Genomic DNA, 72,089 nt, shown 5'->3' on the forward strand with positions numbered 1-72,089 from the left:
GAACTCCCTTCACTGATTAATCTTAGGATCCTCCTAAAATGGAGAACTGTGTTCCCCGAAGTTGAGTTTTAGGCTCTCCCTAAGACTGAGAATCCCTTCTTTGGCAGCTAGGGCTTAGTCTCCCTCTAAATCAAGATAATCTTCAAAGTGTTGCAATCAACATATGAAGAACTTGCACAGCGGAATAATAAACAACGAGTAAGTACACAATGTAGAGCAGTCTGGCCAAAGTACAAAAATCGTCTTGCTCTCGAAAAATATAATTCAACTTCTTCGATGTGGCTCTCAATATTAATAAACCTTTTATAAACATATTCAGAAAACTAAATAACTCACAAATAGGAAGAGATAATTCACACCTAATTAAAGGAAAATATAGGACAAAACATATTTGCTAGAATTTTCTAGATTAGGAAAAAATATTATGTAGGAAATATTGGATGTCTAAACTTGATGTTAAGATTAAAGCCAATCAAAACGAAATCTCCAACAAACTCTCCCTTGGGCTTATATCTTTAAGGCAGAATAAAAAATAAGAAAAGAAGTTACTAAGTTTGAAATGTCAGGAACAAAGTCTTAACAAGTTTAGTAATAACAAGTCCAGTCAAAATAGCCAAAGCAAAATAACATAGTCTTCAAGAATAGGAAAAAAAAAAAAAAAAAACAGACACAATATCAAAGCATCAAATCATCAAGTGATCAACAAGGAACCACCAAACCAGGACCATCAACAACAGAAACCACCAAAAAAGAAACTCCAAACAAGGGAACCATAACCATCATTGTCAGCACCTAACACTCGCCCTTTCTGGCTTAAAAATTAAGACTGGGAATGAGAAGAAGATGCCCCAATAGTGTTGGAATTGGTGTCCTGATTCTCCCGGAATCTCGTTGTTTTGTAAAGATACACATTGTTCAATGAATAAAATAAATGTTATTTAATTCTGGCATTTACTCATATCCAGTAAACAAAGCTCCTTGGTTATCTTATGTGAACTTAAGCATGTATATGTGATATACAAGTGAATCATGCCTTAAGTGATAACCTAAATAGGTATGTAGTATAAGGATTAAAGTGGGATACCTGATCCTGGTGACACTACGGATACGACTCATTTTGTAGATGTTTGGAAGTGTTGTAAACTACTACAGATGGTAGATTCTGACCATTCATATGGAGACGTGGAGGGGGGTGTCCTATACAAAGAGTTTGTATAAGACTTGGACCACGAGATGACTAGACTATGTATATAACACCGTAGATGCTAGAGACTTGCATCTCACCTAAACGACCATAGGTGACACGACCTCAATCTTAAGTGTTTTGGAACTTCTGCCTTTGAGGACGGTCCTTTGATTAGTATGGGTGAGAGTGCCCAGATTTCCAACTCAACATGCCTACCTTTTTGGGGACTTATCTGATCTTGGAGCTGGAAACTCAATCCACAAGATGGAATTCACTTCTTTCCCGAAGTAGGGATAAGTAGAGAGATTGCTCCCTTAAGGGCTGATTCTGGGGCTTGAACATAGTGGCCACAACTTCTCTTTGGAAGAGAAGACTTAGTCATAGTAGGACTATGACTTATGTTCATTAGAGGGATCAATGGCACTTAAGGAGACATATGTAACTATAGGGGCATAACGGTTATTGGCTCAGCTGTACTTACGAGCGATCTGTGAAGGGTTGTCACACTACTGATTGATTAAGATGGACACATAACATATTTGTTGTAAGGAGAGTTCAGCTATCGGTCTTTAGTGGAGTGTCTGGCAATTAACGGATGGTGGATCCCATGACTAAAGAGTTTAGTCAGTTATTCACGTACTATTGGAGCTTCGAGCTACAGGTCCATGAGATCCTCTTGGTAACTCAATGGATTCAGTTGAGGATCAGATCTTGGTATTGATTTGAAATGTTCAAATTGACAAGAGGTATTTTGATTATATATGATATAATCAGTATGATGTATAAGATACATCTAGTAGAGGATTGATGTAAATGAGATTTACATTAAATACCATAGAATAGAAAAAGAACTATGGTTTATATATTTCATGAGATGAAATATTAAAACTATAGGTTATAAATATAGTATGATAAATTGGTTATCATTTATGTTTATAATAATATTAATTATTGGATAATTAATTCTTTTTCTTTTAAATAACCAAAGTAGTGGGTGGTTATTGAATCATGGCAACCGTGAGTTTAAAAGGAAAATTGTTTTCCTATTTTGAAAAGAAGTTTTACAAAAGCTGAAAGGTTTTCTTTGAGTTTTTCTCTCTCGTGCAAAAGAAACTCACGAAGTCGTTAAGTAAATTCAAATTTACTAAACAAAGGCTGGGCAAGCTAAACGATCGTGCAGTGGCGAGCTAAACGATCGTGCAGTATTTACTAAATGATCGCATAGTTTTGCTAGACGGTCGTTGGCCCAAGGTAAACAATCATGTAGAGTCTATAGGCGACAGACCGAGTTAAACGATCACATAGATTTTGCTAGACGATCACATAGCTTTATCTAAACGATTGGGCATCGACCTATGTGATAGGTCTCTGTCATCTCCCACTTGCCCAATCGTGTACGCGATCGGTGTTTCCTCCATTCATCTGTCTCATACCAAGTTCGAACAGAGCCCACCCTCTGGATTCTCACATCGAGAATACCAAGGTAGCCTTGTTGGTGGTGTCATACTCAACTCGAAACCATCGAGATTTTCTAGAGACCATTCGTGGTGCTGTGGAGGCCGTTCGTGTTGCGGAGGAGTTCGTGATCGAGGAGATCGTTGATGAAAAGCGCAAAATGTTCATGCTATGTTCGTGTGGTGTTGTGGTCGTGTAGATTGGGCGTTCGAGGCTACTGTCATTCGAGCGTTCGTGCGCAACGGAGCGTGGAGATGCCTCTGCCATTGTACGTAGAGTTTGATCTTTTATTCATTTGTATTGTTCATGCTGTAATTCTTGGAGTTATTTGTATAACCGTTTATTTGAAGTCGACTATAAATGCATTGTTTGTTCATGATCGTAATTTGGATTATCTTTCTTCCGCCGCTCATGGAAATCTCACTTCCGATTTTCTTCAATTGGTATCAGAGCCAAGTTCTTTGATATTCCAAATTACAGATCTGAATTGAATGCATTTTTCAGTCGTGGTAGATTTTTGCATTTGTGGTTAACCGTTTTCTGCATTTGTGGATGAATTGATGAATGTTTTGGGTTTAAATTGTCTTTTTATTAAAGCTTTCGGTATTACAAAGTGTTAATTGTAAGGGCCCCTGTGTTTTTTGGGTGAAATTAACTTTGCAATCAAGTCTGTAATTTGAAAAGTTCGAATTTTTCGAGTCATTCGTGATTAAGCTTCGGTGCATGGCGATGAAGTTCTCAATGAAGAAGAACACCAAGCGTTGGTCAGATCGTGTAGCCTCAGGTAAACGATCGTTGGGATTTAACTAAACGATCGTTGGGATTTAACTAAACGATCGTTGGGATTTAACTAATCGATCGTTTAGATTTTTTTATCTAGACGATCATGTAGTATTTTCTAATCGATCGTTTAACTAATGCTAAGCGATGGGGTAAATCATTTACCATATCGCGTGGCGTTGGTTGCGCAATCGTGTAGGCACTGGAGGTAGGTGACCATAGTAGGAGCATTCGATGCTCGTCATTTAGTAGAAGGCGCGCGCTAGACAATCGTGCAGTTAGCAAGCTTCATTGCTTAGTTACTACCTATTCTATCGTGTGTATGCGATACGGAGACGCTAGCTAAGCGATCGCTTAAACAATGGTGCTTCGCAGCATCATAGTCGCTTAGATGATCGCGGAAGGCGGGCATTGTGTGGAGCATGCTAAGCAATCGTGTACTTTAGGCTTCATCGCTTAATAAAGGTATACGATCGTGTAGTAATAACTAAATGATCGTTTGGATTTTTCTAGACGATCATATAGTAAATGCTAAACGATCATTTAACTCTAGGAGCGCTGGTAAGCGATAGAACAAAGTGTTTGTTTTATTGTGTAGACGATCGCAGGGTTCTTAATACAAGATGGATGGTTGGATAAGCGATGCTTTACCGAGCGATTCAAGACCCGGTTCACCTATTTGAAATGAAGACTCCTTGTCTTTGTAATAGTTAGCTTTTCTTTTGTGTTTTAAGAAAATTTTACCCGGTTTATCAACTTTTATTGCTTATACATGTGATGTATGGTGCTTATATGCCAAAAGTGTTTGTCATATAATTAAAAACCCACTTTAGGTTGTGCAATTATTCATGCATCATGTATTATAAATGTTATAATCTTGCATGAAGAAATTACTTGCAAACATGCACATGCATCATGAAATATAAGAGTTATATTTTGCATGCATTGAGCATTATCATGCATTATCCTTTTATTATAATTGTTATAGTCTAAGGGTGAATGGAAGCATGTTTTGTTTGTTTCATTGTTGTTTTGTATAAGTGCTATATAAAAGAAGTAGCAATGAATGGACAATGTATTGAGCATGACATTTAGGCTGTTTAAAATCGTTATGAATGCCTTGCATGTGTTAGCTTAGCATTGTGGTTGTTTCCGTTTATAAGTGTTATAAAGAAAATTAGACCTACAATCAATAATTCAGAGTTGCATGCAGACTTAGGGTGAACTGAAGTTTTTTAAAAGGGTTTTAAAATTGGATTGAGATAGACCTAAGTTCAAATGGTTCTAAAGAGTTTAGTAACCTAGATTAATCTTTTAAAATCGGTTTAATAGGATTAAATTGATTGATTAAAAGATTAAATTTGTTGTAAATCTATCTATAAGGGACCTTTTGTCTAAGGTGGGTTCTGGCTAGGCTGAGGTTCTTAAGTTGACGGAAACGTAACACCCCTACCTAGAAACCTACCTGAAAAGGTGAATTAGACAGATTTTCAACAAGCATGTGACGTTTTGGTCAAATATTCCGTTAAAGAGTTTAATGGATGATGATCAAAAAGTTGTACTATCCAAGGTAAATGTTAATCTTGAGAAAACCTAAAAGTCACTTAGTTAAAATCCTTAGCCGTGTTTTTTCTATGTAAGCTAAACCCTAGGTTATATAATACTCAGTGGGAGGAAGAGGCATATCAGATATGTCTATGATTAGACTCACGTTTCTCCCTGTATGTTCACACCGTGAGATTCATGTTTGGCCTCGAGATACCCAGGATGCATCCCCCTTCGAATGGTGTTTGCATGAGTTAATATCAAGGTGAACAAAGAGAGTATTTATAGTAAGTGAGTGAAGGGTATGTGTCAACACGTCCTATGGTCCCTGTCATTGGTTCACACCGTGAGATCATTCTGTACGCCCTCATGTCGCCTTCAGAGCGTCCCCCTATGGATGGGTTTTGTGCAGTTGGTCAATATCAAATTGAACTTCAGAAATGGATAGGGTCTCTTTAGGTTTTTCCCCAATCAGATTTTTTTCCCTTCGGATTGGCCTTTTGGGACGGACCTCTATGGCTTAAAATGGCGGGTCACACTTATAGGATATTGTTAAATAAGTTAATGATCTCTTGGCCAAAATAATGATAGCTTGTCATTATAGGAACAAGAGTTGTTCTGGTATTAATGACGGGTTGAGAACTTCTAAATTCAGAGGAGGGATAACTGACCTCCCTTCAGCAGCTTTTGTCCTAAACCTTTGAAGCGTCATTGCGAAACTAGATGTCAAACGGGGTTCATGTTAGTTTTGCTAAAACCTTATTGGATGTTGTTTTGTTTTACAACGGGTATTTGCTTAAAACCTAATGTAGGTCAATGTGTTCTTTTCAGCAACTTGTTCGTATTTCCGTTTAAAGATTTTAAAAATGACTGATTACTTATAGTGGAAAGAATCGTGTGAAACGAATTTCATGGCAAACGACCTCCATCACACTGCTCTCCAAAAGAGGAGACAAGACAGTAAATGTGATTTATTGGTCTTGGAGATATGTCTGGTAGAGAATGATTATTCTGCCTGGATCATCGATTCAGGTGCTACCAGTCATGTTAGTTTCTCTTACCAAGGATTCAGTTCTTGGCAAACGCGGCCACATGGAGAGATGACTCTTCGAGTCGGTACTGGTGAGGTTGTTTCAACTGTTGTTGTAGGCAGGCTGAAGTTATTTTTGACAAGAAACGTGATCTGTTACTAGATAATGTTTTTGTAGTTCCTCTTATTAAGAGGAACTTAATCTCGGTCTTTTGTCTCATTGAACAAGGCTACACTGTCTCCTTTTCTGAGAATAAAGTGTTTATTTTCAAGAATGGAATGGAAATTGGTTTTGGTTCAATGGAAAATAACTTATATTTACTAAGGTCGTTGGTCATAAAAGCCTTATTTAACACTGAAATGTTCAATACGACAACAATAGCTAAAAGACCAAAGGTTTCTCCAAAGGAAAACGCCCATCTTTGGCATCTTAGGTTAGGTCATATCAACCTCAATAGGATTGAGAAGTTGGTGAAAAGTGGACTTCTAAAGAGTTTAGAAGAAAACTCCTTGCCAGTATGTGAATCATGCCTCGAAGGCAAGATGACCAAACTACCTTTTACTCGAAAAGGTTACAGAGCCAAGTAAGCCTTGAAACTTATACATTCAGACCTCTATGGTCCGATGAATATTAGAGCTCGAGGTGGGTATGAATATTTTATCTCTTTTATAGATGATTATTCAAGGTTTGGGTTTCTCTTCCTAATGCAATGTAAGTCTGAAGCCCTTGACAAGTTCAAGGAGTATAAGGCTGAAGTTGAAAACTTGTTAGGTAAGAAGATAAAAACACTACGATCTGATCATGGTGGAGAGTATATGAACCTCCAATTCCAGAACTATATGATAGAACATGGGATTGCGTCCCAACTCTCGGCCCCTGGTATACCTCAGCAAAATGGTGTATCAAAAAGGAGAAACAGAACCTTGTTGGACATGGTTCAGTCTATGATGAGTTATGCTCATCTTCCAGACTCGTTTTGGGGTTATGTAGTACAGACTGCATGTTATATCCTGAACAACGTTCCCTCGTAAAGTGTTTCTAAAACACCTTTTGAGTTATGGAGAGGTCGTAAAGGTAGTTTACGCCACTTTAAGATTTGGGGTTGTCTGGCACAAGTGCTAGTGACTAACCCAAAGAAGTTGGAACCACGTTCGAAGGTTTGCCTCTTTGTAGGCTACCCCAAGGAAACGAGAGGAGGATACTTTTATGATCCAAGTGAGAACAAAGTGTTTGTTTCCACTAATGCCATCTTCTTGGAAGAAGACCACATGAGGGATTATAAGCCACGAAGTAAGCTCGTTTTACGTGAGATCTCAAGTGAGACTGAGATTGTTAAGGGTTCAACAAGAATTGTTGAACAGACTGACAGATCAACAAGATTTGTTGAGGTCGGGACGTCTAGTCAACCAGCTCAAGAGTTGAGATTGCCTCGACATAGTGGGAGGGTTATGAACCCACCAGATCACTACATGGGTTTTATTGAAGCCCATAACATCATTACGAATTATGGGATCAAGGATTCGTTGTCTTTTAAGAAAGCAATGAAGGATGTTGACAAAAATGAATGGGTTAAGGCCATGAACCAGGAAATGGAGTCTATGTACTTCAATAACATCTGGGAGCTTGTTGATCCACCTGATGGGGTAAGACCTATTGGGTGTAAGTGGATCTATAAGCAAAAGAGAGGTGTAGATGGAAAGGTGCAAATCTTTAAGGCTAGGCTCATGGCAAAGGGTTATATCCAGGTTGAGGGAGTTGACTATGAGGAAACTTTCTCACCTGTTGTCATACTGAAGTCTATCTGGATTCTTCTATCCATAGCCACATTTTATGATTATGAAATATGGCAAATGGACGTCAAGACTGCCTTTCTTAATGGTAATCTTGAGTAGACCATCTATATGACTCAACTAGGGGGGTTCATAGTTCCAGATCAAGAGCAAAGAGTATGCAAGCTTAATAGGTCCATTTTTTGGCTAAAACAAGCATCTAGATCTTGGAACATCAGATTTGACACTGTTGTCAAGTCGTTTGGCTTTAATCAAAACGTTGATGAGCCTTGTGTTTACAAAAAGATCATCAACAGCTCAGTAGCTTTCCTGATACTGTATGTGGATGATATCCAACTCATTGGGAATGATGTAGGGTATCTGACTGACATTAAGAGTTGGCTAGCTGCCTAGTTCTAAATGAAAGATTTGGGTGAGGCATAGTATGTTCTTGGGATCCAGATTATTCAGGAACGCAAGAACAAACGATTAGCCCTGTCTCAGGTATCGTACATTGATCAAATGTTGATCATCTATAGAATGTAGGATTCCAAGAGGGGTTTGTTACACTTCAAGCATGGAATCATTCTGTCTAAGGATCAAAGTCCTAAGACACCTCAAGAGGTTAAGAAAATGAGACAGATTCTCTATGCTTCTATTATAGGAAGCTTGATGTATGCAATATTGTGTACGAGACCCGACATTTGCTATGCAGTAGGGATTGTCAGTCGGTATCAGTCCAATCCATGAATTGGGATTGGTGTCCTCGTTGTTTTGTAAAGATACACATTGTTCAATGAATAAAATAAGTGTTATTTAATTCTAGCATTTACTCATATCCAATAAACAAAGCTCCTTGGCTATCTTATGTGAACTTAAGCATGTATATGTGATATACAATTGAATCATGCCTTAAGTGATAACCTAAATAGGTCTGTAGTATAAGGATTAAGGTGGGATACATGATCCTTGTGACACTACAGATATGGCCCGCTTTGTAGAGGTTTGCAAGTGTTATAAACTACTACAGATGGTAGATCCTGACCATTCATGTGGAGACGTGGAGCGTGGGTGTCCTATATAAAGAGTTTGTATAAGACCTGGACCATAAGATGTCTAGATTCTATATATAACGTCGTTGATGCTAGAGACTTGCATCTCACCTAAACGACCATAGGTGACATGACCTCAATCCTGAGTGTTTTGAGAACTCCTGCCTTTGAGGGTAGTTCTTTGATTAGTATGGGTTAGAGTGGCCAGATTGCAACCTCAACATGCTTACCTTTTTGGGGACTTGTCTGATCTAGAAGTTGGGAACTCAATCCATAAGATGGAATTCACTTCTTTCCCGAAGCAGGAATAAGTAGAGAGATTGCTCCCTTAAGGGCTGATTTCGAGGCTTGAACATAGTGGCCACAGTTTCTCTTTGGAAGAGAAGACTCAGTCATAGTAGGACTATGACTTATGTTCATTAGAGGAATCAGTGGTACTTAAGGAGATAGATGTAACTATAGGGGCATAACGGTTATTGTCCCAGCTGTACTTACAAGCGATATGTGAAGGGTTGCCGCACTGCTGATTGATTAAGATGGACACATAATATATCTATAGTAAGAAGAGTTCAATTGTTGGTCTTTGGTGGAGTGCCTGGAAGTTAACGAATGGTGCATCCCGTGACTTAAGAGTTTAGTCAGTTATTCACGTACCGTTGGAGCTTTGAGCTACAGGTCCATGAGGTCGCCTTGGTAGCTCAATGGATTCAGTTGAGGATCAATTCTTGGTGTTGATTTAAAATGTTCAAATTAACAAGAGGTATTTTGATTATATATTATATAATCAGTATGATGTATATGATACATCTAGTGGAGGATTGATGTAAACGAGATTTACATTAAATACCATGGAATAGAAAAAGAACTATGGTTTATATGTTTCATGAGATGAAATATTAAAACTATAGGTTATAAATATAGTATGATAAGTTGGTAATCATTTATGTTTATAATAATATTAATTATTGGATAATTGTTCTTTTTCTTTTAAATAACCAAAGTAGTGGGTGGTTATTGAATCATGGTAACCGTGAGTTTAAAAGAAAAATAGTTTTCCTATTTTGAAAAGAAATTTTACAAACGCTGAAAGGTTTTCTTTGAGTTTTTCTCTCTCGCGCAAAAGAAACTCACGAAATCGTCAAGTAAATTCGGATTTAGTAAACGACGGCTGTGCGAGCTAAACAATCATGCAATGGCAAGCTAAACGATCGTACAATATTTACTAAACGATCGCATAGTTTTGCTAGACGATCGATGGCCCAAGGTAAATGATCGTGTAGAGTCTGTAGGCAACAGACCGAGCTAAATGATGAGCTAAACGATCGCATAGCTTTTGTTAGACGATCGCATAGCTTTATCTAAATGATTGGGCATCGACCTATGCAATAGGTCTCTGCCATCTCCCACTTGCCTATTCGTGTAAGCAATCGGTGTCTCCTCCATTCGTCTGCCTCACACCATGTCCAAACAGAGCCCACCTTTTGGATTCTCACACCGAGAATACCAAGGTAGCCTTGTTGGTGGTGTCATACTCAACTCGACATCGTTGAGGTTTTCTGAAGGCTGTTCGTTGTGCTGTGGAGGCCGTTCGTGTTGCGAAGGAGTTCGTGACCGAGGAGATCATTGAGGGCGAGCATGAAGTCTTCATGCAGTGTTATGGTCGTATAGATCAGGCGTTCGAGGCTGCTGTCATTTGAGCGTTCGTGCACAACGGAGCGTGGAGACGCCTCTGCCATTGTGCGTAGAGTTTGATCTCTTTATGCATTTGTATTGTTCATGCTGTAATTTCTGGAGTTATTTGTATAATCGTTTGTTTGAAGTCAACTGTAAATGCATTGTTCGTTCATGATTGTAATTTGGAATTATCGTTCTTCCGTTCCTCATAGAAATCTCGCTTCTGATTTCCTTCAAATAGAACGTGCCAAGATTGCATATATTGTTTGAACCAACCTACCCATAAACTCTCTCCATTCCATTGGCTTCAATAGCTCATCATCAATTTCTTTTAGTTCAGTAGACAGATGTTGTAGAACACGACTGCCAAAAAGAGATTATATGAACCCCTAACTTAGTCCATCAACATAGTCTGTTGTAGATGGCACAGTAAGGTTAGACATATGAAAGTTTTGGAAAAACTTCGTATGAAAAGAAATTTGTGTAGGAGCAAGGCTAACAACCTTGTTAGGGCCAATAAGATATGGTTTCTGTGCCAAAAAATCACAACATATCAACTAAGGGTAGCAAATGGGCAACTTTAAGGCTTGTGACCCGATGTGTCTTTTGATCTGATTGAGTGCAAAGGTTCCAAAATCAACCAGAACACCAGTACCGATCTAGAATAACAAATTAGCAAAAGAAACTGACAACCCAAACTTATGAGAAGAGGGACACCAGTTGAAGATTCCAACATTGTGAAGAACAACATACTTGGAGCTCAAGATTGCAATAGATAACTGCCCTTTCTTAGGCCAGCATGTCCTTGCTTCTCTAGTCAACTCAAATGCAAGCTCTCTTTAGGAAGGCAGCTTCTCAGGAACATCAACATGAAGGAACTCGTGTGAGGAGAACCTTGAGTGGAAACGGATCGTCCAAATTCCATAAATTATCGAATACCAAATTTACAGTAAACATATAGGTGATATGCATTTAAAATAAACTACAACATGCTTTTTCAATAAAAGGGTTCAGATACATTACCTTTGAAGACCTTTTTCTTCACGAATCCTCTCTCGAACGAAATCAGCAACTTCTTGAAGACCTTCTTCAAGATTCTCTCGAACCAAAACACAGACAAAACCACAAAAGAGTCCTTGGTATTCTCATGGTGAGAACCTACGAGTTGTGGGCTTTGATTATTTTGGTTAGAGGGAAAGGTTTAATGTGTGGAGGAAGAAGATTGAGAATTCTCTAGAACACAAAACACTTCTGTAAAGACTCTCAATCGTTCAACAACTTCAACATTGAAGAAGAAGAAAAATTGTTTTTCTTGTATTCTCTTTTTTGCCATAAAAAACATAACCACCCACTAAAGTGGGCGGAGAGAAAAGATGGGTAATATTATTCAAATAATAATAACATATAATTTAATATAAATATCTCTTTTAAATGGCATTTAATATAGATCTAATTTATATTAAATTTAACAACGATGAATTACATTCATAGAAAATCTGTTTGAATCTTATTCAAATATTTATTTTCTCCCATTAAACTATAATGTATCAAACACATTATGACAATTATATCACATATAATGGGAATAATTTTATTATATCATATATAATTAAATCCCTCTTATTAATTTGAACAATTCAAATTAACCCAAAAACTGATTCTCAACTAAATCCTTTTAAGCTACCAAGGAGACATCATGGATCTGTAGCTTGAAGCTCCAACGGTACATGAATAATTAATTTAACTCTTTAATTAAATTATTCACCATCCATTAATTGTCGGGCACTCCACTAAAGACTGACAGCTGCACTCTTCATACTACAGATATATTTCTGTGCTCATTGGATATAACCAATCAACAATATGATGACCCTTCACAAATTGCTCGTAAGTACAACTAGACCAAATTACCGTTTTGGCCCTGTAGTTACATCTAACTTCTTAAGTAGCACTGATCCCTCTAATGAACAATAGATCATAGTCCTACTATGACTAAACCCCTTTCGGACCAGGAGAAGGTGTGGTGTCACATAGTTCAAGACCCAGAATCAACCCTTAAGGGAGCAATTTATCTACTTACCCCTGCTTTGGGGAAGTAGTGAATTCCATCTTGTGTAGTTGTATTCCCAGCTCCCCAATCAGACAAATCCTCAAAATGGTAGGCTTGTTGAGTCGGCGATTTGGCCACTCTCACTATACAAATCAAAGGATCGCCCTCATAGAAGTTCACAACTCACTCAGGATTTAGGTGATGTTACCTATAGTGATCTTGGTGAAATGTAAGTCTCTATTATGAACGACATTATATAATGAGACTAAACATTCCGTGGTCTAGTCTTATACAAACTCCACTTTGTATAGAATATCCCTACTCGCATGTCTAATACATGAATGATCAGGATCAGATCATTTATAGCACTTTACAACGATTGTAACACCTACAAAGCGGGCCATACTCGTAGTGTCACCAGGATAAGGTACCCAACCTTATCCATCTACTACAGACCGTTTAGGTTATCACTTAAACATGATCCACCTATATGTCTCCATATACATGTTTAAGTTACAATGATAACCTTGAATGTTTAGTTTATTGGTTTGTGGTTAATGCAACTAAAATAACACATATTTTATAGACAAAGTGAATAAAATATCATATATTTTATTAATCACCTAAAAAGTTTGTTCATGCAATGTTTGCAAAATATAGGACCCTACGAGATTTAGGGCATCAACCCCAACACAACAGATACTATTCGATTGAGAAACTTATTAATTAGATCAACATTAAAAACAATGGATGATGATGCACATGAACCTTTTGAAAATCTAGAATGGTTAGATTATTAAAATTTGGAAGAAGATTGACAATAAATTCTCAAACAAGTTGGGGATAAAAAGGACCCAAATTCCTGAACTTCCTGATGAACATCTTCAAATTTCTTGCCAGCAAGTTTTGACAAAAGTACATTATCATCTGAATCAGATTCCTGAACTTCCTGATGAACATCTCCCTTCTCAATACTAGTTTCATGGGACACATGACCAGCAGGTGGACCAACACTGACATCCACAGCTTCACCAATGTGAGGCACCACAGGAACACTTTCCTTTCCAACATCCTCAACCACCTGATCAGCCATAATAGTTGTCTAAGGAAAGACACCTAAATCCTCTTCAACAAGGTTTTCAACAATTTTATTCACATTTTCAGACACAATCTCAGGCTCATTACTGACAGGTAAAGTAGACACATAGACCAACGTTTTAGAAATAACTTTTGTCAACAAAATCATTTAAAGCATTAACATCAGAATTAGATAGTAGTTCATTTTTTGTCTCTAACACAGTAGAAACAACATTTTCCTCAGTAGTCAAAACAGAGTCGGAAACAGTAGAAGTAAAATTATCTAAACCAGAAATAAGATTTTTGTCAACCATAACTCTATTCTTAGACATCATATCTTCAATTTGTTCAGGGACAAACTCACTACAGACAACTCTATGGTTTCTCTAACTCATGCATGCTTTTAGGAGATCTGAAGAGGACTTTTCCTTTTCAAGATAAATTTCAACACCCTCACCAACCAAACCAGTCAAAGCAAGAGACGATGTACTTATTTTTTCTTTTCCCTTCGTCTCATTAGGTTGTCTGATACCTAAACATCTGCGTTTATCCGTCCTAGTAGGAACACCAATTTCACTTTTCACAGTAGACAGGCCACGAACATGAACATCATACTTATTCGTGGAGACCAAAGGAGCATCCTCTTCAACAACCTTTTTTTGTTTTGTTCTCTCTTTGTAATGCACCATCTTTTCATCGGAAGTGTGTATGCTTGTTCTAGTACTGGCCATCAAGCAATCAAATATACTGAGCACCAATAAATAACCGTTCGAAGACGGTTGAATAAAGAAGACAAGCACGAAATTAAGAACTATCACGATTAGACTGAAAGTAATTCAAATTGGAAGATAATTTGAAATCTAATAACATTTAGACTTTTTCACCCAATTACCGAACATAATTAATACAATTTGATCATTAATTAACCGTTTCACCTTCCACGCTTGATGGGCCACAAAATTTTGAACAATAACCCAATACTGTAGTTGTTAATCCTTCAAAATGCACAACTCTAAGGCAACTCTCGGGGCCTTAAATCGATCAGCATCAAGAGCCTTGGTGAAGATGTCAACTAATTGGTATTTTGTATTGACATGCTCTAGGAAAATCTGCTTACTTTCTACAAGATCAGAAATGAACTGATGTTTGATGTCTATGTGTTTAGTTTGATTGTGTTGAATAGGAATTTTTAATATATTTATTACACTCAAGTTGCCATAATAAAAAGTACTAACATCTTGTGAGACATCATACTCTTGTAACATGTGCTTCATTTAAATCAATTTTGTACAGCTACTCTCTACAGCAATATATTCAGCCTCAGATGTAGATAAGGTGACACAATTTTGTTTCTTGTTGAACTAAGAGATCTGATTATTCCCAAGAAAAAAACACCATTTAGAAGTACTCTTTCTATCCTCTGGACTTCCAACCTAATCAACATCACAATAGCCAACTAGAAAGTTGTTAGTGTCAAATAAGTAGACCATATTTAGTTGTCCCATTTATGTACTTGATTATCCTTTTGGCGCTCAGCAGGTGACTGTTTTTTGGACAAGATTGATACCTTGCGCACATATCGACAACAAAGGCTATATCTGGTTACTAGTTGTTAAGTAGAGCAAGCTTCCAATAATGCTTATGTATAGACTCTTGTCAGCTATGTTCCCACCAGTGTCTTTTGATAACTTTATATGTGTTGGATCCAGAGTTCTCTTGATACTAGCATTTTCAAAGCCAAATTTCTTTACTAGGTTCTTGGCATATTTACTCTAGCAAACAAAGATTCCCTCATCAAGTTTCTTTATTTGGAAATCATAAAGTATGACAGTTCCTTTACCATACTAATCTCAAACTCTTGTTGCATTTGTTTCACAAAGTGCTCGACCATCTCTTATGACAATCCTCCAAAAACAATGTCATCGACATAGATTTGGAGTACAACAAAGTTCTCTGGGGTTTTCTTCACAAAAAGAGTTTGATCAACATCACTTCGCCTGTACCCATTGTTGACCAAAAATTGGATCAATTGTTCATACTAGGCTCTTGGAGATTGTTTAAGACCATAAAGCGCCTTGTTGAGTTTATATATATAGTCAGAATGAGAAGAATCAACAAAACCCTTAGGCTGAGCGACATACATTTCTTCCTTCAGATACCCATTTAGGAAGGCACTCTTTACATCCACTTGGTATAGTTAAATTTCATGAGACATGAAATACCAAGCAACAGTTTAATTGCTTCCAGCCTTGCAACAGAAGCAAAAGTTTCATCGAATTCTATTCCTTCTAATTGTGTGTAACCTTAAGCCACTAATCTGGCTTTATTTCTGGTCATATTTTCATTCTCATTAGTCTTGTTCTTGAATATCTACTTTGTCCCCATTACATTCATAGACTTAGGTTTGGGGGCAAGTATCCAGACATCATTTTTAACAAACTGCCTAAGCTCCTCTTGTATTTCATTGATCAAACATTCTTCTTCAAGGGCTCTTTGACATTCTTCAGCTCCACATGAAAAGTGAAACAAATATTACTGATCATTTCTAGGTAGTTGACTTTGTCTTTCCTTCTCATTGTTACCCCTTCATTAATATCACCAATAATGCTACTAGAGGATGGTTTTTAAGAACCTTGTTGGAAGGTTTTTTGTTACTTCCTTTTATCTACTTAGAACTATCTGAGATGTCCTTCACAAGAGTACTCGACCTCAGATCAGTTGGCTTATCAGAAGGAGTGTTAGAAGCATTAATATTAACAAGTGGCGTTGATGAGGAGTCTTCTACAACTATGGAGGAGGAATCAAAAGAGGTAACATCATCATTAATCACAACTTCAGTGGTCTCCTTGATAGTGCGAGTACGTTTATTGAATACCCGATAGGCCTGGGTATTTGAGGAATACCTAAGGATAAATCCTTCATCTGAAATTGAGTCCCACTTCCTTCTGACCTCTCTGTCAACCAGAATGTAATGAGTACTGACAAAGATGTGAAATTATATTCGATTTTCTTCCTCTCCACAGCTCATATATAGTGCTCGAAGTTCCTGGTCGCAAAGCAATCCTGTTATAGATATGATAAGCTATGTTCAGTGCCTCTGCCCAAAATTGATATGATATTCCATTGGTATGCATCATTGCACGAGGCATTTCCTAAATAGTCATGTTTTTCCTTTCTACAACTTTGTTCTGTTGGGGTGTAATAGGAGCTTAAAATTTATGATGAATTCTAGCACCCTCGCATAACTCAGCAAACTGACAGTTCTCAAACTCCCTACCATGATCACTCCAAATTTGAATACCAGTTAACTCCTTTTCATGCCGTAGTTGAAGACAAAGAGTTTGAAACACGGGGAAAGTGTCAGATTTATCTCGAAGAAAACGAAACCAAGTGAATCTCACGTAATCATCAACAACAACTAAGACATATCATTTGGCCCCCAAAATTTCTAATTGAATTGGACCCATAAGGTCCACATGGAGAAGTTTGAGAACACGAGATGATCCAAAATGACCTATCTATTTGTGACGAGTACGAGTTTGTTTTCCCGATTGACAATCCCTACATATAATTCAAGTTGATATAGGTAAAGAGGGGAGACCAGTTACAACATTCTTGCTAAGAGCCTTTTGTATGGTATTCATGCTAACATGACCAGGCATTTATGCCATAGGCTAGCTTCATATTTCCTAGAGAGATGACAAATCTACGAGGAATTATTAAAACTCAATAGATAACAATTATCAGACAAGCGTGTATCTGTCATGACAAGAGCTTTGACATCGTCTGTGACAACACATTTGTCTTTAGTAAAACTCACTTTTAGACCTTGGACACATAGCTGACTAATGCTAATGAGATCAGCAGTAAGCCCCTCAACCAACATTACATTATTCAACTTTGGAAGATCTGGATAATTTAGAGTTCTTTTTCTAATGATCTTACCACTCCTACCATCACCAAAAGTGACTTTTCCTAAGCTGGCAAATTTTAGATAAGAAAAATAGCTCTTTTTACTACTCATATAACTCGACTACCACTATCAAAGTACCAATCGCCTTTTGCAAATGATCTGAGGGAGGTCAAGACAACATTGCATCTATTTTGAGTGTTCCTCTCTTTCCACACCCGTTTTATCAGATTCTGTCTAAGTCTGTAATTCTATAGAAGTGAGCAACCCTTTCGAGAAAAGAGGGCCTCTGAAGATCTTTCAATAATCGATAGCAAAAAGGACGTTTATGACCCACTTTGCCACAATAGCGACAAATCCATCTCCGCCTAAATACACGGTTACCTTTCTCAATTGGATTGAGAGAGAGATGTTTTGTAACACCATATGACTCTGGATCTTGAGCTCAAACAACTCATTCTTTTGCTTCCCTTTAGACTGTTTACTAGGTTGACTACTACCTGTTGAAAAACCCAGCCCAGAGTTATCACTTGTTGCCTTTCCTCTTGTTAGGATTTTCACAAGAGTCTCAATACCAGTGTTCAACATTCTCACATTCTTGCTCTCAATACCAGTGTTCAACATTCTCACATTCTTGCTCATACTTTCTTTTTCATATTTAACATGTGAAAGTTCTAACTTCAATTTTCCAATAGTAGACATTAGCATGTGATTGTCAGCATTATCAGAGTCTCAATTCTTTCTTTTTGTATATCAAGGGTTTTCAAATCTTCTTTCCATTTGAGAAACAGAGCATGATACAAAGGATCTAATGCTTCTAGGCTCGTAGTATCAGAAGACCTTTCTGCATAAACGTCACATTCAAAAACCTCGCAGGATGTGGTGTCTGTCGAAATGTTACTAACAAGAGCCTTAACATCTTCCTCTTAGTCACTACTATCTTCTGTTTTAGTGTCAGATAAAGTTAAGACATACCATTTACTCGATTTCTTAAGGATATTGGGGCATTCAACCTGAATGTCACCATAACCACTATACTGGTTGCACTTAATATGCTTATCTATTTTAGACTCAGTTGGACTAGACTTTTCAACTTCCTTCTTGCTGTTATGCTGTTTGATCTTATTGGGGGGGGGGAACCACCAGACTTGTACGTGTTGTATGCAGAAAACCTCTTGCTAAACCATTTGAGAGCATGGTTAGATTGTTTTTAAAATAAAGATATGGATTCAGCAAGAGAATCTTCTGGCTGTCTATCATGATCAACAAGCTCTTCCCTAACAGTGGATTGAAGAGCAATGCCCTTATTTTTCTTCTCGATCTTCCCATCCAGAGACATCTTAAAAATAAGCAAGGAACCAAACAGTTCATTGACTCTCAACCTGGTTATGTCTTGAGCTTTCTCAATAGAAATAACTTTCATATCAAATCTTTTAGGTAGAAACCTAATTTTCTCTCTAAGAGCGAATGAATCATTTGTAATATCTAACAATTTGACATTAAAATCAACAATGGACTCATCATCATGCATTCTAAGGTTCTTAAATTTTGACGTCAACAACTACGACTTTGACATCTTGACTTTTGAAGTTTCCTCATGTACAACAGACAAAATGTCCCATGCTTCCATAGCTGAGAAACAAGTATTAATAAGTCTGAATATGTTGTGACCCATACCATTAAATATGACGTTCAGAGTATGGGAATTCCCTAATGAAGCTTCATCTTCTTTTCCAATCCATTGTGACTCAGGCTTCAAGATTTCTTTCCATCATCAATTTTGATGGAAGGATGGGTCCACCCAGTAACCACCGCCTTCCATGTTTTGCTATCGATTGACTTGAGGAAGGTAGTCATTCGTTCTTTCCAATAAGAATAGTTAGTTCCATTTAGAACCGGGGTACGAGTGGCAGAGCCACATTCTTTAACCCCATCCATGATCGAAGCACTTGAAATAAAGGTGACCCGCTCTGCTACCAATTGAAAAGCGTTAGGATGACTTGTCACTCAAAATCTAGATGTTAAACAAAAAACATTAACAAGAATTGTAACAATAAACAAAAGCAAGTAAACAAACACAAGAGTTGGTGACCCCTTTTGGTGATAAACCACTTACGTCTGGGAGCAATGTGCCCAGGAAAGATAATCCACTAATATTGATGACTTAAGCAATTTACAACGTAGTTCTTATATGTAATACACCAACTACTATTGTGGCTCATGTAGAGCTCAACTCCCAGGTCATCTAGGCTCCCTTTAGATGTCAGACTCCATCTCAAGTGTACTTAGGATCCCCCTAAGATGGAGAAATCCTTTCTTCGAAGCTGAGTCTTAGGCTCCCTTAAGACTGAGAATCCCTTCTCTGGTAGCTAAGGCTCAGGCTCTCACTAAACCGTGATAATCTTCAAAGTGTTGCAATCAACAAATGAAGAACTTGCACAATAGAATAATGAACAATGAGCAAGTACACAATGTAGAACAGTTTGGCCAAAGTACAGAAATCATCTTTCTCTGAAAAATATAATTCGGCTTCTTCAACACGACTCTCAATATTAATACACATTTTATAAATAGAATTATAAGAGGAAATAACTCCCAAATAGGAAAATATAATCTACGCCTCATTAAAAGAAAATATCAGACAAAACCAATTTGCCAGAATTTTCCATATTAGGAAAAAATATTCTGCAGGGAATATTCTAATGTCTAAACCTAATGTTAAGACCTTTTATGCAACATCTGTAGAAACCAAGACTTGGGAAAAATATAAAGCCAATCAAAAGGAAATCTCCAACAAAGAATGTTCATTTTATTACAATATGACATGTATTTTAGTAGTATGTTTTACAAATTTAAAAGAATTAGAGTTTTTACAGTTTTTTGAAAAGAATACGTTGAAAAGAATTTGTTGTGTTTTACAAATTGGATACAAATTAGAGTTTTTATAGTTTTTGTCATAAAAGGATTAAGAAAATAGGTGTATAGTTGAAAATTAATCAACAATAGAAAAGCAAAAAAGCAAAAAAGAAAGAAAGAACCAATCCAGGCTTCTTCAATTCATAATCTCGAAGTTCAGATGGGGCAAATTGCCAATGAAATAAAAAATAGATAGCCAGGCACCCTGCTTAGCAATATTGATGCTCCCCGTAGTAATGTAAGGAGTATTGTCAAGCTGTGACACTGCGCAATGGAAAGATCATAACAAATCCACCAATTGAGACCCCATAAGCTAGGCCAGTAAGACCACGGACTCCCGCAAGACAAGAAATTGAACCTCAACAACTACAAACAGAACCAATAACCATGACTCAACTATTTATGAATATATCAAAAAAAACCTCCAACTACTTCATCTCAATCTTCTTAACAAACTTCAACAAATATAAATTTTCATGATAAAAACTCCTCCCAAACAACTAGTCCAGAAACTATGTCGAATATACCTGATGAGTCGAAGGAACAATAACAAGCAAGTGAAGTCTTACAAGTTTCACCTCTTTTCCCAAACAGACTGAAAAGGAAGGATGACAGCAGGCAATTCAAGAGATTCTTCGATGTATGAAAACAGTACCACATTAACATCCCCCTGATCGAGGCTTTTGAACAAATGTCAAGCTATGTAAAGTTCTTACAGGACATTATGTTGAATAAATGTAGGTTGGGCGAATTTGAAACCAATGCACTGACCCGTGAGTGCAATGCATTATTCAAGAATAACATCTCTGTGAAAATGAAGGAGTTGAAGAGCTTCGTTCTACCCTATTTCATTTGAGGCAAAGAAGTTGTCCATGCGTTATGCGATTTGGGCACAAGCATCAACCTCATGCCTTTATCTATTTTCAACAAGTTAGGGATTGGTGAGGCCAGGCCCACCACAGTAACCTTACAACTCGTCGATCGATCAATAATGCATCCTGAAGGAAAGATTGAGGACATGCTTGATCAAGTTGACAAATTTATCTTCCCAGCCGATTTTATTATCTTGGAATACAATGCTGGCATGAAAATTCCCATCATCTTGGGGCGCCCATCTTGTCCATCGAGCACGCATTGATAGACTGCAAAAAGGTGAACTGACCATCTAGGTCGATGATCAGTAAGTTAAATTCAATTTGTTTAATGCATTGGAATACCCAGATGAATTGAAGACATGTCAATGCATTGATGATTTGGAAATGGGTTGTTTGAAAGCTTTGAAAGAGGAATTGGAAAAAGAAGAAAGAATTGACTTGGCTATAAAGGAAGTCCATGCAGTGACGAAATTCGACCCTAGCTTTGAATCTTTAAATCTGAATGAAAGAGAAGTAGCACAAATCAAATCATCTTTAGAAAAGCCCCCTGTCCTAGAGCTAAAAGCTCTACTAGCACACCTAAAGTACACATACTTAGGAGATAATGACTCTCTACCTGTCATTATCTCTGTGGCATTGAAAGTGGAGGATAAGGTGGCCCTTTTGCAAGTATTGAAGAAGTATACAAGGGCCATTTGCTAGACTCTAGCTAATATTAGAGGAATCATTCCTTCATATTGCATGCATAAAATCAGGCTAGAAAAGGGAAAAGAAGGCTCCATTGAGAGGCAGTGTAGGCTGAACCCAACGATGCGTGAACAAAAACTTGTTGCTCTCTGAAATGCTCTGTCATGAACTACACTAGACTACTATGCGTTGAACTTATTATGCGCTCAGTTATGTTAATCATAAGCTTGCCACAATTTTTCTTATGGTTCGCCAAGTATAACAAACTACAAGTTTCTTGATGTGAGCTAAGGTCGAACTCATGGATTTTTACTATGAATGTTAGGTAAGTGTGTAAATGCAGTGAGCACTAAAATTATCAGACTAGAGTTAAAAAACATGCGATAAAATAAATCTATGCAATGAAAGTATCTAAACAAGTAAGGAATACTTTGAGTTTCGTCTTGAGAAAATTAAGATTGACAACAGATTTAATGTGTGTAAAATATATGAAGAAGGCAGGGTTTGGGGGAAACCAATGTCGCATCTGTAAGTTTAACTTTAAAGGATAATTCTGGCTTGCAACATCCGTTCATCGCACACCTCCCGGTGACCAGCCACACATATTTGTATGACGTGTGAGTGATGTTACATTGAGCATAAGTTTATTTATATCTTCTAAAACAGTTTTTACTTTTCTTTGTGAGATCCACAACTACTTACCATCTCGGGCAGCCAGTTATAGTTGCTTGACTCAATGGGTGATCATAGGCAAGCACTTAATTAATCATACACTAAGTAAATAGGGTTAACCTTTAAAGGTTCAACTTAGTTCATAACATTAACCTTCCCCCTAACCCCATGAAGATTAGCAACTCATGGTAAATGAAAAAGTGAATGTAAGGCTAGAGAAGATGATGAAAGTAGACATGACGATATATATATATAGAAATAGAATAGTTGTTTGCAAAATGAATAATCTCTTAGTCAAAATGCAATACAACAATAAGCAAGAGTAAAGAAGTAAAGTTAAGGGCAATTGTCAGCAATTTCTTGCTTCCAACAGATGCATGTCAAGGCTTCTAGTGATGAGATGGTAGTGTGGAGTAGAGAAGGCCTTCTCAGACTCTTACTCTAGTGAAGCTCCGATGATGAATCAGGGTGAAGTTTGGAGGTGGAAATTCTCAAGAAATACTTTCTTCTCTCTTTACTTATGGTACAATAAGTGAACCCAAAGATAGAAAAGTCTCAAGTCTCGGACCCCATCTTCATGGGCGTCAAGACTCTATTTATAGATCCATGCACTGACAATTGTTGGAATTCCTGCTCTGATTAATCATCATATCTGACACAGTAGGTGAGAATTTCAGCAGTGCTATCATGGTGTACATTTTGAAGGTTTCGGCAGAAGATCTGCTAACACAGGGTCAGAGATCTCGAGGCATGTGATCAACTATTTGTTCATCGGGTAGAAGATCAATATATGCGAACAGATCCTGCAGTCAACTGCAAAAGAAACACTTTGGCGCAATTTACTCATGATATGCGGTTAGAGGTGGTATTAGTGTACTTCAATGCAAATATAATATTAATCATGAATTCTTTGTATAATTAATGCATATCTTGCATATCTACCCTCATTATTCTAAGCAAAAGACTACTGTTGGGTTGACCACTCTTCACAAGGCCCAAATACTTAAGATCAATGTTGGATAGATGAAGAAATGGCTCAGAAATATTCTACCAAATCCTCGATACTCGAAACTCGATGTTCAACGTCTTCCTACTCAATCCATGATGAATTCCCTTCTTCGTCCTGACGAGTCTCTATTAAATCCTCGATGGAACTCAACGACAACAAAACTAATATTCGATCATACTCGACGGTTCTTGAACAATACTCGGTGCAATTCGAAGGTGAAAATGATATACTCGAAGCTACTCAATAGCGAAGAATCGATGCACAATTGACTCGATATTCAGATTACCCGATATGATTTGAAAGATAATTGAATGGCACGTGATTTGCAGTAAAGAAAATACTCGTATGAACAAGAAAGATAAGGCAAGAATATAGAGATTTTGTTTTACTGATGAAGATTGTATACAGATTTTGTTGTTTATAGAAAACTAAGAAAAATGATGATAACTCTTTTTTTTTAATTTAAAATCAGTGGTATTTATAGAGTATACCAGCTGACCATTTACAAAGTTAGTTATAAAATAAAAAAAAAAAGCTAAGGTATTTGAGTCAAAGCTTCTTCAAATTCTCCACCTTGACTCCAATGCCTTGCAATCTTCTGAACTTCCTGATTCTGACCGGTTTGTCTACCCTGTGTCTAGAAGATCAAAGCCAACCTGTTCTAAACATTTAAACAGCTTAAGCTTTGAAACATGTTTTGTGAACATGTTAGCTGTATTGTCTGAAGTATGAACCTTTAAAATTTTTATCTCCCCTATCTCAATTCTATCTCTAATGAAATGATACTTGATATCAATGTGCTTATTACTAGTGTGGAATTTTAGATTTCGAGACAAACAAATAGCACTTTGGTTGTCACAGTAGAGTTTCACCACTATTTGATCTATTCCAAAGTCTTTCAGAAATCCTTGAGCCATAATACCTCTTTGATTGCTTCTGTTAAAGTCATATATTTAGCTTCTGTTGTAGATAAGGCTACTATAGGTTGTAGTGATGCTTTCCAGCTGATTAGATTAGGACCAAAAAGGAAAAGATAACTTGTTAAGGACCTTCTTTTGTCTAAATAACCAGCATAGTCAGCATCCACATATCCATAAAGCTCTAGATTTGGTTCAGCTGACCTTTGGTAGATTAATTTTGGGTTTTTAGACCAAACCAGGTACCTTAGGATCCATTTAGTAACCTTCCAGTTTCTTCTACCAGGATTAGACATATATCTACTTACCAAGCTAGCTGAATATGAGAGATCAGGTCTGGTAGAAATCATTAAATACATTAGGCTTCCGACTACTTGACTATAGGGTATGACAGCCATATGTTTCTGATGTTCTTGGTCAAAATCTTTAGGAGAGTTAGCTGAGGAAAGCTTAAAATGCTAAGTAATAGGTAAGCTCATAGATTTAGCATCATTCATGTTGAACCTTCTAAGGATCTTCTCACAGTAATTGGACTGATTGATTCTTAGAATAGACTCCTTTTTGTTCCTTTGGATCTCTATTCCTAGGACCTTGCTTGCTTCTTCTAAGTCTTTCATACCAAACTCTCCTTTTAAGAGGTTTTTAACATGGGTTAGATCTCCTTTGGACCTACCTACCAGCAACATGTCATCTACATATATGAGTAGGTAAATCTTGTCCTTGTAAGATCCTGTATTTACATAAACACATATGTCAAATGAACTTCTTTTGAACCCAATGCTAGAAATAGAGTCATTGAATCTCTTATACCAGCACCTAGGTAATTGTTTTAACCCATATATAGACTTGTTGAGTAAGCAAAAGAGACTTTTCTTTTCCTTTAACTTCAAATCCTTTAGGTTGCGTCATATATATTGTCTTCTCTAGATGTCCATGAAGAAAGGCAGTTTTAACATCTAGTTGATACAATTCTAAATTATTTTGAGCAACTAAGGATAGAAGAAGTCTTATGGAAGTCTATTTGATAATAGGAGAGAAAATCTCATAATAGTCTATTCCTTCTCTTTGAGTGAACCCCTTTGTAGCCAATCTAGCTTTATACCTAGGCTTTTGATCGTAGGATACTCCTTCTTTAAGTTTGAAAATCCATTAGATGCAACAGGTTTGTAACCCTTTGGTAGAGGAACTAAAGACCAAGTGTCATTCACTTTTAATGAATGCATCTCTTCATTCATTGCTTCAATCCAATCTCTTGCATTAGCACAACTTGTTGCTTCCTCAAAGGTAGTTAGTTCTTGGTTAGAAGGAGCTACCACAAGATTTAAAACCATATTCATATAATTCATTTCAGTATATCTAGCTAGAGGTGTGATAGTTCTCCTTTGCCTATCCTTAGCTACGACATACTGGCTTAAATCAGGTTGCTCACATGTTGTCTCCTCATGTTCCTCTACATCTTCCTCAATTTCTCTTGTGTCACTAGGTTGGCTAGACTCTATTCGCTACTCAATTGATAACTCCACCTCAATTCCTGTGTTGGATGACTCTCCTTCATCCTCAATCTTTTTCTCCTTTTGCATAAACATCTCCTCTTCCCTAAAGGTGATGTCTCTGCTCACTATGAACTTCCTTTCAACCGGATGCCACATCTTAAACCCCTTGACACCATCTGTAAAGCCTACAAACATGCACTTGACTGCTCTTGCCTTTAACTTTCCCTTATTTTGGTGTACAAACCCTACACATCCAAAGACCTTGAGGTTATCTAGGTTAAGAGGATGATTAGTCCACTTTTCCTCAGGGGTAAGTAACTCTAAAGATGTATGAGGGCACCTATTCAAGGTATACACTGTATAGACTACAACTTCTGCCCAATAATTTTTCCCTAAGATAGCGTCAGAGAGCAAATGCCTAACTCTTTCCATTATGGTTCTATTTAACCTCTCGGAAACCACATTTTGTTGAGGTGTATACCTCACTGTTATATACCTAGTTATACCATTCTCACTACAAAATTTATCAAAGTGTTCATTGAAAAACTCAAGCCCATTATCGGTTCTAAAGTATTTTAACCTTTTAGATGTTTGATTTTCTATCATGGCTTTCTATTCCTTAAACCCCACAAACTTGATCCTTAGTTTTAAGAAAGTATATTCAGCTTTTCCTAGAAAAATCATCTATAAAGGTTAGAAAATACCTTGAGCCACTAAGGCTTGGTGTAGGAGATGGTCCCCATAGGTCAGAATGGACATAATCCAATGTTCCTTTGGTGGTGTGCTAAGATTTTGTGAAACTTTTCCTAGTTGCTTTACCTAAAATGCAGTGTTCACAAAAGGAAAGGTGCTCACTGATACCTTTGGGCAGAATTCCTTGCTTGGACAGTGCTTACATCCCTTTTTCACTAATATGGGATAGTCTTTTGTGCCACAAGTCAGCCTCTATTAAGCTTGTTGTTGAAACTGTGTAGACATTTTTCATCATCTCTAGTCCTCTTACAATGTAAAGGTCATCGACCTTCTCACCAACCAACACAATTTTGGAATCCTTGATCCCCTCAAGAACTCCACCTTTTCCTCTACATTCGCACCCAATGGAGTCCATTATGCTCAGAGATATCAAGTTTCTCTTGAGTAAAGATACATATCTCACATTTCTTAGAAGCTTAATTGATCCATTCTTTAGCTTCAAGGATATTGAACCAACCCCTTTGATTTTGCAGGCTTCATTGTTTCCCATGTATACAGATTCTCCATCTACTTCTTTGTAAGTATTAAACCAAGGTCTGAAAGATGTCATATGATAGGTACAATCGGAGTCAAGTATCCAGTCATGCTTCCCAAGAGGACTGATTTAGTTCGTTTGATTTCTAGTGGAGACTAAGGCATCAGAATAAAAGTAGGAACCTTCAACCACTGAAGCTTCTAGTTGTTTTCCTTCTGATCCTTCTCGTTTTCTTGGTTTCTCCATTTCAGGCTATAGCAATCTCTCATCAAGTGACCTTTCTTCTTGCAGTAGTTGCATCTCAACTTGGTCTTAGTTTTGTGCTCTTCGCCTGACTGGTTTTTATTCCCCTTAAACTGATTCCACTTAGTCTTCCCCTTGGCAAACAGCCTCTCTGCACTAGGCTGCTCCTTCTTTACTGACTCAAGCTCTAACTCTCTAGTTCTTAATGTTGAAATGATGGATTCAGTGGTAACTGATTCTCTACCATATTTCAAGGCATTCTTCACCTCCTTATAGGCTTCGGGTAGAGAGTTTAATAGTACAAAAGCCTCATTCTCATCGCCAATTTTCTCACCAAGGCTCTTGAACTCTGAGACTATCATCTTGAACTCATCCAAATAATTTGAAAGAGGTTTGGCAGAATTCATCTTGAACGTGAAAAACTTCTCCCTTAGATACATCTTGTTGGGGAGATCCTTAGTTGCAAAAAGACGTTCCAGCTTGACCCACATCTTGTAGGTCGTGTCTTGATCAATTACTTGTCTCAAAATATTGTCAATAAGATTCAGAACCAGAGTCCCATACACTATCAGCAACATGTCTTCTTTTTCTTGTGTTGATATAGTGTGGGTCCAAAAGGGCCTTGTGTGCTCTCTGTTGTCCAAGAATCGCTTTATAGGCCAAAATCGCCCTTCCCATCAAACTTCTCAATCTCATACCTTGCAACATCCATTTTTTATCCGATCGAGTATCGAGTCTTGATTTCTTGAGAATCTTGATGCTCCAAGAATGTTGACCTTGATGATCTTTAAAATCTCTTATACCATAAATTGTTCGGCTGATCACTCTTCAGAAGGCCCGAATACTCAAGATCAATGCTGGATAGATGAAGAAATAGCTCAAAAATATTTTTTCAAATCCTCGATACTCGAAACTCGATGCTCGATGTCTTCCTACTTGATCCTCGATGAGAATTCCCTTCTTCGTCTGATGAGTCTATGTTAAATCCTCGATGGAACTTGATGACAACAGATCTAATACTTGATCGTACTCGGCGGTTCTTAAACGAAACTCGGTGTGACTCGAAGGTGAAAACAATGTACTCGAAGCTACTCGATAGTGAAGAATCAATGCACGATTGACTCGATATTCAGATTACTCGATGCGATGTGAAAGATAATTGAATGGCACGCGATTTACAGTAAAGAAAACACTCGTATGGACAAGAAGATGGAGACATAGTGTTTACGTGATTCGGCAAGACTGCCTACGTCCATGGGAAGATCTGAATTCTTTTACTGATGAAGATTACATATAGATTTTGTTGTTTACAGAAAACTAAGGAGAATGATAATAACTCTCTATTTTGAATTTAAAATCAGTGGTATTTATAGAATATACCAACTGACCATTTACAAAGTTAGTTATAAACAAACAAAAAACTGAGGTATTTGAGTCAAAGCTTCTTCAATTACAATAACCTTGTATTTCTATAAGTTACCAGAAATCTCATGAGTTTTGGCCATTAACCAAACTAACACTCTCAAAATCGACCTAAGTCTCCTCGTTCCCAAAGTACAAAATGAAAAATATTATATATAGACAACTGTGCAGCGCCGCGTGCTAAAGCTTCTTCTACAATAACTTGTAGCGGCTTGATGCTAGCTGCAACAAATTTGATGCTTCTGGAAAAAGCGTCGAACGCTAGTGCCAATGCGTATTTGCCATGAGTATGGCAATCCCATCAACAAGGCACATATGTACACATTTTCCATGAGCATTTCAAAATTTGAGTATTAATGTTTTGCTTCCTGCTTTGCTTTCATGTAAAAGCCCTCCATTTCTATACTACTTAAACTACATCCATCACAGAACAAAATTGTAAAGGTTTCTCTTAAAATGACAATATACACTGAATTTTTCCAAAGGCCGAACAATTTTTTATACATACAAATGTCATTCTTCAAATTTACATCAATAACAGTAATCACTTATGACATATTTTCAATAATTACCGAATAACTTTCTAATTTGATTGAAACCTAGTAGCAATGATACACTTCTCAAACAATTAGTGTATTAAAAAAGTACTCACTAGATCGTTTGATTATTTTTAATATGAAGAAACAAAAATCATTTAGGCTACCACTTGTCAGTTTTATTTCCTAAATAAGATGTGATATTTTGTTTATTACAGGATTGTATACTCTAAGGTCTACAAAAGCAAGGAAGGGAAACTAGTTCATGAAATCAAGGTAGCATATCATGTTTTAACTTATGAGTTTTATAAGTTACAAGATATTAGAAGTAAATCCATTCTTCTAGGAACATATATCACATTTCATTCCAAAGGCTATTTTGTTGCTCCAGAACCAACAAAAAAAAGTTGAAAAATATATGATATTTGAATTATATTTTGCTGCTTATATCCAGTAAATTAAAATATAGACTTGGTATTTCAATTATTGATTGAAAATATCGAACTATTCTTCAACAATTACCTTATCTTAGTTTGTTGTTCCTGGAGTAGCTTATATCCATATGATGTGTTTGATTGTAAGATACAAGGACTTCTTCGTGCAGGCACTGTTAGACCTAAGGTTATTGATTTTCCTTTTATTAGTCAAAGTTGAATTTGAGTTTCTGGTGGTGACCTTTTTTTTTTGTGAGTTAATGTTTTGATGTCTAATTTTCTATGTTCAATCCATTCAGAGGCTAACACTTGCTCTTCTTTGAATGTACCATTTTTAACATATAGCTATGGAAGTTCTATTTTACTATCGAGGGTTTCTGTGCTAAACTGATCTAAGATATTAATTCATTTGATTAAATGATCGATAGATATGGATACAAAATATGTATGAGAAAACTATAAACATATTCAAATTTCTTGAATCTGAAGTAGCATAGAGTTTGAACATTTTTGTTTATCTTTGTTGCTTCTTTAAACGTTTATATTCCTTTTAGTTTCTTCAATTGTTTATACTTCTTTTGGTTTATCTGTGTTGTCTCTCTAAATGATAGATAGTTGAGGATATAGAATATGTTTGATGTCTACTATATTTAGATTGTTCATTAGTTTTTCTTTTGAAACTATTTTGACTGGGCTTTACTCATTAACATGATAATTTTCTACTTTATTGATAAGCATTGTTGTATTGTTGTAGAGGCAATTGTGACTTTGGGTTTCTTGGCAACATTTTCCATATGTTGGGGAAAATAAAATTGTCTTAGAAGTGTGTGGCATACGAGTCTTGGGATTAGTTTTATTCGTTTATTGAGAGAGAGAGTTTGTAACTTTTGAATTATTCATTGAGGTTGTTAGTGTTGTAATATTGAAAGTATTAATATAGAATAATGTTGGAATTATTCTTATAGATGTTAGTTTAGTAATGTTGTAAACATAAAATTGTGAATATATATTATTTGTTTATATAGTTGACAAGATTGGAAATATGTGTGTTGTTTATTTGGTTGGTGAATATTGTTCGTCTTGTATATATCAACGTGATTGTTAGACCTCAAAATATGAGCAATTATATAGGTAATTTTTAATAATACAATTTAAAAAAAAAAAAACATAAACACAAAATTGACAAGCAAAATGTATCAAGTGTTTATTAAATTGTAAGTTTTTGGGTGTCAAGAAGAAATTACATTTGACAAGTAAAAACTATCAAGTTGTGAAAACCTTGATCCATAATAAATGTCAAGAATTTAGATACTTGACATTTAAAATAAGTCAACAGATTTCATATACTAGACTGTTATAACATATCAAGTAAATTATAGCTTTTGACGCTTTTAACCAGTCAAAAAAATTTGTCTTATTCTTGACACGGGACATTTTTAAAAACATCAAGTAACATCGATACTTGATTGCAAAAAAAAAAATCAAATAACATAGTTTTTGTAGTAGTGATACATTCAATATAGTTTCCCCTAGGTCAATAGAACAATTCTCTTCATTGTCGACCATAAATCACAAGTCTATCTAACCTATTGCTTCTTAGAGATTAACCTATAATTTCATGTCACATATAGTTTAACCTATAATTTCAGTCTTTTGGATCAGGTAATTCTTTAGATGTTAATCTAAAGCATCCAATCAAACGTTCTCACGTAGTTTGTCAGATAATCATGACAAAATACAATAAATCCAGCAATTTAATCAGGATAGAAACCCATAGACAAAAAATATGAATCATATTATCAAAATACTCCAAAAAATACAAAGAGTTCCTCCAAAATCCTCTCAACTAGAAGACCGTAGATCTTACCTTCCCATGGTGATGGACAAGAAAAAATCCGACATTATCTCTATCGATTACATGAGAGAAAATAAAGGAAATACAAGAGGAAAAGAGGAAAGAGGAAGAAAATCAGCTGGAGGCCAATTGGGAGATGGTGGATGACCTAAAAAAATGAAGAGGTATATATAAAGAATTGTGGCAATGCCACGGCGCTTGGCCCTTCATATCAAAGCGCAACAGCGATGTGTACATGCGACCTTCTATCAAAATCCAAAGCACCATGGTGCCACAAGGCAACATTACGACACTCTCGCCTTGTGGTGTTATTGCCTTATGGCACCAAACCTTTTGGGGCATTTTCATCATTTGTCCTCCTCTAAAGCCTGGTTTCTCTAATTAGTTCCTAATTACTTTAAATCAACCCTAAATGGTCTGTAATGCTCAAGAATGTATGAATTACTCGAGATCTTACAAATATAATCATATAAACACATTAAGCTTCATAAACGGGCAAAGATTAGAGACACTTAAGATAGCACATTTTGGGTGATATCAGGTTGTAGTATTTTGGATGATGTTTGATCTCAACTACATTGTCACGGCGAGTCGTCGAGGCTAGTTTCTTAGTTTAGGAGTAGGAAATCTAATGTATATTTGCAATAACTAAGTTTAATGATTAATTGCATTCTAATTTCTTGCATCTTTTATCTTTGATTTACCATATAAACACACAAAGAGCCCTATAAACACAGAGAGAAGAGGAAGAAGAACCACTCTTCGTTCAAACTTAAACTCCATCACATGTAAAATGGGGAAGTTGAGAGATTAAAGGGGATGAAGTTATAACTTCCTCTCTTATTATTTAAGATTTAAATCAAAATAATGATTTAAATTTAAAATAAATAAAACTATATATAATAACCAACTTTATTATATATCAATAAAACTATATGTTGTATCACATATAACATATAACATATAGTTTATATTATATCACATAGAATATAACCTATAGTTAATTAATCTCTCATTAAAACTTTATATTATAATGTATCACATACATTATATATTTTATATCAATCATATTCATATAACTAATATTTGAATCATATTCCACTACTTATTTTTCTCATAAAATTTATAATGTATCATATACATTATATTAATTATATCTTATTTAATTAATTTCTTCTAATTAGTTTGAACAATTCAAATTAATCATATAACGTATTATATACATTATATTAATTATATCTCATATAATTAATTAATTCTCTTAATTAATTTGAACAATTCAAATTAACCAAAAATTAATTTGATTCTCATTAATCCTAATTGAGCTAACGAGGGGACCTTATGGACCTATAAATTGAAGCTCCAATGGTACTTCATTAATTAATTAAATTTTTTATTTAAATTAATCAACCTTCATTAACTGTCGGTCACTCTACTAAAGATCGACAACTGCACTCTTCGAACTTCAGATATATTTCTATATCCATTGGATATAACTAATCAATAGTGCATTGACCCTTCATAAATTGCTTGTAAGTATAATTAGGTCAATGTTACCATTTTGCCCCTGTAGTTACATCTAACTTCTTAAGTATCACTAATCCCTCTGATGAACAATAAGTTATAGTCCAACTATAACCGAACCCCTCTTTGATCAAGAGAAGGTGTGGTGCCATATTGTTCAAGCCCTGGAATCAGCCCTTAAATAAGAAATTTATCTACTTACCCTAACAATAAGGAAGGAGTGAATTCTTTCTTGCATAGCTATATTCCTAGCTCCCCAATCAGACGAATCCCCAAAATGGTAGGTATATTGAGTTGGCAAAACTGGCCACTCTCACTCATGCAAATCAAAGGATCACCGTCAAAGGCAAGAGTTCACAACTCACTCAGGATTGAGGTCAAGTCACATATGGTCATCCTGGTGAAATGTAAGTCTCTTCTAGCAACAGTGTTATAAAGAGAGATTATTCATTTCATGATTCGGTCTTATACAAACTCTTTATATCCACCTTCGCTCACATGTCTCCACATAAATCATCAAGATCATATCATTTGTAGCACTTTTCAATACTTTTAATAACTACAAAGTGGTTCATATCCGTAGTGTCACCATAATAACATACCTAGCCTTATTCATCTACTACAGGTCGTTCAGGTTATCATTTAAGCATGATCCACCTATATGACTCTACATACATGTTTAAATTATATAGAACAGTAATTATTTTATTAATAAAAAAATTTTCATAGAGTTTACAAACTACGAGAATACAAGAGATTTAGGACATCATTCCTATCATTATCCTTGTCACTGATAGCACAAACAATGTGCTATCTTGCTTCACTTAACACGAGGTTGTTCTTAGATTTTGTATGTTTATTTCATGCTTTTGTAGGTATCAAGAACCTAAAAGGTAGAACGAAGCATTGGTGATGAAAAAAAGCTAAAACAGGCAAAAATGGAGCTCAAATACATTATCCGAGCAAGAGAATGTCAAAATTACCATTTTACCTCTGAGGGCATGGTGTTACGACATCATAAGGCAAAATGTCCCATTTTTATGCAGAACACATAGTGCCACTACGATCCTAAGTGGATCCATTTGTTTCATCTGTCAACGCCACGGCGCTACACCCTAGTGTCTCAATGCCAACTCGATTATTATATAAAGATTTTTAGTTGCCTAGGTTTTCCAGTTCCGGTCCCAACTAATTTTCTACATTTTTCTCTCTATTTTCTTCTGCTCTTTAGGTCTAAATGTATCCAAACTTTACCTCATCGATCTTCATGAAGATCATATACTAAGGTATCTCATTCTAGCTTGGGTTTTAATATTTTGTCCCTATTTGTGTAACTTGTGAGAATTTGAAATCGGTTTATTTGTATTTGTTGATTTCAATTATGATTTAATAGATTATTATCATATTTTCTAGCAATTGTTGACTATAGGATTACCACTTTAGATTGGCTTATAATAAAAGACATGTAATTGTATGTCAATTTGCAAGAGGCAATAGGATAGGTTAGCTTGTGAATCGATAATGATAAGCATTGCTCTAATGAACCTAGGATTGAATCAAGCGAATATTTAATTAGAAACTTACAATTGAATATTCAACTTAACGTTGCCTTAAATCTTAATGCAATTAGGACAATTTGGATTCTCATGCTTTTCTTCAGTTCACTTTGACTAATTAGTTAGTTAGGACGATTAATTGGCTTTTCTAATTAGTTTGGTTAAGTACAAACAAATACTCAAATCAAGTTATGAGAATTTGATGATCAAGTAAACTTAATAGGGAAATTTCACAATAACCGAAGCTAGGTCTTTTTCATTGATTATCACAACCTTCAAATTGCTCTCTTACTTTTATGAATTTTAATTTATTTGCAATTAGTCAATCTCAAACCCTCCCTCGGTTACCTCAGACTATAAACACTTTAATAGAGGAATTCGACAGTTCCCAGAGTTCAATCCGTATTCCACTACTATAGAGTAAGGTATAAATGGTTAAATTATTTTGTCCGGAATCAAGCGAAAAACTCCGTCTGACCAGTAACTAAGAATCTAATCCTTACATCCATCTTGGATGTTGAGATCAATCATTTGGCTATATGAGTAGTCCCACTATGACCATTATCTTGCCATGTCCAATCTCTTAGGGTTTCCTCAGGCTAGCTGGAGAGCAAGGTATGTTGGAGGATATAATGAGAGAAATAGCTGATAGCACCATAAAAGTGTTATTTTCCCTAACTTAAGTCAAGCACGTTCATAAATGAAATCTGCCTAATTTTTAAGTCATTCTCTCTCTCGAGCTTTCAGCCCCCAATCCAATTTTCTCTTCTTCTCTTATTTTTTCCTCTATAATTCATCATTCTTGGGTGTATTTTATGATTGTAAACCTTATACTGGACCGATCTCATGGCTAAGATGAATAGCTAGCCTAGGTCTAAGTGAAACCCATGGATGCATAATAACTTGCAGAAATACAAGTTATTGTCTCTCAAAAATTGGAATAATTAGGGTTTTTAATGATAAAATCTCATCATTCTTAGAGAAAACATATGGAATTACTCAAACACTACCAAACCCATACCAAAGAGTGTTTATTACTAAAAAGTTGTCACTAATGCATAATATTGTAGGATTTCAACAAAGATTGTGTTGCAAGCAACGTCAACGCATAGGCATGCATCAGAGGGTTTCAATGCAAGAAAGATTAATTGATTCAGGTTGTTTGTGTCAAATCACCACTTGCAAGCATAGGCATCTATAGCTGGTGACGTCTGAAAAGTGTGAGTGTCAAGTGGCTAACCAGGGTATGGAATTTAGTGCTGCCCCATCATCAAGCTGATGAAGAACAACGCCTATAAATAGAAGAAACCCCACCAGATGAAAGGATTAGCTCGTTTTGTATAATTCTAAAATTTAGAGACTTATAGCTGTGCTACTGTGACAAGAAGAACACAAGAAGGAAGAGATCCGCCCCCACCGTCGATCAAGGAGTGGAGAAAGCTTAGATCGAGAGAGAATTTTCTTCCATTTCTTCTACATGTTGGTTGTACACGACTTTAAATTGATCCAAAGAGGACAAGAGATTGTACTCTGTGGCTTGACTCTTTTCTTTTCGTCCCAATTCTAACTCTCTTCATCTCATTTGATTGAGTATTGATCTTGTAAAGACAATTTGTTTCTTTATGAATTCTCATATTTGATCTACTACATTTCGCTACCGTTTATTTCTTGCTTTACGTTAGATGCATCTATAACTTCATGCAAAGTCCATTTCTAAACGCCTAAGCCAACTGAATCACTTGGTAAAAGCTACCTTAGCTTGAATTATTCGAGAGAATAAGCAAGCAAGCATTAAGTTAGAAACGCTTGGTACATCTAGAGATAGAAGCATTAGGGTTTTATTGCATTTTGTGACTAACACATACATCCTAAATATAGGAAATTGTATGGCATTCGCATTAAGAAGTGTTGAATAGAAAGTAAGTAAAAATTTAATGCATTAATAGAGATAAACAAGTCATTTCCATCCACATCGCATTGTTGTACGTGTACATTTCACTCAGATTGACGCATACCACTTGCACTACACCATTTTCACATGACCCCCCTATTTTCTACTTGACCTTTTTGTACCTTCTTGCACGTACACAGCAAACTTAGTATAGATAACTCATTCCGTATTCACTTAGGATACTTCTACATTAGCTACAACGCAAGCTCTGCATTAGCTTTAATCTAAATCCCTGAGTTCGACCCTGGACTTACCAGGAACTTGAATTGGATTTATACTTGGATCTAATTTAGGAAAACTTGAACGCATAAAGAGAAGTGTCAAGCATCCCTTCACATCACTAATGCATCACTAACGCATCATCAACGCATCATTCATAATTGCACCCTTTTTCCAATTTCCTCATACAATACACTCCTAAGCTCGCAACACGAATTGAACGAACAAGTTTTTGACACCATTGCCAGGGATTTAGCAACAAAACTAACCTAAAATTTTGCTTGTATCTTTTGTAGGAAACTTACAGCTGAGGGAGTATTACAAGCTAAGTTGAAGCTTGTAAACGTTTATGATAATGGAAAACACTTCTGAACACGTATACGACCCCGAATTTGAAAGGACCTTCCGACAAAGAAATCGATCTAATCGTCGTCGTAGGTTAAGGCAACAACTACTCAGACAGCAAATCAGGCAACAACAAATGGCGGACGAGCAAGCAAATCATAACTTAGCTCAACAGCTAGCCCACGCTGCTCAAAATCCTATCATAATGGCAAACGGTAGTACGCATCCCATACGGGAGTATGCATCTCCTGTGTTGTATGATTTCTCACCAGGGATCATATATCCAATGCCAGATGGGACAAGATTTGAGATGAAATCTGTGATGTTACAAATGCTTCAAACAGCTAGCCAGTTTGGGGGTGCTCGTGGAGAAGATCCTCACGCCCACATGAAACGTTTCCTGGAGACGTGCAACTCGTTTGTGATTCCTAGGATCACCCCAAAAGCTATCAGGCTATCTTTATTCCAATATTCTCTGTGTGACGATGCAAAGCAATGGGCGAGTTCTTTAAAGCTTGGGGAGATAACAACTTGGGAAAAGTTGGTGGAGAAATTCATGCAGAAATATTTCCCACCCATCACGAATGCAAGGAGGCGGAGAGAAATAATGAACTTTGAGCAAGAAGAATTCGAAACCTTGAGTGCCGCATGGGAGCGCTTTAAAAAACTGGTCAAGAATTGCCCTAATCACGGACTACCTTTAACTGTCCAGATGGAAACCTTTTATGACGGATTGAACAGAGCATCTCAAATGGTAGTCAACGCAGCTGCAGCTGGCAGTATCATGGACAAATCTTACAATGAAGCTAAGGAAATACTGGACCGCATCGCCAAGCATAATATGGAATGTGTAGATGACACTTATGACGCAAGAGTAGATAGAAGAAGACCGTCTCAGAATGTGAACTCTATTGATTCTAACGCAATAGCCACGCTCTCTGCACAAGTGGCTACCATGACAAACCTTTTGCATAATATATCACTGGGGAACGCATCAAACACGCAAAAGGTAAATCAGGTGGAAACATTCATACAGCCCATGGTTAGCTATGTGGCCTGTGGAGACCAACAATCCTTTAATAGAGGAAGTCATGCATCGAGTTCAGCTTCTCCGCTTGAAAACCTCTTAAAGGAATATATCGCCTAGAACGACGCATTGCTAAAAGTCAAGCGTCATCCATTAGAAATCTGGAGATACAAGTGGGGCAAATCGCTAATGAGCTGAAGAATCGGTCACCAGGATTCTTGCCCAGCAATACGAAAACCCCCGGAAATAGCAACGAAAAATAGCAATGTCATACGGTGACATTGCGAAGTGGCGGACCTCTTGTAGCAAGAATCGTGAACCCAAGAACCAACAATCCTTCAACTGAGCACACAACACACCCGAAGGCATTAGAAGATCAAGAAGAACGGAAGCCAAAATCCACAAGTCATTTGAACCCAAGCACGTCTAACGTAGGAGACCCTATGATGCAGCTAAAAGCACCATTTCCCAAATGCTTCCTGAAGAAGAATGATGAGCAGCAATTTAAGCATTTTCTTGAACTTTTGAGGCAACTACACATTAATATCCCACTTGTAGAAGCCTTAGAACAAATGTCAAAGTACGTAAAATTTCTGAAGGATATTCTAACGAAGAAGAGAAGAATCAGTGAGACAGAAGTAATTGCTCTAATGCGGAGTGCAATGCGTTAGTTAGCAACAAATTACCCAAGAAATAGAAGGATTCGAGAAGCTTCACAGTCCCGTGCTCAATTGAAGGGCTAGACGTGGGATATGCACTGTGTGATCTGGGAGCAAGCATCAACCTCATGCCCCTCTCAATTTTCAAGAAATTAGGAATTGGTGAAGCGCAACCCACTTCTGTAACGCTTCAATTCGTTGATAGAACGATCACATATCCTGAAGGAAAGATTGATGATGTTCTAGTAAAAGTTGACAAATTCATATTCCCAGTGGATTTCATCATCCTTGATTATGAAGCAGACAAGGATGTACCAATCATTCTTGGACACCCCTTTCTTGCCACTGGGAAAGTACTAATAGACGTGCATAAGGGAGAATTGACCATGCGCGTAGATAACCAGGAAATGAAATTTAATGTGTTAAACGCATTAAAATTTCTGGATAATAAAGAATGTCAACTTAATAAAATAGAATTGCTTGAAGAAGAGGACAAAGTTTGTGAGGTCCTTGCGTTGGAAGAAACCATGAAGAAACTCGCACCGCCAAGTCTGAGTGAGTGGTAGACGAAGCTAGCACGTCCATCATTTGAGGAACCACCAGAACTAGAATTGAAACCTTTACCTGACCATCTTAAATATGCTTTTCTTGGATTAAATAACACTTTACTTGTAATTATTTCAGCTAATCTTTCTAAGCCTAATGAATGCTCTCTTTTGCAAATGTTACAAAAACACACGCGGGCAATAGGATGGACACTGGCTGACATCCGTGGCATCAGCCCATCGTACTGCATGCACAAAATTAGGCTAGAAGAGGGGAATACTGGATCAATTGAGCCTCAACGTAGGCTAAATCCTATAATGAAGGAAGTAGTGAAGAAAGAGATCATCAAGTGGTTGGACGCAGGAGTAATATATCCTATCTTCGATAGTAGCTGGGTAAGCCCAGTTCAATGCATCCCTAAAAAGGGAGGCACAACAGTGATAGTCAATAGTAATAACATACTCATCCCTTCAAGGACTGTCACGGGCTAGCGTATTTGCATGGATTATAGGAAACTCAATGCGGCGACCAAGAAGGACCACTTCCCTCTCCCCTTCATTGACCAGATGGTTGACCGATTAGCTGGAAAGAAATTCTATTGTTTTCTAGATGGATACTCTGGTTACAATCAAATTCTTATCGACCCAAAAATTCAAGAGAAGACGACATTCACATGCCCATTTGGAACATTCGCGTTCAGATGCATGCCTTTCGGACTGTGCAATGCACTAGGAAAGTTCCAAAGATGCATGATGGCAATTTTCTCAGACTTTCTTGAACAAACTGTTGAAGTTTTCATGGACGACTTTTTCAGTTTTTGGAGACTTCTTTCAATCTTGCTTAGACAATCTAGAGGTCGTCCTTCTGCGATGTGAGGAAACGAATCTTGTGTTAAATTGGGGAAAATGTCACTTTATGGTGACTGAAGGTATTGTTTTGGGCCACAAGGTGTCTAAAGCCAGAATGGAAGTTGATGAAGCCAAAGTTAATGTCATAGTCAAACTTCCTCAGCCATCAAATGTGAAAGCATTACGAAGTTTTCTAGAACATGCAGGCTTCTACAGAAGGTTCGTAAAAGGGTTTTATCAGATTGTGCATCCTCTGAGCGCACTATTAGAAGTGAACCGACCCTATGTATTTAATGATGACTGTCACAACACATTTGAAACATTGAAGTATGTATTAATTATAGCATCGATACTAATAGCACCAAACTGGATACAACCCTTCATTCTGATGTATGACGCAAGCGACATTGCAGTTGGAACCATGTTGGGGCAGAAAAAAGGAAACTTGATACACCCTATCTCCTATGCGTCAAAGACTTTAAACGACTCTTAGGAGCATTACACAACTACGGAGAAGAAAATGCTGGCTGTAGTGTTCGAAATTGAAAAATTTAGATCTTATCTAGTTGGTGCGTCAGTAACCATCTACACAAATCACTCGACCATTATGTTCCTGATGAGAAAGAAGGACAAAAAACCAAGGTTAATCAGATGGGTGTTGCTCTTACCAGAATTCGACATTGACATCAAGGAAAAAAAGGGGACTGAAAATCAGGTGGCTGATCATCTATCGAGATTAGAGAATCAGGAGATACAGGACTAAGAAGATGAAATCAGAGCTGCATTTCCTGATGAAGGCATATTCAAAGTTGAAGATAGGGAACCGTGGTATGCAGACATTGTTAATTACTTGACCACCAAACAATTCCTTGAGCACTTCAACTCTCAACAAAAGAAATGGCTTGTTCACGATATCAAATTCTATTTTTGGGATGAACCGTTTCTTTACAAACAAGGTCCCGACTCCATCATGCGTCGGTCTGTTCCAGAAGGAGAGACACAACGCATCCTTCTGAGTGTCATGATTCTTCTTACGGAGGTCATTTTGAAGGGCAAAGAACCACTGCAAAGGTTCTCCAAAGTGGATATTTCTGGCCTACCCTCTTCAAGAATGCAAAGGAGTATGCTCTCAAGTGCGACCCTTGTCAACGCACAGGTAATATATCCTCAAAGGACGCAATGCCTCTGAATAATATACTTGAAGTCGAATTATTTGATGTATGAGGCATCGATTTTATGGGACCTTTCCCTCTTTCCTATGGTCAACAATACATCTTGCTGGCAGTAGATTATGTATCAAGATGGGTGGAAGTTGTGGCTTGTGCCAAGAATGATGCAGCGTCTGTTTCAAAGTTTCTCACCAAGAATATTTTCACACGCTTTGGAACACCAAGGGCACTGGTGAGTGACGAAGGTATGCACTTTATTAACTGCATCATTTCGAAATTACTTGCTAAATACAATATCAGGCACAAGATTGCTACCACATATCACCCTCAAACCAACGGTCAAGCAGAAGTATCTAATCAGGAAATAAAGACGATATTGGAAAAGGTAGTCAACACATCAAGGAAAGATTGGGCACAAAGGCTAGACAAAGCACTTTGGGCCTACAAAACTGCCTACAAAACTCCAATAAGTATGTCTCCATACTCTTTGGTATTCGAAAAAGCCTGCACTTACCCTTGGAGTTGGAGTATAAAGCTTTTTGGGCTGTAAAGAAGTTGAACTTAAACTTGGAAGCCACGGGCGAACAACGCAAGCTTCAGCTCAATAAGCTTGATGAATGTCGGCTAAACGCATACGAAAACAGTAAACTCTACAAGGAAAAGACTAAACGTTGGCATGACCTATGCATCAGTAAGAAAGAATTTTTTGTTGGGCAAAAAGTCTTATTATTCAACTCATGGTTGCGTTTGTTTCCAGGAAAATTAAAATCTTGATGGTCAGAACTGTTTATCATCAAAACAATCTTTCCACATGGAGCTGTGGAGTTGACACGAGAAGATGGCACAAATGCATTCAAAGTAAATGGGCAGAGGGTGAAGCCCTACTTTGAAGAAAGTTTAGAATGACAAAAGTCATCCCTCGAGTTGCGCGAGGCCAATTGAGGCTCACGTCGAAGCTTCCCTACGTTCAAATAGACACATATTCCAACGACGCTTCTTCTACACCAATTCTTTTTGCATTATGTATTTTATGTTTGTGATTGTTTGCAATTTACTTTGTGTTATTTATTAGCCTTTGCTTTGAGTTATGGTTATTTGCTGATTTTTGTTGCTTTTCTAATTAAAATAAATCAACTTGAAGAATTTTAGAAAGAAGGTAGGATTCTAATGCGTTGGACTTAAGCCAACACATAGACCAAACAGAAAAGACGTCCCTCGAAGATGTAAAGCACTCCATTGCTTAGAAACCTTAGGCACGTCCTTTCGTCTACGAAATTAATGACCGCCTGGCGTCGCTTCTTATTCCCCTAACAGCCTATAAAGAGCAACCCCTTCGGCCTTCTCTCTTCTTCCATTACTTTCATTCCTTCCTCTCGAAGTTTTTTTCTCCCAAACCCTCGTCGTCCATTCGAACCAAGCATTTCAGTCAACATTCCGATCATCTCCTTCAGCAACGATGTCATCTGCTTCCGATGGCCATAACAAATCGCTAAGCTACGGAAGAGATCCCCCGTAAGCTCTTTCTTCTCTTCTTTCGTTTCAATGTCGCCTCCCTCATCCCCTCGCCTAGAAAAGACCTTTTCTAGCCAAACCCTCGCACGGCGGGTCTTCTTCCATCTCTCAGAGACCATCTCGGTCGAAACCCTCTAAAACCATCACAAAACCTCAACCTTCTAAAACCTTCCAAACACCCAAAACCTCCCCCAAACCTAAACCCAAAACCCTTACCAAGCCGAAGTGGCAGGCTATAGCAAGACGCCTTTCGACCTCTGCATCTACCACTAAACCTTATAGACAACCTACTCTACCACCATTTATTCCGAACATCAGTCCAGTGGGTGCGATGCATGACCCTATCCCAGACCACCTTTACACCACTCCATCACCTACCGTGCGTCCCCTTTCCCCTCTCTCCATCTAACCTTTGACACAATCTTCCCCATCAAAGCGGAAGCATCCAGCCAACCCATTCAATCACCCATCATCATATCATCCCCTGGGTCACCGCATACCCCATCTGGCACCCCATCAACCACCCCTCCTAAACCAAGCTCTAACAGTCCTGCATCAGAGCGAGATAGTAATGAGCTTGCAGAGTTGGCTCGAAGGGACGAGAAAGAAGTCTTTGGAGCGATTTTAGCAAGCTTAGACCAAGGACAACTCGATGTGGATCAAGTGATGTGTCCTGACCCAACCAACGCATCACTCGAAGTTGATGAGGTGGAGCGATATGTGATGATGCTTGAAGCTGAATTAGAAGAAGAAGAGAATGAAGAAAGAGAAAGAAAGGTTAGCCCGGACGCATCATAACCTCGACAAACTAATGCAAATGAAGGGCCTTCAAAAAGAAGAAAAACGTTGAGAAAAAGAAAGTTGATTTCGGAGGATGACGAAGAAGAGCGTCCTGCACTTGGATCTGAAGGTGCAATGCATGAGAGCAACTCTGACTCGAGAGCTTCGAAAAAGGAATTGGAGAGGTATAAGCATGCACGTCAGGGGTGAAAGAAGTCTGCCCTTCAAAAAGAATTAGAAATTGAGCTAAGGGAACTTGCACAAGAAGCCAAAACGCATGAGGCAGGGAAACATAAGGTGACAGCCGTGTCACCTAGGAAGACTAAGGGGAGGAAGCGTCAATTCAATGACATCCTTACTAAGAAAGGCTTCTTCCTTGAACGTAACCTATTGCCTCCATATATAACAAACATGGGCTGGAGTCAACTATGCGTTAGGCCCATGAGGATTTAGCCCTATCTTGTCCGTCGCTTCTATAGAAGTGAGTTTGATGAGGAAAGGAACACAATGCTTGTTGATGACATCTTGGTGCACTTCTCTGCGAACAAAATCAACGAAGTGTTCGATATTAAATGTAATCCGGACGCAAAAGGAAATCGCATCTTGGAGCAACCATCTCCCAGCCAGTTAGAAGATGCATTACGAGTGGTGGCCAAACCTAGAATCACTTGGCAAATATAAATAAGTGGAGTAATGATTTTAGCTTCCAGGAACTTCACACTGGATGCAAACCTATGGTTATATTTGATTAAGAACCATATCATACCAACAACGCATGATGAAACGGTCTCAAGAGAGCACGTCCTAGTAGGGATGGCAACGGGGCTGGGGTGAGGTGGGGGGATCCTCATCCACAGATGTGGGAAATTTCTCCCCATCCTCGCCTCTCCCTGCCATTTGAAGGTGGGGACGGGGGGGGATTCCCTTCAGGAAATGGGGGTCCCGCGGCCTATCCCCATTTCCCCGCGGGATTTCCATTTTATAAATTAAAATTTTATTTAAAATTTGATTAAATTTGGCTTTGACCTTTTGGGCTTAGATTTAGAATTTAGATATTTAATATTGGGATACCAACACTATAAGGTCTATCATATAAACATATCATATATAATAGTATTTTATATATTATAAATATATATTTATAAAATATTAAAATTATAAATATGTCAAATCGGGGTCGGGGATTAATCGAGGTCGGGGTCGAGGCTGGGATACCGCCCCGTCCCCGGACGGGGCCCCAAAAAATTTCCCAGGTTTGACCCCATCCCTAGTCAAACCGGGGATTCCCCACCCCTATCAAAGCGGGGCCCCGCAAGGACCCAACCAACAGGGAATTTTGCCAACCCTACATCCTGGCCACCTATTGCATCATGCAGTGCATCCCCCTGGACATAGGGAGAATAATCGTGGATCAGATCAAGGCCATCAAAGCAAAACCACGCGGCTAACTTTACTTCCTTGGCTAATCTGCGGTTGTGTGAACGCGGGGGCATCCTTCTGGGGGATGAATATGAGAAGATCGATGGTCTAATGGACATTAAATTAATCAGGCGTCTGCTTCGCCGCTTACCAAATCAACCTACCCTACCTTCTAAGACTGCGGCAGCAAGATCTCGATCCTTCCAATGCGTCCCTAAAAGAAGATGCATCTGGATTATTGAATACAACGATGATGCTTCAGAAGATGAACAAGGATATGAAGCGGAACATGGCGAAGAAGAAGCATGGCTAGACTTGAACCTACCTCTCCCAAACTGACCCTTGGCTTCGCAAGAAGATATTCTTGATCTAATGCATCACGATAACACCAACTTAGATCAAGAAAACCTTAGTCCTCTTTCTTCCCCCTTACCATCTCCAATTCCAACCTTTATCCCTCCTCCAACTATCTTTAAACCAACTGGGTTGGGGACAAGCAACGCAAGAAACTCAGAAGACCCAGTTGGAAGAGCTAAGGAACCAGTACCACCGCAAGCAAGCACCAATTTTGATGAGTTGAAAGCGTTCATTAGCGATCAACTCAGACCACTGGCTGCATCCATTGAAACACTTCAACAATAGAATAGGGTTCTAAGGGACTATATACGGTAGCAAACAAGAAGAATGCAGGATCAGTTTGTCTTTACAACGCAATATATCAACTAGGTCCTGATAGGGATGTTTGCCCTGCCACCTCTACCTGCCCACCTAATGAACCCTTTGCACTTCATGGATGAAGACCCTACGGATGAACGCAGGGATGACACGCCAGCACAATAAATTTGGGGGTGTTGGTTATTTCGTTTTGTTTATTGACCTGTTGTATTAGTTTGTTGTGTTTTTGTTATTCCATAACTGGATTATCAATGAAATGAATGAAATTACTATCATTTTTCATCCTTGTGTTTGTCTTTAGCATACCTTTTTTGTTCTTTGGATATTTTTCTTCGTCTTGTGCTCTGTTTTACCTCAATGATATTACTAATATATGAAATTTATAAGTATAGAGTAGGCTTTAAGAAAATCAACCAAGTCTGCACTTTTCTAAAAAGCCTAGTACATGCTTTCTTTCTGATGCATGCAAGCCCTAAATCAAAACTGTTGGAACGTACCAATGCGCAGCAGAAGTTATCAGGATCTATAAGTACTCTAATTCATTAATTTTGGCAGAGAAGAAAATATGCTTCAATAGAAATAAATGGGTTTCATGACATACCTTTGAAGAATTTCCTCTAAGCTCGAATTCAGCTGCAAATCTCCTCTGGATCTTGTTGTAGACCACCCCAAGATCTTTCTTACTATCCTCTTGGTGCTCTAGATTGAGTAGTGGGACTAAAGATAAGCTAGAACAAGGAAATTTGGAGAATACTCACAGCAGCAACCTAGCAGAAGAACAGCTTCTTCTCTCAAATTTTTCAGAAAAATTTGTTCAATTGCATTATCTTTAAAACACTCCAATCTCTTCAATATATTGCAGACATTCATGTAAAGATATTTGCTGCATGAGATGCAGCTCATGCTTGGAGTTAATTAAGACTTAAAGTTGGTTGTTTGTGAGCTACTACATGAAGACAATGGAAAAACCCATTTTCCAACTTTGTGATTTGTTTCTTCTTTTTCAATTTTATCGAAATTGATTTCATAAACCAATTTAATTTGATAAAATTGAAAATATTATTAATTTTAAAAAATTAATTTCATAAATTAATTTTCTTAATAAAATTAATAAATAATTATTTAAACAATTTAAATAATTCTAATTAATTTAATATCAAACATTAAATTAATTTTTACACAATTCCAACTTCAAATGTTTAAATCATACTTAAATATTATTTCTTCAATTTCATTTAGTTCTAATTTGAACACTTCAAATTAACTTATCACGCTATTCTAGAGCTAATCCATTTACGAGTTGGTAGGGAGACCACGCGGACCTACAGATCATCGACTCCAATGATCCGAGATTAATCGGCTAAACTCATTAGACCAATCTAACCCCCATTCGTTAACTAATGGGTGATTCCACTAAAGCCCATAGCTGAACTCCCCTCAATGTAGATATATTATGTCCACTCGATATAACCATGATTAGTAAGTTAACCCTTCACAGGTTGTTCGTAATAACGGCTTGGTCGAATCTCTTTTCTACCCCTGAAATACCTCTTGTTCCTTAAGTCTCACTGATCCCCTAATGAACAATTGATTTGTGATCCAATCAACAAATTGAATCCCTCTTGGGCCATTGAGAGGGTGAAGCCTCTTGTTCAAGACCCAGAATCAGCACTTGAAGGAAACAACCTCTCTACTAACCCTAATCAGGTAGGAGTGAATTTAGTCTTGCACCCTATGTTCCCAGCTATTCATCCGATCCCATCCCTAAAATGGTAAGTGATAACGGGCAGAAATGCACGTTATTACAGTGCTAAGTTCTTAAACAATGCTAGCTTGCGTTGATAAAATATATAAGATTTCGTCCAAAAAGCATTAAGTTCATAACATTGCGGTCGCATACGTCCATCACATAGAAACAGTTAATTTTTGTATTTTTATGCAGAATATGCATTGACGCAAGGCGAAAAGTGCGATCACAAGAAATCAACGGTCGAGCGTAGCATTACCGCAAGGATTTGCGGTGATTTGTGCTCACAAACATCCACTCAAGAAGAATTTCTGCATAAAGCCGGCACAACTTGGTGGGCGCATCTGGGTGAAAGGCATAATTAATCACGATGGGACAGAAAGCTGATGACGGCCGAATCCGAATTAAGTTGACAAGCCGCTAACGATAACAAGTACACTCAGCTTTTCAGTGACAAATATTCAGTGCATTAGTCAGAGAATTAAAGCCATCCCATCTGTGCAATCATAAGAGAGAAGCCACCTCTCACACCAAAGGCTCTATAAATACTGAAGGCAACCTTCAGAAGAGGAGTTCGAAGAGTTAGAGAATTTTTCCTTAGATAGTTTAGCCTTGTTCTTAGATTTTCTTTTATTTTAAGGCGGAAGCGAGAGAAGGAGATTGTGCCGATAGATCATTTCGGTGAGCTTGGGAGAGTGTCGGAAGCATCAAGATCAGAGAGAGGGCCAGCTCCTACGAAAGCAGGAATATCTTTTGAACCGAATAGAGTTGCCAGTGTAAAGGCCTTGGGTAACAAGGGATTGCTACCAGGCTCTCTATCTTTATCTCCCATTGTTATTTTGTATTCAAACTCATCTATATAAATGGAATTTACTTCTCTATATCTGTTCACTCTCTATTTATTATGCATGAGTAGCTAAATCTGTTGAATGGGTTGAGAAGCACTTAGCTAGCATAACTGGGGATCTTCATTCTATGCGATTATCTTGTATTATGTATGCTTCATTCGTCCCTTAGAGATACTCAGGGGGGGTAGTCTAAGGACAGGATCTAGGCTTGGAAAAGTCAGGTTAGAATCTAGGCTCGGGAGAGTCAGATTAGAATGCATAATCAAGAGATAGGAGCTTAGGAATAAGCATTGTTTGCTATTAACACATCGTATGCATCCTAGAGATAGGATATGATTGTGTGTGGTCATCTTGTCTTTGTGTGCATCTTGCATCATCGCATAGGAAAAGAGTAGAGACTTAAGGATAAGCTCTATGGACACTTTTGCATTCAACACATGCGTCCTAGACTTAGGAGCACCGTAATTGCATTGGAAAATGACTTGCTGTGCATGGGTGTAGTATGATCGCATAGTCTGACGCATTCCCAGGTCATGCTAGTTAAAGACCTTCTCAACCCATTCCTTCGCATACTCAATGCATCTATCCCATACTCAAACTTTTCTCAAATCCGCCGCATTTATTTATTTCATTACCGCAACCAACAACACCAAACAACTATTTGAGTTACTAGTTACCGCAAAATTTTCATGAAAAATTCTCACTGCATATCGTTTTTCCATGTCCCTGAGTTCGACCCTGGACTTACCAGGAAACTCAATGGAGTTTATGCTTGGATTCCAATGAGAAAGCTTGATTGCTCAACGCATTTCTATCACCACATTTCATCCATATTTTCACCCATAAAATAACGCATCAGTAAGCTTATTGAGTAGAGGCAGTTGGTCTGCTCTCACCATTTCAGATCAAAGGATAATCCCGAACAAACAGGAGTTCATAGTTAACTCAAGATTAAGGCCAAGTTTGTTTTGAAATAGTCAGTCTTAAATAGTAAACATCATTATAAAGTAAGAGTGACTAGATTCGTGGTCCAATCTTGCACAAAACTCATTTACACAGGACACCCCCACTCCACATGTCCCAACATGAACGAATTAGGATCACTTCGTTTGTAGCACTTTACAACTCTTTGTAACTGTTGGGGCTGATGCCCTAAAGTCTCGTGTCCTATAGTTTGTAAATAGTTTATACGAACGCTTGTGTTGTTAATATATGATATTTACTTCACATCTTGTATTTTTGCTCAGTCACTTGTTTTATTTGCTTTACTACAAACCAATAAACATAAAATCTCTGGTTATCTATATGTGACTCAAGCATGTATGTGGTGACATACAAGTGGATCATGTCTTGAGTGATAACCAAAATGGTCTGTAGTATATGGATATAGGAGGGAAACCTTGTCCTGGTAATGCTACGGATGCGGCCCGCTTTGTGGAATGGTCACAAGTGTTATGACTTGTCACAGATAATCTGATCCTGATCATTCGTGTTGGGGACATGCGAATGGGGGCGTCCTATACAAAGAGTTTGTATAAGACCTGACATGAAGTGTTAACGTCTCGTAATATAACACCGTTCATGACAAAGACTTCACTTCACTAGGATGACCATAGGTAACATGACCTCAATCCTGAGTGAGTTGGGAACTCCTGCCATTGAGGGCGGTCCTTTGATTTGTATGGGTGCGAGTGGCTAGGTCACCGATTCAAACCTACCATTTTGGGAATTCGTCTGATTTGGGAGCTGGGAACTCAACTATACAAGATGGAATTCACTCCTTCCCCGAGGTAGGGGTAAGTAGATAGATAGCTCCCTTAAAGGCTGATTCCGAGACTTGAACGATGTGGCGCCACACACCTTCTTTTGGCCCGAGAAATGTTCACACATAGTTGGACTATGTTGTATTGTTCATTAGAGGAATCAGTGGTACTTAAGGAGTGAGATGTAACTACAGGGGCATAACGGTTAATTGGCTCAACTGTACTTACAAGCATCTGTGAAGGATCTTCATACTCATGATTGGTTATATCCGATGAACACAGAAATATATCTGTGGTAAGAAAAGTTCAGCTGTTGGTCTTTAGTAGAATGCCTGGCAGTTAACGGATGGTGGATCTCGTGGATAAAGAGTTTAGTTAGCTATTCACGTACCCTTGGAGCTTCAAGCCACAAGTCCATTAGGTCCCTTGAGTAGCTTGGATAAAGTCGAGAACCAGTATTTGGGTTAATTTGAAATGTTCAAATTGACAAGAGGAAGTTCGATTATATATGATATAATTGGACTGGTTAATTATATATGATATAATTGGTTAAATGTATGAGATACATTATTTTGGAGGAAATTAGATATAAATATGATTTATATCAAATAGAGGAGAAAATATTATAGTAGATATGTGATATCAAACTATAGGTTAAGAGTATAATATGATTATATTTATTAATTAATTAATTGGTTAATTATGTGATAATTAATCCAAAATTCACGTTCGGACGTGGGTTAGTGGGGCAACATCGGTTATTGTAACCGATGAGTTAAAATGAAAAATGATTTCATTTTTTAATCATTCGATCGATCACCCAAAAGAATTCCCAAAAGAAAGCAAGTGTGCGCTGGTGAAAAGAGTAAACGATCGCTTAAAAGAACCGAGAGCCTGTACGATAGTTGCCTCGCGCCTAAACGATCACACGTTATTTCCTACATGATCGGATAGCTTCTCTAAACGATCGTATAGTGTGCCAAATTTACTAAACGATCGTGTAGCTCCTCCTAAACGATAAGCATTCTGCTATGCGATAGCGTCTTCTTCCCTCATACTTGCTTATCGCCTACACGATCTGTGCTTCCTCCTTCCTCTACCAAATTCACCAAAGACCACCCTTTGGGTTTTCACTCCGAGAATACCCGGGGCTCTTTTCTGGTGGTGTCGTCTCCACGGCGTTTGTGTTTGCGATTGTTCGTGTTGCTGCAGTCAACGCTTCCACTAGGCATTGGTAGATCGCGTGGAGGTTTTTCGTAGCTGTGAGTGCTGAAGTTTGAAGACTGTCTTCAACTGGTATGGCATTCATTCTCATGTTATTTTGTTGTTCATAGCATGCCGTTAATTAAGTTTTGTTTGCATAACAGTATGTTTTGAATGTATAATGTGTATTTCGGTCACGGTGAGATCGGAGCGATCCAAACGTGCTCATGGAACTCTTCGGTAAAAGATCCTCCAATTGGTATCAAAGCCAGGTTCTGATACTCCGATTTCATCTGTTGCGACGAAATCAACTACAGAGTAGGTCGCATCCAATAGTGTTACCAGAATAAGGCACCCAACCTTATTCATATACTATAGATCATTTTGACTATTTATCGAACCTGATCCACTTGTATGTCTCTACATAAAGTTCAAGTACTCATGTAATAGTCAAGGGACTTAGGTTTATTGGATTTATAAAAAATAATATATTCAATAACAACTTATTGAATTTTCAGAATCAGTTCTACTGTTTACAAACCACGAGTTTTAGGACATAAAACCCAACAAAAACTCCTTTTGAAATTCTCAAAGCCTTTTCGAAATTTTGTCTCTCTTTTAGCAATGAGGATTTAGCTAATCTCCAAAATTTGGGAGTGGGGAAAATCTGAGTTAAGATGCATTTATCAAATAAATTCAACAAAATATTAAAGAGATGAAACAAAATAGAAAGATGTAATACGCAAACTCCTCTGCCAATACTTTATAAAAGAAAACCTCAAATTGGCAAGAGTTAAATTAGAACAGACACTTAGCCGTAGTTAGATGTTCATATTACACCCGTGGGGGCAAGCCAAAACGAAGTTAGGTCTTCTAGACCAATGCATCTCAAAACTCCACTATCTAGCTTAAAGAAACTGTATCCTGAAACGCATACATGCTTAGATATGAGTTTAGTTGTGAAGGGCTCTCACCCGTAGTTAGATGCTCGTATGACACCCATGGGGGCAAGCCAAAACGAAAGTGAGATACCTGGAACAATGCATGGGTGGTCCAGAATTCATATTTTCTTACCTACATCTTGTATTAAAAAGAAAGCATCTAACGCATTGCTGGTTTAGAAAAAATGAAAATGTTTTTCGAAGCGAAAGGAGTTGTTAATAAAAGGCTTGCTGCATTGGAAATAAAACATTCTTCCTTTTAGAAAAGAATCAAACTTGCGTTACATTTTCAAGACACCAATCTCAAGCTTATAAGTGAATATGATGAGAGGTGAAACCTGCACACTTAAGATAATGGAGATAACAAGGAATTATTTTTGGAATGCTCGAGGACAAGCATTGTTCAAATTTGGGGTTGTGATAACTTGTAGAAATACAAATTATTATCTCTCAAAAGTTGGAACAATTAGAGTTTTTAATGATAAAATCTCATCATTCTTAGAGAAAACGCATGGAATTACTCAAACACTACCAACTCATTCCAAAGAGTGTTTATTACTAAAAAGTTGCATCACTAACGCATAATATTGCAGGATTTCAACAAAGATTGTGTCGCAGGCAACGTCAACGCATAGGCATGCATCGGAGGGGTTTCAACACAAGAAAGGTTCATTAAATCAAGCTGTTGTGTCAAATCACCACTTGCAAGCATGGGCATCTAAAAAGTGTGAGTGTCAGGCGGTTGACCAGGGTATGAAATTTAATGTTGCCCCATCATCAAGCTGAAGAAGAACAACGCCTATAAATAGAAGAAATCCCACCAGATGAAAGAATTAGCTCATTTTGTATAATTCTGAAATTTAGAGACTTAGAGTTATGCTGCTATGACAAGAAGAACACAAGAAGGAAGAGATATGCCCCCACCATCGATCAAGGAGTGGAGAAAGCTTAGATCGAGGAATTTTCTTCCATTTCTTCTACAAGTTGGTTGTACACGACTTTAAATTGATCCAAAGAGAACAAGAGATTGTACTATGTGGCTTGACTCTTTTCTTTTCATCCCAATTCTAATTTTCTTCATCTCATTTGATTGAGTATTGATCTTGTAAAGACAATATATTTCTTTATGAATTCCCATATTTGATCTACTACACTTCGCTACCGTTTATTTCTTGCTTTACGTTAGATGCATCTATAACTTCATGCAAAGTCCATTTCTAAACACCTAAGCCAATTGAATCACTTAGTAAAAACTACCTTAGCTTGAATTATTCGAGAGAATAAGCAAGCAAGCATTAAGTTAGAAATGCTTGGTACATCTAGAGATAGAAGTATTAGTGTTTTATTGCATTCTATGACTAATGCATATATCCTAGAGATAGGAAATTATATGGCATTCGCATTGAGAAGTGTTGAATAGAAAGTAAGTAGAAATCTAGCGCATTAACAGAGATCAACAAGTCATTTCCATCCACATCGCATTCTTGTACATGTACATTTCACTTAGATCGACGCATACCACTTGCACTGCACCATTTTCACATGACCCCTCTGTTTTCTACTTGACCTTTTTGTACCTTCTTGCACGTACACAGCAAACTTAATGTAGATAACTCATTCCGCACTCACTTAGGATATTTTTACATTAGCTACAACGCAAGCTCTGCGTTAGCTTTAATCTAAATCCCTGAGTTCGACCCTGGACTTACCAGGAACCTAAATTGGATTTATACTTGGATCTTATTTAGGAAAACTTGAACACATAAAGAGGAGTGTCACGCATCCCTTCACACATCACTAGTGCATCACTAACGTATCATCAACGCATCATTCACAATTGCACCCTTTTTCCAATTTCCTCATACAATACACTCCTAAGCTCGCATCACAAACTGAACGAACAATGCATTTTGAGGATTTTTATTCTAAATCTATATTTCTCTTTGATTTTTTGTGGTTCTTGAATGTATTTAAATTTTTATGTTTAGATGTATGTTAGGCCTGATCCAATCTTCATTCATTCTTTGTTAGGCTAGAGAAAGATATATCTATGCATGTCAATCTCATTAGGGAAAAAGTCCAAAGCATGCTTGTTGTGAATTCTAGGTTGTTTAGAATAACCCTTTTACACATTACATGATTATGATAATTCAAGAACACGATCAATTAGTAACTTAGTTTGTACATGTTATTAATTTCCTTAGTTAAATTCATCGAGCTTAATTGCAATGTTTGCTTGTTATGGACACTATCGAACCCAAACAATTAAGAAATTAGTCTAATTAAGAAATTAATTAAAGTAAATGTGAGCTTTCCATGGATGTTGTCGAACCAATTAATCTTGCATCTACTTTTATCGAGTGATTAATAAGTAATTAGGGTGCTCGCCTTGGCTATATGGGCAAGTTGACTAAGCACATTAATTCAAGAGAAATAATCCATAGTAATCTTATGATCAATCAAACATTGGGTGGATTCTGAGTCCTAAGTTAGGCATTTTTACTTTTCTTGCATTTTAATTTTCCGCACTTTACTTTTATGCATTTTATTTTCCTCGCACCAACACTCAAACCATTCCAAACCCCTTAGTTACCATTTTAGCTAGAAATCCTAATTAGCTTGAAACTACATTAGTGCTTCTCTACAGATCAACCAAACTTGTTGTTATTGCTATGTCATCGTAGTGATAGTGTTTAGTTCGATATAATATAAATTTTATTTGATTAGTGGAGATTTACATGGGACAATAAATCTCTACTATCAAATTAGCATTGTTTCCGCAATTAGTTTTGTCTAGTTACCTTTTCTAATTAGAGCTTTCTTTAGCTTTGATTTTGTTTTCTTTTCTTTTTCTAGGATTTTAGAGGAAGATGAAGAAGCTTGAGAGAAGGAACACTACCACCATCTTGTTTTGTTCCCTGTCTTTTTATCCTTGCTTTTACTATTTTATACACTAGGAAAAACACATGCTTTTAAGTTGGAGGTGGTTGGTTAGGCTAGGCCTTGTTGATGCATATCTGGACATCCTTGAGTATGTGAGCTCGGACTTGTGTGATTTGATTGCTTGTTTGCTTTGTTACTTGTGCCGGTTATTATGACCCTTGATGAGACACTCATTTAAGATCTTGCATGTTTGAGATAATGTAGGAAGAAACAAGTATGATTTTTTAGTCCTTTTAAAAAAATTTCTTCCTATTTTTCATGCAAATTTGAGTCCTTTGCCTGTCGATCCTAGGACTTGCATTGGCCTATATTTTTGTTGTCACCTTGAAAGGCCTTAGGAATATGGTTAGACTCTCCTAACTTCAACTTAGCAATACATGCATAACGAACAAACCAACCAATTTTCCCACTTATCAAGAAAAAGAAAGAGAAAAGAAAAATAAGAAGTGATATATGTAAAAAGAGGTTTACTTCGCTTTCTTAAAGGCATGATTAACCTTGGGTGGCTATGACACTCGTAGTTTCCTTCTAAGCTAAATTTTTCTTGAGAAATGAGTAGCTTAGGCACCTTTAAAGGAACTCGGCCTGTAGTTAGATGTCTTTCATGTAACCCGTGTGGGCAAGCCAAAACTAAAGTAGTTTTTCTAGTAAAGGTTTCCTCTCCATTTCCTTAGAAAATAAAAGGATATAATGCATTGGACGCATGCAACCGCAATATTATAGAATTTATGCTTAATGGATGCAATTTAACATATTTCGTCAACGCAATCCAATATTGTTTAAGGATTTAGCACTATGATAACGTGCATTTCTGCCCGTTATCAATCATGAAAATTACCAAAATGTCAGTCAATAGAGAGCATCTGGGAATGCAAGCAATGTTACTACCCCACCTCAATGCTACAACACAATGCTGAAAATAGTAGGTGAGGAAACAGGGTAGTGTTGCAACACTACTCTTGGCGTTATGTTGCTATGACTTTTGATGGACTTTCAGCTACCGCGCGCGTGCCTTGTCGCAAGCCAACATCGTACCACAATTGCAACGTTCATCCAATGCTTATGGTATGAAATCGACAAAAGAGTTGCAACACTATCCTTAGTGTTGCAACACTATACCCTTCATATAAAAGAAAATTCATGCATTTTCACGCGAGAGATCTTATCTTTACTTGATTTTCTCTCAAGTTTTTTTTACCTTTCCACACTTTTTCTTTGTTTCTTATCTTATCTTTGATGCATCCATGCTATTACTTGATCAAATCTTAAAGGAGATGCAAGATTAAGGTAAGTGATCTAGTTTAGTTTAGGTTAGATTCTTCATTTTCTTGGTATGAGATTGAATCTTTAATAATTTTTCATGTAATTTCTTGAAATTCTGCAATAAACTCTTGCTTAAAACTTATTCTTGAATGCGAAATAACTTCTATGCATTGGATTTAAGGATTTTTGGCCAACTTTATTTTATTCAATGAATGAAAGAAATAATAGCATGTTTATGTGCTTAATTTCTTAGAGTATCCACAACTAAAAAGTGTAAATGTGTGAATTTAGGTTATTGGGGTTAATCTTGTTCACAATTATACATAATTAGTAATTCAAGAACAATTGGGCTAGTAACCTAGGCTTTCCAAACTATTAATCCAATCTTAGTCAAGAATTACTCTTTCTTATGCAAATGAACAATTAATTAGGTCGCTATTGATTCTTATTAATTGTGTCATTTAGGTTTGGTTAATTGTTTAATCAAGAAATTAAGGTTATACATGCCTATGCTTTTAGGGTGTATAGATTTAGTGAATAACTAGCAAGAATCTTGATTTTATTAAATGCCTATGATTACCAAGAAAAATTAAGAAGAAACCAAACTAAACTAGATCAATAAATAATCGAGTTTTCATTTTTCAATTACGCATTTACAATCCTGCATTTACATTCTTGCACAATTTTTCAGTTTCTTTACAAAAATCTTCTCTTGATTACCACTCGAATTCAAAGTTAGGTTAAACAATCATTAGATTCTCTGTGGACGATCCCTTTCTTGTCATCTATACTATGTGTTAGTGTAGGTTATTAGATTAGAGTTGCCAATTTATTTGGTCCTTGGAAGTGTGATAACGACACGCATTTCTGAGCTCGATCAAATTAGTATCATTATCGGAGAATCATGAAAATTGTTTAACAATTTTGAATTTGAATTTGTGTGTGTGTGTGTCTTGTTGTTTTTAACCCATTCTTTTCAATGTCCTAGACTTCAATATTTTGCAGGAAATAAAAAAGAGAAGGACAAAAACTTCAACAAGAGTGGTGAAGGAGACAAGAAGAAAGTGAGCTTCAATTGAATTAGTTTGAGGAGAAGGAATAGTAAAAAGAAGAGGATTAAGAGAGTTTAAATTTATAAGAGAGAAAAAAACTGAGATATGGCAGAAGAAGCAAGAGAACAGACCCTAAGGGAGTTAGCCAAACCGGATTTAACCCAACAACCCCTTTGCATAGTTTAACCGGAGACTACGGCCCCTTTTGAACTAAAGCTTAGGCTAATCAATTTACTACCTATCTTCAAGGGCAACCCGGGTGAAGATCCTCTCAAGCATATTAAAGATTTTCACCTAGTATGTGATAGGTTGCGTCCTCAAGGAATTACTCAAGAGCAACTAAATTTGAAAGTATTTCCCCTTTCTTTAAAGGATATGGCTAAAGATTGGTTGTACTACTTGCCCGTCGGTTCAATAACTACTTGAAATGGTCTTATAGGGAAGTTTATGGAGAAATTCATCCCAACTTCTAGAGCAAAATCGATTATGAAATAAATTTATTGGATCAAGAAATTTTTTGGAGAAACCTTATACGAGTATTTTGGAATGCTACAATCAACTTTGTGCGAGCTTTTCACATCACCAAATTTCTTATCATGATTTGATTCAATACTTTTACTCAGGTTTGCTTCCTTCTAGCAAGAGCAATATCAATGTGGCGGCCGAAGGTGCATTGGCCGAAAAAACACCCTTGGAGGCGAGCCGACTCATTTCTACCACAGCAAAAAATTCTCAACAATTTAGTTCAAGGCCCACCGGACTCAACCCTTCCAACACACAAGAGGTAAAAGAGTTACGTTCTCAAATTACTAATCTTACTACTCTTGTGAAGAAAATGGCTCAAGCACAATTGAAAGCTCAAGCTCAAGTGGAAGAATTCAATTATCTTGGTGGGCAAAGACGAGATCCTCAACACTTACAATAGGAGTGGCGTGAGCATCCTAACCTTAAATGGGGAAGACAAAGTGACCAACAAAGGTGTCCATCTAGTTCTAGTGTACCATTAGAAGATATGGTGAAGTCATTGGCAACCACTATGATATTATTTCAAAAGATGTAAGTACCTTTCAAAGTCAAAGAAGTTACAAGATGAGAATGCTCTTTTCCAAAAAGAGACAAGACAATGTATGCTACATCTAGCCAATAAAATCTCCGAGTTGGCCACCATGGTAAGTAAACTTGATATCAAATGTGGTAAGCTCCCTAGACAACCTAAACACTCTTTTAAGAATGTAAGTGCTCTTACTACAGTTAATGTCTCTACTTCTCCTGAATCTTCTAAACTCGAATCTTCTATTTTTATGGACACTAAATCTTTTGTATCTCTTGACTATCTTGAATCTTCCAAATTTGAATCCTCTAAATCTGTTAATCCTCAATCTTTAAACTCTTTGATACTTGAATTCATGAAATCTGAATCTGTAAATTTAATCTCTGAAACAATTTTATCAACTTTTTGGTTTTGGTGAATATGATAATAGACTCCGAGCATCTAGGAGCTCTAGGAAGGTTAATTCTAATTCTTTAGAAAAACCTGATTTTAAAGCTTATACCCTTGTTGCTCCTTTTCCAGGTAGACTCTTAGGTCCTGAGAAGAAAGAAGAAAAAGATAAAGAAAATGAGAGCCATGAAAAGAATACTGCTAGCTCTCCTGAAATGAGCTCAAAACAATGGGTCAAGAAAGAGGAAGAAATGATTCTTGCCCAAGCAACAATAATAATGCCAAGTAAGCTACCCTCGAAACAAGAACGATCCATGTATATTTTGCTTACCTTGCTCTGTAGGTAAGAAAAAGCTGCAAAATGCTTTGATAGATCTAGAAGCAGCTGTGAGTATTATGCCTGAATCTTTGTTTTATGAACTTAGGTTGCTAGATCTTAAAAGCACAAATGTTGTAATCCAAATGGCATACCATAGTTTGAGTAAGCTATTAGGAGTAGTACATGATGTCTCTGTAAATGTAGATGGCTTAATCTTCTTGATAGATTTTTATGTTCTTAACTACGACCAAAACACTCATTCTCCTTGGAACTCCATCATTTTAGGTAGACCTTTCTAACAAACTGCTCTAGCAAAAATTGATGTAGGCAAAGGGTCCCTATTTGTTGAATTTGAAGGAATTGTAAAAAAAAAAAATTGTTTTAGATGAAAATACCTCCATTAACCCACTTGCCTCTAATGAACTACTATTTCCATAGGATGATGGAGAAACAGCATCAATAAAAATGGATGGATGGAGAAGGTCGATCAACTCTAAATTTACTTGCTTTCCAGTTTAGTTGTTTTCTTTGCTTTTATAGTTTAGCATAGTTTAATAAAAAAAATTGAGAGAATTTAGAATATTTTTCTTTGCAGATAAAATTAAAAATAACAAAAGAGGACTATTTCATACCTAAGCACCGTCCAAAAATCAAGGGAGTTTCTCAGTTCCCCTCTTTTTTTTTGTCCATGTGCTTTCTTTATTTTACAACATTGAGGACAATGTTTGCTTTTAAAGTTATGGTGGGTGCGATGCATGCTCGGTTTCTTTTTGCTTGAATACTGTCTATGTTTATGGATCATTCTGAAAATATGTTTATTAATGATGATATATATGCATATCTGGATAATCCTTAAGCACTGAGCTCGGGTTTTGTGATTTGTGGTTTTGATATTTTTATGATTTTGATATATACTTTGTGGCTTTCGTATATTCTTTGATATATTGATGACAAATTTTGAGAAATCTGAAAATTTTGTGATTCTTGATGCTCCTTTATATTTTTTGATACTTTGATGATCTACAAAATTTTGTGACTCTGAACATTTCATTTTTGTTTCAATATATAAATGTATGAATGTTTGATTGTATGAATATACAATAAAAAAAAAAAAAAAGTTCAACTCATTTTGTTTTTACTCAATCATTTCTTTTTAATCAATGGAAATTGATGATCCACACTTTTCAGTGTATGCTTTTGAGACCTTAGATACAAAAAATTTTCAAACAAAATTTTGACCTCATTTAGAAAAAAAAATTCTTGTCAATCTCATGAAAAATTATATGCCTTGTTTTGAGTTCATTTCAAAATCCTAGGCTTCTAGAAAAGTTTTATCTCCCTTGATTTTCTTTGTCACCTCGAAAGGCCCACCTTTAGCTTTTAAAGTAGCCAACTTATTTTAGAAGCAAGACTAGACAAAGTAGATAAAAAAGTGATGGAGTTAGCAACATGCAAGCAGAAGCAATTAGGATCTTAAGTACTCTAATTTCATTTAAGAATTAAGCATGCAAGTTCAAAGCTGTAAAAATAGAGTTGAATGTGCAAATCTTGATGTAGCTCAAAATTGAAGTTGCCCTTTCCTTTTTTTGATCACGAACACTTCGTGGACCACCATTAGAGTCTTCCCCACTATTCTCCGGCCTTAGAACAAATTGAGGGTCCAATTTTGTGATGAAATTTTAAGGGAAAATGAGTTTGAGAGAATTTGGGTGTTATGACTTTTTTAAAAGAATTTCAGCTTCATAAGCCTCCAAGAAGAAACAATCTCAGCATTTCCTCTTCTATTTGAGAATCATGTAAAATTGAATTCATCTCAATTTGACACCTATTAAGCACTAATGTAATGAGATTTGAGGTGTTAAAGAACTCAAATGTGGGAAAACCCCACTAAGTTAAAGGGCTAGTTGAAAAAATAGAATTCAAGCCCAAAATAATAGAATATGTAGTACAAGGATAAAATAATTGCATATATAGAACAAAAAAAATGATAAAACACTAAAAAAACCCATGTTCAGCCACCATTTTGCATGTTGCTTTCCAGTTTTCTCAAATTGACAGCTATCACAGATAGTTGCTATTAGTAACAGCTTTCAATTTGAGAAGTGTGCTATCAGTTGCTATCACTGATAGGTGCTATCAATGATAGCTTTCAATTTGAGGAATGTGTTATTAGTTGCTATCACTAATAACTGCAATTAGTGATACTGCTTTCAGTGATAAGTTTCAATTTAAGAAATGTGTTATCAATTGCTATGACTAATAGTTGCTATCAATTGCTATCAGTGATAGCTTTTATTCGAGAAATGTGCTATTAGTTGCTATCATTGATAGTTGTTATTAGTGATGTTGTTGTTAGTTATAGCTTTCAATTTGAGAAATTGGCTATCAGTTGCTATCACTGATATGTTAATATCAATTATAGCCAAATATTGGCTATTGCTAATATGTTTCTATCAATAGTGTGTTTGTATGTCGTTATTGATGCATATAGGTATAGAATGATAATCTTCTACATTGATAATCATAAAGGATATTATTGATAGCTACTGTGAGTGATATCTTTCTATTACTATCAATGTAAAGGATATCACTGATAGTATTTATGTATTATGTAATGTAGTATTTGAAATGAAATGACTCATCAAGATTGTTTGATTGTGCATAAAGTTTTCAGTAATAGCATGATATCATAGTATCACTAATGACATGCTATCCATGATAACATGTTATCAGTGATACTATTGATAGACTTCATACTCTTAAAGTCCTATAAAAAGAAAAAAAAAACTATTGGCCTATTTGATAACATTTTCATTTCTTATTTTCTGATAAATAAATTTGTTTAATAACTATTATCGTTTCTTATTTCATTTTTAGAAACATTAATAACTATTAATATTTCTAAAAATTGTGCAAACTTGAGGACTAAAAAAGTAGTTTCTTTCAAATTTGTTTTTGTTTGCTATTTATATTTTAATTTTTCGTTATAATAATTAAACTTGATAATTGGCTTGTTGGACAGTCATTTATGAGTTAGGCACTTTCAAGTCTTGGGTTTGAAATTTAGTCTTGTAATTTTTTTTTTTTTTAATAATGATTCTAGTGGGAAATAGTAAGATGGGGGAGAGAGGAAAATGTTTGGAGAGATGAGTAGGTTAGAGAGATGGAAGCAATTAAAAGGAAAGAAGAAAACTAGAGAAAAGGAAAGAAAAATTAAGAAAATTAAGAAAAGAAAGGGAATAAGAAGGCATGCAAAGGGAAGGTAAAATTAAAAATTAGAAAAAATTCAAAAGTTGACTGATCGATACTCCATATTTGCAAATATTTTAAATATGTACTATATTTTTAGATGTTTCCCTTATTGTTCTATCTATTACAAATATCCTAAGTTAAAATCAATTAATGTTGAATTTCTAAAATTCAATTTAAATGAATTTCCATAAAAATTAATTTTAAATAAATAATTAAATAACTTAATTAATATTATTAATTTAATATCAACTATTAAATAATCAATAACACCAATCCAATCATGAATCTCTATTCATGTAACCAATATTTAAATCATATTTAAATATCTTCAACTCTCCAAATTGTTTAATTCATAATTAAACAATAATATGTTGAGTATATCAAATATAAATAACGCTTATTTCCTAAGTCGAATATGAACAATTCAAATTCTCTTCTCACACTGTTCTAAGGTTTAGTCCGATATGAGCTAGTAGAGGGACATAATGGTCCTATAGATCATGAGCTCCAACGATACGAGATTAACAAGCTAAACTTTTTAACCTAGCTAACCAACATTCGTTAACTACCGGGACACTCCACTATAGTCCAATAGTTGCACTCTCCTCACTGTAGATATATTTTTGTCCATTCAATATAACCATGATTAGTAAATCAACCCTTCATAGGTTATTCGCAGTTACAACTAGGTCAAAATTATCGTTTTATCCCCGTAATTATATCTTGTTCCTTAAGTCTCACTGATTTTCTAATGAATAATTAGTTTGTGGTCTAACCACCAAACCGCGTCCCTCTCGAACCAATGAGAGGGTGAGGCCCTTTGTTCAAGACCCGAAGTCAACACTTAAGAGAACAACCTATCTACCATCCCTAAAATCAGGTAGGAGTGAGTTCCATCTTGCTGGACTATGTCCCCAGCTATCTACCCAGTTTTATCCCTAAAATGGGGGGCTTATTGAGTCGGCGAACTTGGGCCACTCTCACCCATGCAAATTAAAGGATAATGTCGAATAAAAAGGAGTTCATAGTTAGCTCAAGATTAAGATCGAGTTACCTAGGTCATCGTATTGAAATAGTTAGTTTTAATAGTAAACAACATTATAAAGTAAAAGTGACTATTTTGAGGTCTGGTCTTATGCAAGTTCATTGCATAGGACGCCCCCACTCGCATGCCTCCACATGAATGATTCAGGATCACATCGTTTGTATCAAATACAAAGTGGTCAACATCCATAATGTCCCTAGGATAAGGTACCCAGCCTTATCCTTATACCATAGACTGTTTTGGCTATTTACTCGTGAAGGAAATCTATTTAGAGAGAACCTATGAGCGGAAGCGGATTGTCCAAACTCCATTGTGAAAGAACTCATACATTTACAATCATATTAAACAGATTATGCATTAAATCATAAATTACAGCATGCTTCTTGAAATAAATACAAAGGTTAAAGAGACAATATCTTTGAAGAACACTTCTTCAAGATAATCCCTCGATCAGTCATAAACCCAACGAGCAAGAGCTCGATCTCCCTCAGGCAGCAACGAGCAACAGCTTGATCCTCGAACAAATCGGACACAACCACAAGATTACCTTACTATTCTCAGTATGAGAATCCAAGAGTAGTGGGCTCTAGCTTATTTTGGTTTGAGGGAAGATTTAGAGTGAAGGAGGAAGACGATCAAGTAAACGAATGAACTATCGTGTAGAAGATGAAGTTATCACATAGACTAGATACTTGATTGTTTAGTCTCTCTGAAGCTATCGTGTAGTAACTCGATAGTGTATCTGATATCTCATATGAGATTTTGAAATCAAATTTTATTTTATCCTACAATTGCCATAAAACTATGCAACTATCCACTAAGTGTGGTTATGGTGAAAAAGATTTTTAATATCAATAAATTAATAAATATGATAACTAACTTACCATATTATATTTATAATCTATAGTTTTAATATTGCATCATATACAATATATAAACCATAGTTTTTTTTTCTTTATTTTATGGCTATATTAAATTTAATATAAATCATATTTATATTAAATTTAATAACTATGAATCTAATTCATAGAAATCATATTTGAATCATATTCAAATATTAGTTCCTCCAGTCAAACAATAATGTATCAAATACATTATGTCAATTATATCATATATAATTTAATTAATTTAATTATATCATATATAATCAAATCAAATTCCCTCTTGTTAATTTGAACATTTTAAATTAACCCAAAAACTGATTCTCAACTTGAATCCATTAGGCTACCAATGGGACCTTATGGACCTATAGCTTGAAGCTCCAACCGTACGTGAATAACTGACTAAACTCTTTAATCACATTATCCACCATCCGTTAACTACCGGACACTCCACTAAAGACTGACAGTTGCACTCTTCGCACTACAGATATATTTCTGTGTCCATTGGATATAACCAATCAACAGTAGGATGACCCTTCACTAATCGCTTGTAAGTACAGCTGGGCCAAATTACCATTTTTCCCCTATAGTTACATCTAACTCCTTAAGTACCACTGATCCCTCTAATGAACAATAGATCATAGTCCCACTATGACTAAACTTCTCTCGGGCCAAGAGATGGTGTGGTGTCACATTGTTCAAAACCTGGAATCAGCCCTTAAGGGAGCAATTTATCTACTTACCCCTGCTTCGGAAAAGGAGTGAATTCTATCTGGTGTAGTTGAGTTCCCAGCTCCCTAATTAAACGAATCCCCAAAATGGTATGCTTGTTGAGTTGGCGATCTGGCCACTCTCACCAATGCAAATCAAAGGACTGTCCTCATATGCAGGAGTTCATAACTCACCCAGGATTAAGGTCATGTTACCTATGGTCATCCTAGTGAAATGAAAGTCTCAATTATGAACGGCATTATAAAATGAGACTAAACATTTTTGGTCCGGTCTTATACAAACTCATTTACATAGAATATCCCCGCTCGCATGTCTAATACACGAAGGATCAGGATCAGATCATTTGTAGCACTTTACAACATTTGTAACGCCTACAAAGCAGGCCATACTCGTAGTGTCTCTAGGATTAGGTATCTAGTCTTATCCATATATAATTGAATTAATTTAATTATATCATATATAATCAAATTCCCTCTATAACCCAAAAACTGATTCTCAACTTGATTCCATTAAGCTACCAAGGGGACCTTATGAACCTATAGCTTGAAGCTCCAATGGTACGTGAATGACTGACTAAACTCTTTAATCACATTATCCACTATCCGTTAACTGTCAGGCCCTCCACTAAAGACCAATAGTTGCACTCTTCGCATTATAGATATATTTCTGTGTCCATTGGATATAACCAATCAACAGTCCGATGACCCTTCACTAATAGCTCGTAATTATAGTTGGGTGAAATTACCGTTTTTCTTCTTTACATCTAACTCCTTAAGTACCACTGATCCCTCTAATGAACAATAGATCATAGTTCCACTATGATAACCCCTCTTAGGCCAAGAAAGGGTGTGGTGTCACATTGTTCAAGACCTAGAATCAGCTCTTAAGCAATTAATCTACTTACTCCTGCTTCGGGGAATGAATGAATTCTATCTTGTGTAGCTGAGTTCCCAGCTCCCCAATTAGACGAATCCCCAAAATGGCAGGCTTTTTGAGTCGGTGATCTGGCCACTCTCACCCATGCAAATCAAAGGGTCACCCTTATAGGTAGGAGTTCACAACTCACTCAGGATTAAGGTCATATTACCTATGGTCATCCTAGTGAAATGAAAGTCTCAATTATGAACGGCATTATATAACGAGACTAAATATTTCGTGGTCCGGTCTTATACAAACTCTTTTGTATAGAATATCCCCGCTCACATGTCTGATATACGAATTATCAGGATCAGATCATTTGTAGCACTTTACAATATTTGTAACACCTACAAAGCAGGTCATACTCATAGTGACTCCAGGATAAGGTATCCAGCCTTATCCATATACTACATACCATTTAGGTTATCACTTAAAACATGATCCACTTGTATGTCTCCACATACATGTTTAAGTTACAAAAATAACCATGGATCTTAGTTTATTGGTTTGTGGTTAATACAACTAAAATATCAAATATTTCATAGACTGGAGTAAATAAAATATCATATATTATAAATCACAAAATGGTTGTTCATACAAATATTTACAAACTACAAAACCCTACGAGATTTGGGACATCAACCCCAACAATCTCCCACTTGTCCTAAAGCTAGTGGGGTGTACAAGATAATCAAATTACAAGTACACAAAATAATAAACTAGGGCACAAACGTCCAATACAAGAACTCGAACTTGATCCAGTTTTATGTCTCCACATATAGTTCAAGTATTCATGTAATAGTCAAGGGTTCTTAGTTTATTGGATTTAGGATTTTTAAGTGCAATTCACATATTCAATAACATCTTTACTGAATAAACCTCAATAACAACTTTATTGCAAAATAGAATATGTTCATTGTTTACAAACCACAAGTTTTAGAACATAAAAACCAACATAAAAGGCCTAGTGTGTGGTGTATAAAAAAAAAAGCAAAGCAAAATAATTGCTAAAAAATAGTTATTTAATGCATATAAAGGAGTTTGCTAGCTAGCTTAAAAAAAGGGGGGGAAAGTGTGTGTTCATGGATAGAGGTGAAAGAGCTACTTTTTTCGTGTCGAGTTAGGGCCCCACGAGAAAAGAGTTGATAGGTTCCCGGCGGTTGAGTGTGAAAGCTAGTCCTCTAGGTAAAAAAGATGTCTTCTACATTTTTTGTGTGTGAGTTTTTAGGCACCCTTGCCTTAGTATTGCCTCTCTTTTTTACAAAGTGGTATGTCTTAGGTCGATAATCGAGCCAGAGTAGGGGGAAGAGGAAATGAGAGTCAATAAATTCTTTTCGGTGTCTTAGACTCTAAAATAACGGGAGCATTGCATCTTTTCTTCCATGATTTTACTCAAAAAAAAAGTCTTTTCAAAAATGAGTTTCAATTGATTGTTTGCAAATCTTTGACTATATAAGTGATTGATTGGATTACTTTCTAGTTTTTTGAGACTCGAGATTAGAATCACATGATTGAGTAAACCAAATGATTGAATGAATCAAATGATTGAATAAAATGAATAAAACCTTTTTGCTTGAATGTATATTTATACTTTTTCTTGCTCGAGACGATCAAGAGTTAAGTTAGGGGTATTTGATAGCTCTCAAAGAGCTAGTTTCATATCCCTAATTCTATCTATTTTGTATAATTCTTATGCATAAAATGTTCATTTTATAGGTAAATTCATCCATAAAGATCAAAAGAGTCACTTAGGTGAAAAATGAGCTAAATTTGTGTCAAAATGGAGCTTAGAATCAACAAAATTGAAGAAGTCACAAAAATTATCAAAATGTCACTCAATAGAGAGCATCTAGAACATAGGTAGCATTACAACCCCACCTCAATGCTACAATGCAACACTTGAAAGTAGTAGGTGAGGAAACAGGGTAGCGTTGCAATGCTACCTTGGCGTTGTGACGCTACGATTTTGACGGACTTCCAGCTTTCGAGGACGCGTTCCTTTTCATAAGCTAGCGTCGCACCACAATAGCAATGCTCATCCAACACTTGAGGTCTGAAATCGATAAGAGAGTTGCAACGCTATCCTCCGCGTTACAACACTACACCCTTGATATAAACGAAAAATTCTGCATTTTCACATGAGAGATTCGATCTTCACTCGATTTTCTCTCAATTTTTTTACCTTTTCGCACTTTTTCTTTGGTTTTAACCTTAATTTTGATGCATCCATGCTATTTCTTGATCAAACCTCGAAGAAGATGCAACATTAAGGTAAATAATCTAGTTTAGTTTAGGTTAGATTCTTCATTTTCTTGGTATGAGGTTGAATCTTTAATAATTTCTCATGTAATTTCTTGAAATTCTATAATAAACTCTTGGTGAAATTGATTCTTGAATGTGAAATAATTTTATGCATTGGATTTAAGGGTTTTTTGCCAACTTTCTTTTATTCAATGAATGCTAGAAATAATAGCATGTCTATGTACTTAATTTCTTAGGGCAACCATAACTAAAAAGTGCAAATATGTGAATTTAAGTTATTGGGATTAATCTTGTTCACAATTGTGCATGATGAGTAATTTAAGAAAAATTGGGCTAATAATCTAGACTTTCCGGACTACTAATCCAATCTTAGTCAACAATTGCTCTTTCTTATTGCAATTGAACAATTAATTAGGTCGCTATCAATTCTTATTAATTGAGTCATTTAGGCTTGATAACTTGTTTAATCAAGAAATTAGGTTTATACGTTCCTATGTTTTTGGGTATATATACTAAGTGGATAACTAGCAAGAATCTTGATTTATTAAATGCCTATGATTACCAAATAAAATTAAGAAGAAACCAAACTAAACTAGATCAATAAATAATCGAGTTTTCATTTTTCAATTACGCATTTACAATCCTGCATTTACATTCTTGCACTATTTTTCTCATTGTTAGGAGAAATCTTCTCTTGATTACCACTCGAATTCAAAGTTAGGTTAAACAATCATTAGATTCTCTGTGGACGATCCCTTTCTTGTCATCTATACTACGTGTTAGTGTAGGTTATTAGATTGGAGTTACCAATTTATTTGGTCCTTGGAAGTGTGATAATGACATGCATTTCTGAGCTCGATCACTATGACAACAAGGATCTCATGCCATCTGTAGAACTAGTAGTTGAGATGGTAGAACCCCACCTTACTCCTGAGCACGATTTTCAGGTGATAGAGTTAGAAGTTGAAAAACCTTACCCCGTTTTACCCTCTAGTACTTCGTATATTTTCTAGTATTCTTCCTTTTGGTCACATGAGTTTGTTGAATCTATTTTTTTTTTTTTTTTTTTTTTTGCACTTATTTGACTCCCTTGAGCCTTTTGATTTTTTCTTTATTTCCTCTTTTAAAAAAAATCCAAATTTGACTTATCCGGCTCCATTCAGAAATGAAAAACTCTGTTAAGCATGAAATGTTATATCAATTCAAGTAAGAAAGGGCCAAATAAATATGAGAATTTTTTCGTACCTTGACGAGTAGATTACGTCGAGCAACCAACATTAAAATTTTGTGCTTCTTAAAGTGCAGGCAAAAACATTACTTACTTTCATTTTCATTTTCCTTTTAGTTTAGCTTACATTAGCTTAGTTTAATTTAGTAGTGCCCTATGTTAGTTTAGATTTCTTGCAAAAAAATAATAAAAATTAAAACACACCATTGCATGTTGTCAGACAGAAGCTGTTAAAGAAGTCGCTTTTGCGCATTTAGGGAACCCATTAGGAAGACATTTAGTTTAATTAGGGTATTAGTCTTAGTTAATAGGTAGGACACTTGCTCGATTTTCCAACAAGTTGACAATCTAAACGCCTTGGTTAGGCTTAATGAGTTAGGCTGAATGAGTCGATTATGTGCTTGCTAATCGAATATACGTTTTGAGATTCAATGATTGAATTGCATTAGATTACCACTTGCTCCTAGACTAGATAGATCAATTTAGGTTATACTTATCTGAAACAATATTTGTGATTCTCTACGAATCAGCTCGGTGTTGCTGCTAATATTACTCGATAGTCAAGGTTATTTAAATTGGTAAGTTATAAATTTTATTTGATTGGTTAGAGATGGATGTTCGACATAAGTCTCAATTCTTTCTGTTTATCATCCTTCCACTTCTAAATTTCTTATTTTGTATCTACTTTCTATCAATATTTTAAAGGCAAGCTAAGTTTTGAAAATTAATATAAAAGTATTTTTCAAAAACTTGGTTTCATTTTTTAAATTTGGTTAAAAATTCAATTCTTTTACTTAAAAAAAACATTAGGGGTGTTCAAAAAACCCGATAACCTAACCAATCCGGATTACCCAATCCAAACCATAAGGGTTGGGTTGGGCTAAAAAATATTAAAAAATTAAATTCCGGGTCAGGTCTCGGATTGACACAACCTGACCCGACTATATATATACATATACATACGTATATACGTATATATATACACATGCATATATACTTATATATATACGCCTGTCTCTTATACACATCTAGATGTGTATAAGAGACAGATATGTATGTGTGTTAAAAAAAAATATGACACAAAATTATATAAAAATAAAAAAACTCGATGACCCAACCCGACCCAATCTGAAAATTTTGAGTTAAGTTGACCCTTCAAAAATGAACCAATAGGATTCATTTGAAGCGAACCTGAATTCTCGGGTTGGTCTACAAAATGCCTCAACCTGGCCCAACCCGGCCCATGTACACCCCTAAAAAACATAAGAACCATGGTAAGAAATTAAGAAGAAATATGCTTAATTTTCAAAAACGTAAAACCAAATTGAAAATTCAAGAATTTGGTTAAAGACTTTTTAAAGTTCAGAAACTTAATTGACATAAAATTGAAAAGTTTAGAATCTATTGGACGTCTTTTAAAGTTCGGACTTATTTGACACAAAATTAAAAGTGGTAAGATTTTTATCAAACATTTTTATTCATGAACTTAATTAAATACAGAGCTAAAAGCTTATAGATTAAGCTCGTAGTTTAATCAAATACCAATTAACTCGTTGATGAAAATATCAGAAGGAAATTAATCCTTGCATGTCAAATATGATCAATTAACAAAGAAATTGCAAAATTGAATTCCAATTCCAAATATGAGTTCTCTACTTTTTATCCAAATCATAGTTCATGGACCAAGCATCTCTTAATTTTGGACAGGATTGAGATTAATGAGGATCAGCATGAAACTTGAAGATTATTTGATTACCAAAATGAAATGAAATTAAAAAAAAAAAAAAAAAAAATCATTATTATTCCAATCCAATCCACAAATCATTAAAAAAAATTATACATATGAAATATATCTCTCAGATTCTGGGGCAAATTCTATAATATTATGAACCATAATGGGTTCCTTGTGAATAATAATTGTCTCTTCAAAACTAGAAATTGAAGCCTGTAGTAGCAACCAGAAATATGAATCCCAATACAACTCTAGAACATGTTTCCACCTTTCCTTTCATTGGGTCTCCTCCATTCTGGGGATCAACAAAATAATATTGTATTAAACAACGCATATATCCAAACAATAATGAAAACATGTGATTTACTAATTTTACTTTACCAGATTCGGTGATGGCGCTGGCGCTGTACTATCTTGTGAATCCACCACTGTAGGTGGTGCCGGTGGGCTCGGGACGGTTGGGGCCGGAGCCG

The 72,089-nt window shown here is 36.4% G+C and overlaps 2 protein-coding genes across 2 annotated transcripts in view; both read right to left on the reverse strand.

Moving 5' to 3' along the window:
- Positions 1–25,063: 25,063 nt before the first annotated feature.
- On the reverse strand, positions 25,064–25,951 carry LOC120067522. Its single transcript, XM_039019073.1, has 2 exons — positions 25,708–25,951; positions 25,064–25,335 (listed from the first exon to the last, which is right to left on the reverse strand). The coding sequence occupies exons 1-2, from the start codon at positions 25,949–25,951 to the stop codon at positions 25,064–25,066; spliced, it is 516 nt and encodes a 171-aa protein (XP_038875001.1).
- A 45,562-nt stretch (positions 25,952–71,513) lies between these two features.
- LOC120067989 (lysine-rich arabinogalactan protein 19-like) overlaps positions 71,514–72,089 on the reverse strand; it is a 1,110-nt gene continuing 534 nt past the window's right edge. Inside the window, exons 1-2 of the mRNA XM_039019646.1 lie at positions 71,998–72,089; positions 71,514–71,911 (exon numbers count right to left, since the gene is read on the reverse strand). The exon at positions 71,998–72,089 is cut by the window's right edge and continues 534 nt beyond it. Of these exons, the coding sequence (XP_038875574.1) occupies positions 71,816–71,911; positions 71,998–72,089 (188 nt within the window). The 3' untranslated portion in view covers positions 71,514–71,815. The remainder of the gene's footprint in view (positions 71,912–71,997) is intronic.

The sequence above is a fragment of the Benincasa hispida genome, chromosome 12, assembly GCF_009727055.1.
Source record: "Benincasa hispida cultivar B227 chromosome 12, ASM972705v1, whole genome shotgun sequence".
Lineage (NCBI taxonomy): Eukaryota > Viridiplantae > Streptophyta > Magnoliopsida > Cucurbitales > Cucurbitaceae > Benincasa > Benincasa hispida.

Bases quoted from the DNA above. Each gene is read 5' to 3' on its own strand.
- LOC120067522 (XM_039019073.1), bottom strand. From the start codon at position 25,951: ATGAATTATATGAATATGGTTTTAAATCTTGTGGTAGCTCCTTCTAAC. The intron at 25,336-25,707 runs GTATAAAGCTAG...ATGTAAATACAG, and splicing joins TCCTACGATCAAAAGCCTAG to GATCTTACAAGGACAAGATT.